The sequence below is a fragment of the Venustampulla echinocandica genome (genome assembly GCF_003357145.1).
Source record: "Venustampulla echinocandica strain BP 5553 chromosome Unknown scaffold_6, whole genome shotgun sequence".
In the NCBI taxonomy this organism is placed as follows: Eukaryota; Fungi; Ascomycota; class Leotiomycetes; order Helotiales; family Pleuroascaceae; genus Venustampulla; species Venustampulla echinocandica.
The window spans coordinates 787,090-855,572 of record NW_022474211.1 but is presented as its reverse complement, the minus strand read 5'-3'; the positions used below and the strand labels follow the sequence as shown (position 1 = coordinate 855,572).

Sequence of the window (68,483 nt, the reverse complement as noted above, 5' to 3'; positions counted from 1 at the left end):
TAGGTGTTATTCCACCAGAATGTTGTTAGGTACCTAGGTACTTCCCAGTCCTGTACCTCACGTGACTAGCGCCGCCTTTTGCTTTGGTAGGCCCAGCTCAAGTTTGCTCATCCTACCGCAATAGAATTTGTTCGGGTCATTTCAAGGAGAAGATTTACCTGATGAATATACCAATCCTATTTTACTCCCCGCACCTCTCAAATCTGGAGAATTTCAAAACACAATCAACCACATCCAAGTATCATTTTTCTTACCAACAATAACCTCGGATCTAAACGGATCAGGTGGGCTAATCGTAGAGTTCTATATATTTTCGTACTTGTACTCGGTTGGCGATGTCTTTAATCCAAGGCTCTATTTCTCTTAGATTGCTTTGGGAATGGCTGCCCTGGTGGCATGCCTTTTGATCTCGACTTTGCTTTGTGGTTCAGGTTGTGCTATGGGTAACTACTTTGATACCATACTTGTGGAGCTTATACTTTCCAATGAATTGGTAAGCTCCATTGAAGTGTCCGTGATTTGCTCATTACCTGCTTCAAAGACATCAAGCTCACCTGCTGAGGTCTTCCTCGTTGCTGACACACTCTTTCTATTGGGGGGCCCTTCTTGAACTTGAGTCTAACCACCGATGGATCTGCTTCAATAGTACTATGATTTGAAGTAGCCCTGGTTAACTAATCAACATGCTCAGGGGCTTCGAGCGTAGCTTAAATTATTGCAGCAACTGCTCAAGTCTAAAGGTGGGAATGGAAAACGCTTATGTCGACATTTCCATGTGAGATGGCCGTCATATTCGAAAATATATCCACATTGCGTTTGTCGCACCTTCAGTTAGTTAGTTAGTTGGCCAAAGGAAGTTTTTATACCATCTAAATAGTAGAGGCTATAGTTGATTTATTAGATTCTCCCAATGAGAAGATTGAAGATCGGCACTAGCAACAGGATCGTTGTGAGTTAGCGTTTGGGTTTTTGGAAAGGTTCCCAGCAAAGTACTTCCCTGAGGGTACACTACCTCGTGATTGCAATTTTACGTTCCTCCGACTCCCATGTCAATAACCAGAAAGATACATCCTAGAGAGGTAATTATCTACTTACCCTTTTACCAATCGCACATGAATAGTTCAATCTACTACGATATCAACTCGGACGAGTTACTTTTAGATCCCAGCCTCCGGTTGCAGCTCATCAACTGCTCGGCCGCTCAGAATAAACATCCCAATATCACCTAGGAAAGTAGTCTGCAAAGGTGGCTTAGCCATTAAAAGAGTCTATTTGCGTCCTTGCCCTACTTCGATACCTCTTCAGCGTTCGCGACGGATCTATTATTCCCCTCCCTCCTTATCTAACCTGCATCTAAGCCTAACAGTCAATCGAGTCTTTAATGCTCATAGTGCTTTCCCAGCCCCCAATACTTTATTGTATGCTTGGCGTCTAATAAGAAAACATGCTACAAGCATTAAAAAAGAAATAGGGGAAGGAAAAAAAAGGTTCTATAGGGAATCGAACCCTAATCCCCGGAAGATTTTAATATCAGAATCCGATGTGCTAACCATTACACCATAGAACCGCACAAATTGTCTAAAAGTTTTCCTATCTCGAATAATAAAGGGTTTTCATCAATTCATCAAGCGAGCCACTTATTCCAAGATTTAGCCCGTTTTGAGCCAGGGGGCTAGGCAATTTAGAAGCTAAGTTGACTCAGCAGTATCCACTAGTGATCCATTTCTGACACAATAATCGCATGTGATGCGCTCCCAACCCCGGCAAGAGCCGCGCACCAAATTCGAGGAACGTCATACACGTCTAGGTAGTACCCTCGGTACCTTTTCCAACGATGTAAGCCTTGGTTTTCTCTTCCTAAGGGGCCACAACCTTCTATTACATCGTGAACTCGTCTTCCGAGTAGTCGCTATTGACCTCTTGACCTGGAATATCCGACTGTCCACTTCAGTTGGTTTTCAGGAACGGCCAACAATGGCTGACGTTGTCTCCAGTTCTGAACCCTCCAAACCTGGAGAACGCACGAAGAAACACCTCTCGCCGAAAAGTTATGCCGCAGCGGCCTATGAAGGCGCCCCAGTTGTAGATGGCGCAAATTGGTGGGGTGAGAAGACTGGTAGAAGCGCGACTGATACAAACGGCGATGGGTCCTTTCATCCAAAGCCGTCGCGGCATAAGATTCTGAAGATTGTGCCACCGGATTCACAGGATAAGAGAGAAACCCATCCGCAGATTGATAGAGAAGAACCAGCGCATGCGTACTCAGGAACAGTATAGTATCCTGCACTGCATACCCCGCTCACGATTGCTAATGCTTCTCAGGACCTCGACAGCATGCCGAAAAGCCCCTCTCAGCATAAAGATCGAAGATCTGAGTCTCAGAAAACCAATGGATTACATGACGGTGCTAAATATGGCAAGAGGACAGAATCATCTAACGGGATCAAGACTACGAAGAACGGCAAAGCGAACATTAAGACCCATAAACCTTCCAGGGAGGAGCGTCTGGCCAGTGGCAAGATAGCAGGCCAACGATGGCAGACCAGTCCGATTCGATGGGCGCCTCTGAATATTCCGCTACAGAGAAGACTACAGACTCTAGTAGTGCTGTTGCATACACTCTCGATAGCCATTTGTTTGTCGCTGTTCTGGTTCCTCTGCGCTATACCACTATTCTGGCCTCTGATTATACCTTACCTGATATATATGCTGGCATCAAACGCACACACCTCAGGGACACTAAGCCACCGCTCAGAATTCCTAAGGCGATTGCCAGTATGGTCGCTCTTTGCATCCTATTTCCCGGCAAGGTTACACCGAACTCAGGAGCTCTCTCCCACGAGGAAATATATATTTGGATATCACCCTCATGGAATCCTTTCGCTTGGTGCGTTTGGCGCCTTTGCAACAGAAGCGCTAGGGTTTTCCCAACTCTTCCCGGGGATTGTAAATACAGTTTTAACACTTGATGCCAACTTTCGAATTCCTATATACCGGGACTACCTCCTAGCGTTGGGCGTAGGCTCGGTTTCCAAGGAATCATGTGAGAACTTGCTTTCCAAAGGAGGGCCTAATAAGGTATGATAGAGCCTATTATATCCATGCGGCCAACTGTTTTTCTAATGTTGGCTATAGGAAGGAATGGGCCGTGCGATTACCATCGTTATAGGGGGCGCACACGAGTCTCTAGGGGCACAGCCCCACACTCTGAGACTTGTCCTCAAACGCCGCAAGGGATTTGTCAAGATGGCAATTCGCACAGGGGCAGACCTAGTTCCGGTATTGTCGTTCGGAGAAAATGACCTCTATTATCAGTCCAATTCCGAATCACATCCCAAAATCCACAAAATCCAGCTATTAATGAAAAAGGCGTTTGGCTTCACCATCCCTTTATTCCATGCAAGGGGTGTTTTCAATTATGATGTAGGGCTTATGCCATACCGACGGCCTTTGAACATTGTGGTTGGAAGACCAATCATGGTCGTCCAGTCCTCAAAGCCTACCGTGGAGGAGGTCAATCGCGTGCATGAGGAGTATATCCGGGAACTGGAGAGGCTATGGGATTCGTACAAGGATGAGTTTGCTCCTAATAGAAAGGAGGATATGCAAATCCTTGAATGAAAGTATGTTTATTAGGTCTGGGCTTTCAAGTCATAACACGTGGTGGAATGTGGTTCGATTCTCAAGGGGATATAGGCGGGAGTCTACGGCCTCAGGGGAGGTCATGAAATCTTTCAAACAACAAGGGCATTCTGGGTTAGCTAGGAAGTGCAATATGTAATGTCGTGGAGGCTCATTCGATTTCAGGGTTTCATGGGCCGGAATCAAAGGGTGGAGGTATCACGCCATGTATATGGCAGTAGGAGAGTACTTACACCGTGTAACGAATAGGGCTTTGTAATTAGCGTGTACCACATGGATATTAGCTACCTCGCAATCTATTGCTTAACTAGCTTGAGCCCCAAAATTGTATATTTAATAATGCTGTGAAAGCAAAGTTGGCCAGCTCTTAATAACTGCACATTACAACGTACAATCATGACATGATTGTGGGAACGAACACGAACACGAGTACGATACCTATACGAAGACGAAAAGAAGGCCATATCGTGGCGACGCTAGACCTAAATTGTCCGCAGCCTTGGCAATCAGGGACACGCCAACCGACGCCTGGAGATTACCCTCCTTTCCCCAAAAATAAAATAGGACATTTAAAGTCAACCCCTAAACCTGCAACTTCAACGATATAATATCGCCAACCTCACACCTGTTATATTCCTCGACGCCAACACCGGCGTCGCATTCTGTGTGAGATGGGTTTACTTGAACAAATTACCGGCCCTCTGGCCCAGCAGGCCGCGCAGCGGGGCACTGGTGTGGTTGTCGCAGCTGGATTCGCCGCGTTTATCGTCGTCTCTGTGATTCTCAATGTGCTCAGTCAATTGTTACTGAAGAACCCCAATGAGCCTCCGGTCGTCTTCCACTGGTTCCCGGTTATTGGCAGTACCATCACATATGGCATGGATCCTTATACGTTCTTCTTCAATTGCCGTGCAAAGGTTAGTTGTCCCAAGTGTTGGAGCGGCGAATCGGCACTGATAAGTGTTTAGTATGGTGATGTCTTCACGTTCATTCTACTTGGGAAGAAGACTACAGTCTATCTTGGACGACAGGGCAACGACTTCATCCTGAATGGCAAACTTAGGGATGTTAATGCCGAGGAAATCTACACGGTATTGACCACTCCTGTTTTTGGGACGGATGTGGTGTATGACTGCCCGAATTCGAAGTTGATGGAGCAAAAGAAGGTATGTGATTGATAGGGTCTAATCAATATTCTGGATATATGCTAACATCAGTCACACAGTTTATGAAAATTGGCCTAACAACTGACGCATTCCGATCCTACGTTCCTATCATTCAAGGTGAAGTCGAAACATACCTAAAGCGATCATCCGAATTCAAAGGCCAAAAAGGAACTGCCAATATCCCAAACAGCATGGCAGAGATTACCATATATACCGCATCGCATTCTCTTCAAGGCAAGGAGGTCAGGGATCGATTCGACTCTTCATTTGCCGCCCTTTACCACGACCTTGACATGGGATTCAGCCCAATCAACTTCATGCTTCACTGGGCTCCTCTCCCTCACAACCGCGCTCGCGATCATGCTCAACAAACTGTTGCGAAGACCTACATGGAGATTATCGCACACCGACGTGCTGGAAACGAAAAGGAGAAGAGCGATATTATGTGGCAGTTGATGCGCTCGACCTACAAGGATGGCACTCCTGTCCCGGATAAGGAAATCGCACACATGATGATTGCACTTCTCATGGCTGGCCAACATTCATCGTCATCGTCAAGCTCCTGGATCATGCTCCGTCTCGCTTCTCGACCAGATATTATGGAGGAACTCTATCAAGAGCAGATCCGGGAACTTGGGCCGGATCTCCCGCCTCTCAGATACGAAGACCTCTCGAAGCTTACTCTTCATAATAATGTGCTGAAGGAAGTGCTGCGACTGCACACTCCCATCCACTCGATCATGCGGAAAGTCAAGACGCCAATGCCAGTTGCCGGAACCAAATTTGTCATCCCTACCTCCCACGTGCTTCTCGCATCCCCTGGTGTTACAAGCCGCGACTCCGACTACTTCCCCAATCCTCTTATGTGGGATCCTCATCGCTGGGATGATGGCTCAAGCGGAGTGGTTGCGACCGATGTTGAGGAGGAGAAGTTCGATTACGGCTATGGCCTTATCAGCAAAGGAGCCAAGAGTCCATACCTACCATTCGGCGCTGGCAGACATCGGTGCATTGGTGAGCAGTTTGCGACTGTACAGCTCGTAACGATTATGGCCACGATAGTCCGTCATCTCAAGCTCCGGAATGTCGATGGGAACAAGGACGTGGTTGCTACCGATTATTCAAGTTTATTCTCGCGGCCAATGGCGCCCGCTGTGGTTCAATGGGAGAGGAGGGATAATGAATAAGGTATTGTATATTATTTGTAAGGAAGGAATGGAAGGATCGACAGCATAACTCGGCGTTTCGGGTTGTGGGGGGAAATACAATTATAAACTAATTCCATACTATACCTAATTCAAGAACCTTAAAATGAAAATGAGGGGTCACCTACCAAGAGCAAATTGACCCGTAAGTGATTCCGGCGTTTCTTTCTTCACGTGGCGATGAATCAATTCTACAATGACCACGTCAGCAGTTGAAAATGGGACAAGATTTGATGAGAGAAGGTTAGTAAACCACGGCAACTCAGATTTGCAGCTTAAAGAAAGGCAGATTCTCAGATTCTATGGCAATAAGGATAATCCCGAGGTTCGTCTCGCCACTCCGTACTCGTACTTCTCCTTTTTGCTAAATATCCTCACTTGGCTAAGCAGCCGAGCGCCGAGCGTTGCGGGAGGGGCGGCGCCTCAACAAAAGCGGCCCCAACATCACCCGCAATTCTGTATTCAAGATCCATCTTCTTTTCATACAACTCCTCGTGGCGACATTATATTAATGCTCGACAGAATTGCTCTCCTTTATACCACGCCATGTAGCTCACAGTCATCAGCGATCCACGCCTATAGAATAAATACTTCATCCCCGATAATTCCGCCCCCTCGGGGAAACCTCTTGGAAGACGCGCCTCTGGAAACCCCACTTTGGTCGCATTATATGACGGCGCCGCCCATTGAACCGCTCAATCGATAGATACCTTGGTGCACAATGCCGTGCACGAATCGACCCTCTTTAGCGGTGGACAGTTGCGATGATATTGCTACAGCGAACGCCAGCGGCGCAGACTGTCCAAGTCCCAATCCGGCGTATCGCCGGAGACATTCGTCATTCCATCCCCGGCGAAAGAGTTTCTTAGAGACCGCAATGGAGGGGGAAGAGGGGCTGCTGTTAAAGGTATGCTTATACTGGCTTGCAATAACCCTGCAGCCCACACAATGCTAACTGCGCCCAAGGTCGATATGTTCCTATCCGAATTAGAACGACGATTAGACTTCCTAGAAAGTTACGAGCATATGTGTTTCGATTCAAGCATATCACGGGCTTATGCGACATTAAATGCAGTGCGAGCGAGATGCTCGCAAGTATCTGGAGAGATGATAGGTGCTGGAAGACGGAGGGCAAAGGTCATGGTCGAGACGGTGGAATCCCGATATCAGGACGCCATGGCCGCCAAGGAGACGTTGAACGAGAAGGTACACGAGGGTATCTTTCTTCTGGAGAAAATGCTCTCGGACTTCGAGGCCAAAGCTCTCAAGATGCGCGAACAAGGCTTTGCTAGCGCCGCTGGGAGTCTTATGGACGAGGGCCGAAAGGTTGTCGATGGGAGCTTCGAGCGCGCGCGTGAGGTGATCGATGAAGGGATCGAGAGGGCCATCAAGGCCACCGAGTCTCTGGAGGAACATATTGAGGCCGCCATTGCGAGGGCTCGGGAGCACGGCCTCATCAAATACGAGGACCTCCCCATCCCCTGGAGAGTCAACCCGCACATCGTCAGAGGCTATCGGTTTTCGGATTCAAAGATTGAATGCGTACGGTCTATATTTGGAATCTCGAATGAGTCAGTTAACATCTGGTCTCACGCAATAGGCCTCATGATAGTCCTGGCTATCGCATTCTACTTCTATCCCACGAGCGTCAATTTCTCAGTTAGCACCAAAACCGACGTATTCATCGCGGCGGTCTTCTTCTTCGCCGCCTGCAAATGCCTCGTCTGTAGCACAATGTGGCATACCATGAATAGCGTGGCCGACCAAACGCTCCTGGAACGATTCGCGTGCGTGGATTATACGGGAATTTCACTCCTGATCGCTGCTTCGATCATGACAACAGAGTACACGGCTTTCTATTGTGAACCGATCAGCCGGTGTATATACATGGCAGCCACTGCCACCCTTGGAGTTGGTGGAGTTATCCTCCCGTGGCATCCAACGTTCAACCGCTCTGATCTAGCTTGGGCTCGTGTAGCATTCTACGTGACCTTGGCAGCGACAGGTTTTGCGCCTATAGCACAACTCAGTCTCACACGCGGTGCGGACTGGGCTTGGGAATTCTATGCTCCCATCACAAAAAGCGTCACGGTCTACCTGGTCGGCGCCTTAGTCTACGCGAGCAAGGTGCCAGAACGATGGTTCCCCGGTGCTTTTGATTACTTTGGGGGGAGCCACAACCTGTGGCATCTCGCTGTTCTGGGCGGCATCCTTTTTCATTATATGGCCATGCAACAGTTTTTTGCTTTCGCCTTTGCAAGAGCTGAAAACGGGTGCACGGTTTTTTGATAGATTTTCTAGACGCATAGGATAGAGTCTGGTTTGGATGAGAATCATGACTTGACGCGACATAGCATAGCGATGATAGTACCATTGCACATTACATTAGAGAAGGTCGTCGGCCCTGCGGGTCGCCCCTTAACAGTACATACTTCATATTCGATGAATATTCTTTTTTTTTCCAAACTCAAAACTGTATATAACTGTGGAATCGAAGACCACCACTATTGAGGAAATTGTGATGTGATTTGTTGAAGCTCATTCATTGATTCCATGCATCTCCAGCCAGAGAAATTCAAGCTTTACTATGCCGAGTTATCCGTCATGGGCCTAGATCCCTCTATGTCTCAATGGCTTTCTTATACATCATTTTCTTCCACTTAAAACCTTTAGACTATTGAAGCAAGCAAGGTGCCAAGCTATTTTCTGAAGTGCGAGAGCTAGGTAGGCGCAGGGCTATCTAAGACATAAATAAAGCCGTTCAAAGACACCACATCATCTAAGACATAGATAAACTATCTAAGACAACTACTATCACCACCATCTCCCTATCTCCCTCCCTCCCTTGATTATTCACACACAGGACCGCCACGCGTCCTAAACCCAACTGTACACCCCGATTTCCTTTCCCAGCCAAGGGCAATATATAGAGATGCAGCAGGGCTGTCAATATATGTTTTACCCTCCCCCTTTCGCTCTCTCCCCCTTACTCTTCGCGGTCAATTATACAGCGGGAGGGGGTTATCAGCCTGGCTGGCCGAATGCGACCTGTAGCCCCCTTTTTTTCCTTTTTTGTATAGATATTGAAGTTTATATATTCGTACGTTGTTCGCATGGAAATTTCATAAATTAAAATTAAACAAACATCTTTGAGATATTCATCAGTTCATACTTTCAACTCACAAACTCTCCATCCCTAATATATCTCTCCTGCACAATTCATTACCAACCACCCCTCATATAATCTCCATCTCCAATATCCTCACCCGCTCTCTCCACCATATCCACCACAATGAAAACCTTCACCATCCCCAGTCTCGCAGTGCTCTGCCTCGCCAACCTCGCCCTCGCAGACTACACCCTCCACAGCCCGCTCCCCGACCCAACTCTCAAACGGGGCTACCAATCCTGCCCAAATACCTACGGCGGAGGATCAACCATCTGCGGTGATCCGCTCACCAGCCATTCTTGCTTTGATCCCACGCAGGGCCAGGTTCGTCACTCTCCTCCCCCCTCTCGCCAACAAGAGCTAACTTAAAGCTTGCAAAATAGACGTGTTGCCCACATGACAACGGGTACTGCAACTTAGGTGAGGTGTGCGCACCTGTTGCGGGGTTTTGCTGCCACGTTGTACGTCCTTCCACTCACCCTTCGCTCGCTTCTTCCTCCCCTTACCTACTTAAGCAAGATATCGTGGATCTGACATTGTGTACCCCGCAGGATGAAACTTCACTAGCCTGCGCCCTACGCTTGAATTTCACACTTGGAATTGAAGTTGGAGTTGGGGTTGGAGTTGGGGTCTCACTTCCCGAGCCTAATACCCCCTCCTACCCCCCCTCCTATCCCCCCTCCTACCCCGCCGCTCCATCCAGCATCGCCTTGATCCATGAGGTAACGGCAATCCCATCGTCGTTCTCCACCACAACAACACTATCATCCTTCTCCACTGCTACCGTCAGCGTCTCGGAAATTTCCAGCTCCGCGTCAACGTCTGTCTTCCAAACGTCGGGACAGGGGCTCGTGCAAAATGAGGCGAACGCGAATGCGGTATCGGGTGCTATGCCTTCGTCGACAGCTTGTGTTCGTCCCACGCGGACGGGCGTGACGCCTCAGCTTACGGCGGCGGGGAACTCTACTGTGTGGGTTGCAGGCGTTGCTGGTGGTGCTACTGCTAGTGGTACTCCTCCACCGACGACGGGTGATACCGTGCCCCAGGTGCTGCTTACGGGTGCGGCTGGAAGAGGGAGGGCAGAGGGAGTTGGCGGGTTGGTCTTGGTGGTGGGGGTGATGGGACTAGTGATGTTGATTTAGGGGGGTTTGAAAATAAAAAATATTAGGAGGGTGATAATGGGTGGATATGGATATGGAGGGTATGTGTTGTAATATAATATTAGTTAATCGTAATAGTAGGGTAGTAGGGTTCTTGTGAATGAGTTTATATTTATTTTATCTCTCATCCTGGTTGGTGGATGTTTTTATCTGCTTGCTCAGTTTGTTTTATATAAACAATGCAGAATGGATACTACTTTTTGTAGAAATCTATAATTCTAGCCCTTGGCTCATTCTGGGCCATTCGACACACAGCATCTTGCTGTGTGGTACCACAGACGGTGGTGGTCTTGATCTCTCGTCCTCGCACCGAGGGGCGGCACGTGAGAGGCGCGGCGTGACATGCACCTAGGTAGGGCGGAGCGGGCCGGGGGTTTGCTGGTATAATAAATCGTTCAACGTAGGTCATCGCACGCCTCCATCGGTATCGCTACTGGTAGACGGCCGTGGCTGGTGCTTCAGTCTCGATCGTAGAATCTCCAAGACTGCTCTCTCCTCCGTACCCAAAGAAAGCCACTCGGGAACGAAAATACCCACATCGTTAATCATGAGAGATGCCTTGTCATGAGTGCAGTAGATGTCGCCGTGTCCGTTGCTCCTCACGCCCTCTAGCTCCTCAATAGTGTCGTTGGGGCGGGCGGTGCCGAGGTCTAGGGGAGTCCACCAGTATGTAGGGAACTGTCTCTGGATGTTGTTCAGCACGCAGGCAACTGCCACCATCAGGGTGCTTCCGAGGAGGACCAGAGGTACCAGCATCCAGCCCAGGACGGTAATATCTGGCGTGGTGGCCGCGAGAAGGGCTGTGGCGCCGGCGGGTGGGTGAACGGTCTTGGTCAGGCCCATGAACGCAGAAGATATCCCCACGGCGAGGGCGCCCGCGATCCAGCGCAATTCTTCGAAATTCGCGTTCAGGTGGAAGAGCTTGGTGATGCTGACGCCGATGATGGCGGCGAAGGTCTGGCCGAGGATGACATTGCGCGGCTGGGCGAGGGGGGAATCGATGGTGTGGTATTCCAGGATGGCGGTTGCTCCCTGAGGACGGGGTGTATGTGGTTAGTTTTCCAGGACATACATGATCAATGAAAAGGTGAGAAGGGACAGATGAGCAAAAGAGAAGAAGGGAATTCCTACAAAGCTTGCAATGACCACGGGCACGCCATGGAACTGTATGGCCTTGGTGCGAAATACTGCTTCAACCACCATGAGCCCACAGAAGGCGCCGAGACAGGACCAGCACCAGACCAGCAGACTCCCAATGGGCGGGCGAGGGCTGGGCTTCGCCCGGTAGCCCAGCAGCCATGAGACGGGCGTGGGAAGGAGGTAGAGCCTTGAGCGAGGCACGAAACGGTTGATGTAGTCGTCTACATCGAAATCAAAGGCCGCGCCGCTCATTGATGCTGCTCCCAGAGATGCTGCTGGGCGCATTCCCCGCGTGTCCCGATGGCCCCCCTTTTTTTATTTATGAGTGTTCAGTCCTTTTTCGAGTGTGACCGCAAGCAAGCAAGCAAAGAAATACGTGAGACTGGTGAGTACGTGAGTCGGCAGCACATGGCATGGCAGAACCTGATAACATAACTCTCACTCTTCGCTTCGGGGTCCGCCAACGCCCATTTACTTATTACTCCGTACACTTATATACCTAGGTAGGCTTATAGGACGGAACCCAGAAGCCGCCACCGAAGAAACGAACAACACGGCGAACGGCGAACGACGAGCAAACGGCGGGGGGTGGGGACGCTAGACGGGGTGACAGATGAGGAGGATGTTGTATCTCCGGGGCTCAGGCGGATGCCAGCCGGCTACGGCAAGCAGGAAGAGGAGCCCAGCAGGTAAATAGTGATGAAGGGCAACATGGGGCCCTCTTTACCTCTGCTGCCATATCCGCAGAAGCGAAGCTTTTTCCAGCTTGGCGGCGTCGTTGTGATCGGGATGGGATGGGATGGATGGCGACAATGTGGGCGGGAGGGCGTGACATCCAACTCCAACGTCGTACTACTGTGCTACTGTGCTGCTACTATACGACTGGTACGACGCAGGAAACTTTTTCTGCTGACTGTTCACGTAATGGGTCGTAGGGGGCTTTTCGGTTACCATGCAGCATCGTTGGTCTGCGGAGACTATGACACATAGGAATCCAGAGACTGGCAGAGAATGCCGGAAACCACGGGTGCTGTGGCATGGTGCAGAGTTTGGTCGCTTTTGCTGGCCCGCTGAGTGGCCAGCAGCGCCCGTAAGCGTCGGCATCGGAGAGAGGTGGCGCAGGGGAAAGATTAGATTAGATTAGATCGGAGGGCCCTGTGGCCGCGGGTGGTGGTGAGGCTTGCGGTGGCCGTCGATCGGTGGTGCTTGGTGTGGCTGCTGTCGTGCGGAAGTGCTGGCGATGTGTGGTCATCCATATGTGATGCGACGGAGCCGCATCACATGTACCGCCAGTCGTCCAGTCGTGTGGTTAAGCTTGGTGGAGGAGAGCGGGTGCTGTCGCTCTCTAGTAACTTCGTACTACGGTCCCGGTGGAGTCCATGTATGTGCCTATACCGTATCCACTTGGACGGATATGTACATGTACATGTACCTCCACACGACGTGGGTACCTAGGTACATACCCTACCTGGGCACGCTGCACTGTACACAGCAGTAGTGTACATAGTACTGTACATAGTACATAGTACATAGTACTCTGCACTACTCTGCACGCTGCAGTCTCTGCGACTCCACGGTGGCGGGGTACCGAGAAATTTCCGAGGGACCCCTAATCCTCTTTCCGGAACCCCGATGATCAGCACTAGGGAGTCTCGAGTCTAGAGTCTGGAGTCTAGACAAGAGCGGGCGTCTCTGTTTTTCTTTAGGTACGTACCTCCTCCGTAGTCCTCCGTAGTCCTCCGCACCCCTTTCCGTACCCCCCCAGCAGCACCAGTACCACCCAGTACATGCAACAACAATAATTAAAACCACCCAAAAATATACTCGAGCAAGGAAGAACCGCTACAGCTGCCGTATTATTGGATTGGACTCTTGGACTCCTTGGATCCCTCAGGTCTGCCGGGTTTTGCAGCCCATGCCCAGTCCGTTCCCCGCGGCCATGCAAAGTGATTTTTCTCGGCGTCGTCACGCAATAAACCACCAACCTGACGTGGTACAATGGTACGAGGCGTTCCCGTGCCCGTACGACTTTGCTAAGACTCGAGCCAGCGATCAGCGAGAAGGGCTTAAGGATCTGAGCATGAGCCGACAATACGGAGGCAGCGACGCCTCTCACGGTAGGCCATCCGGGTACCTGCGCTTGCTGACCACGCTGAACCAACGCTGAACCAACGCTGACCACCACCGCCAGCCACGGCCGTTCAATTATCGCCGACAAAGAGGAGAAACCTCTTTTCTTCCTGCTCGAGCGTGGCCAAGCACCGACTTTTACGAAAGAACGAAGTACCAGCACCACCCGACTTTACCCGCCATCTATACCGGCCAATGACAATTTGCGCAAACTTGCAAAGCATTCAAATCTTTTTGCTTGCTCCGGGTCACGCTAATGCAATACTTTATATTTATTTATTGGGGGGGGAACGTGGCGGCCAGGTGCTGTCATAGTCGTAGGTAAAAAGAATACTTATGTACCGAGTACCTGCTGTACCGAGAGACTCGCCTCGCCCGAGCAACCAATACCGCTAAACGCAATCATGCTGACCTTCGAACCTCCTTCCGTCCTCGACGAATAATCCCCGATCTCAAGAAAACATTGCCTTCCAAAATTTACAAGTGAGGATCAAGTATAGGCAGGGCCCTTCCTGGAGGCATGTGGCTAGCGGAACTACGAAAATAGTCGGGCCCTCCTGGTCTCGACGACGATAACCCGTTTGGCTTCTTCTTCCTGGAAAAAAAAAGCATTTCCGGACGAAGTACAGGTAGGTCTAATCTATCTACTTGCTTCCGGGTATGTGCGAAAAGCGGCATACCCGAAACCTGATGGTAGAAAACAGAGTCTTCGGGAGATATTAAATGCGAATGCAAAATCAACGACCCCAGTGGTCATAGGATACCAGCGAAGCATTACACCTTGTCCACTCCCTAGTAGGTGCTACCATACCATACACTGCCACGTGAAGCCTGAAACTATTTTATCAGACTCCTCCAAACCCCGGCTCCGGATTATAAACCCAGCAAGTCTCGGTAACGTTGACGCTGCTTGGTGATACTTTCTCAATAGACCTGATCTGCGGGGCCCCGCGAACTAAGCACTTTAGTTATCGTAGCGGCTCCCCTGTGGGTCGAAGAAGAATATGTACCCCGCATCCTTATTCGGATCGCAATCATCCTTCCCCTCCATCCCATGGTCGACTCGATATGCAGCCAAGTGATATCATTAGGCAGCCCCTCCAAAGATGTGAGCTAGGTAGATGTAGTCCGACGATGTTGTGATTTGAAAATGTAAGCACTTAACTAGCTTGCATACAGTCTCCATGCGGCCGGTGCTTCCAATACGTATTTCGTGTTTCTTACTCCTCGCAATTCAGACCTTTTGATGACTCCATGAGTTCTAGAGTTCTGGCGATATTTGCTGGACTAAGGACACGGCTCTCTCTCTCTCTCTCTCTCTCACACACCCTCGCTTGACCGCGCGACCTCTCACTTTATACAGGAATCAAAACAAAAGCAACATCAAAAAGCGATCTTAAAAAAATTAATCTAATTCTTTAAGATCAAGGATTAAAATAGCAAAAGAGTTCGGCCCCGTCGCTGTAGGGCCTACATCTCTGCCGGATAAGATCTGTTTCGTTTTTGTTTCGTTTTTTTGATCGTTTTTATCGTATTTGTTTCGTTTTTTTTTGGTCGTGTTTTTGATCGTTATTTTTGTCGTTATTTTAACGTCCCCCTTTTTTTTGGGGCCTGTGCCTACGTACCCTAATCCCTGTCGACCTCGAAAGTACAATTCGTCCTGAACCACTCAACCAAGTGGCCGCCCTTGTACCCCTCGAAAGAACAAATCGCTTATTTGGTATTATATGTCAGAGGTCGGTTAGGAGTTATAGCTAGGCAGTTTGTCACCGCCTACAGGCGGTGACCTCGGCGGTGGTGATTACCTATATCTAACCTTCGCTAAAAGAGCCAAAACAAAACGCATGAAAAAGAGGAATCCGATTCGACTCCTGGAGAGGTATTTAAAATATAAATAAATTGCTTCGGCCCTCAAAATGGCAAAAGAGTTTAGCCAACTATAGGACTTCCATCTCTCGAATAGATCTGATTCGTTCCTGTCTCGACGTTTCATTTACGTCCTCCACTCTAGTTATCTAACTGCTCAACTATCAATGCGAAAATGGCAAAAGGGACGCTATCTTCTCGCGGTAGTATTTTGATAATATTATACAGTAACCTCTGGCAATAGTACTAATTAAACTGTCGCACCGAACAATGAAAGTTTATTAAAAAGCAGAAGCAGTCTATATATGATGTGTTGAGTGAGTGGGGGTGACCACTGAACGGATGTTACATTATCCGGCATCGTCCTCCTGATTGGCTCTGAATGCAGTGGCTGATATTAAGGTCGGTGGGTAAACGTGGGACTGCTGTCGTGCACTGGTCGCTACGCAGGCTATTTGCGTTCCCCGCGTGGATCCGAGGATGCCAGAACCACGCGCATGGCCTTTCCTGGGCGAGACTAGAGAGTTCTAAGGCTCAATAATGCTTTATTTACGGATAGAACAACATCAAAACCCTTCGAATATTAAGTTGGATACGGAGTATCCCCATCGAGCCCACCCCCCTAACGCCCCAAAAAACTCTCCCGCCAGTAACGCTGCATGCGGAACGCCCATCGTTGGCTAGACTTCCGACGGGCTCAGATATTGGACGCCTCTCGGCCGCAGCGTGGGAGCTCCGGTCGAAAAATCATTGAGCCTTTCTTGAAACGCGCAATGGCGTCGGAGATCTGCTGACCGTTGGTCCCTTGCCTCCGTACGCCTCTTCGCGATGGCGGCATCTGGACGTCAGACAAAAGTTCAAAACCTCTGCTCAGCACAATATGGCGAGTAACGATAGCCAGAATGCAAGGAGCGAACCCTCTGCGGCCACGGTTCCTGAAGTGGGCCATGATGTGGTAGACAGGACGCCGACTGCAGGCAACTCCACCGTATCGGGCACTAGCAATACAAGCGCCGATGAGAGTGCCTTTCAACACCTCAATGTGAGTCCATGAAATCCGGATGCCCAGGAATAGCTTTACGAATACTTCTAGGTTGATTATGAAGATCATGATAGTGCCATCGGAGGCATGACCCCGATGTACTTCCCCTAGCCCAGTATTTCTTTGTTGTGGCGCTGAATGTCAGTAGGACCTCGACGATGTCGTTAAATTCGAGCATCTATGAGTTCGTCGAGGAGAATGGGCGCACTTACCACCGGTATAAAGAAGGCAGTATGTCACAAGTGCTGTGTTTCAAGAAGCGCTTGGTGCTGATGCAATAGTAGAATATATGTTGCCGAATGACGCGGTCAGTCATCTATGCTTCGACCCAAAACAAATTTCTAATATGTTGACAGGAAGAGATGGATAGACTCGGTAGAGCCCCCAGGACACTTCAAAACTAAAGCCGCTAAAGCCCCTAAACAGATCTCCAACACCAGCTGTGGTTGATCACGCTGTATGGCAAGTTATACCTTGCGCCTATCTGTAACCCGCACAATGTCTTAGATATCGGTACGGAAAACATTGCCATTAAACTGTATAACTATAAGCCAGCTAATATTACCTAGGTACGGGGACAGGAATATGGGCTATTGAGTTTGGTATCCGCTCCATGCCTGGCGACATACACATACGTGATCTGGTTTTCTAATATCTATTAGCCAATAGTCATCCGTCGGCGCGCGTGACCGGGAGCGATCTAAGTCCCATACAACCAGAATAGTGGGTAACCTCGCCCAAAGCATATTGATGAACCTAATCCAATACTTTACTCAGTGTACCATCAAACTGTCAATTTGAGGTCGACGACGCCGAAGACGACTGGAATTATTCACAACCGTTCGATTTAATACACGGACGTGCTTTGGTAACCTGCTTCAAAGAACCCGCCACAGTGATAGCCTCTGCATTCAAAGCACTTACTCCGGGTGGCTATCTGGAATTTCAAGATATAGTATTGCCAATGCGCGCGATTGACGACACCCTGCAAGGAACCGCAATCAACGACTGGCAGACTAGAACAATCAATGCAGCCGAAAGCATGGGGAAAAACTGGAAGCTGGTTGGCAACTATGTTCAGTATTTTGAAGAGGCTGGGTTTGTTGATGTGGTGGAGACGCATTTCCAATGGCCCTTGAACACTTGGCCGAAGGGCGAGAGGATGAAGACTCTAGGCCGCTATTGGCAAGAGGATCTGCTGCGCGGCTTGGAAGGTCTTTCAATGGCCGTTTTAACGAGAGCAGGTGGTATGACGATGGATGAGGTGTTGAAACTTACTACGGAGGCCAGGAAGGATCTTCATAATAAGAGTATCCATGGTTATCTTCCAATGTAAGTGCTTTTATATTTGTTCTCATTGGGCAGTTAACAATTGCTAACCGTCGAGGAAGCGTCGTGGTGTACGGGCGAAAACCAGATGAGGAGGACGTTTAACTTTTGCGGGTTCTGGTCTATTTCCTTTTCCATTATATTTGGTTGGGCTTATGAGGGTATATTTATGAGCAACGATATGATATATATCTATGATCTGTATCACACCTATAATATTTATATACCCATTTTGGTGGAAATCGAAGGTTTTGAGATCTGAATTGAGGACCTCCCTACCTTAGGTAGGTATTAATTCCATAAGTTTTTGCATACGTGAATAAACCTCCAACCTTAATGGCCTCCAGTGAAGGGGTAGTCTTTCGATGCCTCAGGCACAAATATCTCAAAGTGCTCTTTCCAAAAATTCAAGCTCGTCGACCCCACCTCATCTGCTGTCAAGCAAGCGCCTGTTCACCTACATCTGCTCCAGATGGATCGATGACTTACATGCCAAACTACTACGAAATTCTTGGTCTCCCTAAGGACTTCCAACATGAATCAGATATCCCGACGCAGACTCTGCGAAGCGCCTACCGAAGGGCACTCCTCCAGAACCACCCAGACAAGACCCCGCTCGCAAAACCTTCGGTGAACACAAAGGGATCCGTGTATACGATCGATCAAATAGCCGAAGCCTTCAATGTCCTATCGATTCCCAGAGCGCGGGCGGAATACAACAAGGAGCTGAAGTTGCAAAATGGCTCTACAAACATTGGAGGGGTACAGGGAAGACAGGCGTTCCATACCGGGGTTGAGACGCTGGATCTTGATGATTTAGAGGCTGATGAGGCACAAGGGATATGGTATAGAAGCTGCAGATGCGGGGATGGACGTGGGTTCTTAGTTACGGAGGACGACTTGGAAGAAGCTGCTGATGACGGTGAGCTCCATGTGGGCTGCAGAGGCTGCAGTCTTTGGCTGAAGGTGCTCTTTGGTGTCATTGAAGATGATGGCCAGGCTGGGGCTGGGCCTGAGACTACTGGAGATATGCGGAATGGGTAGACAAGGTATTCTTTTAGCAAGGCGTTGGTGTTCACATCCGGGTCATGCAGCATGCATTACCTTGGGAGGCTTTGATCACTCTAGATGTGTTGTGTCAAACGGACCGGCACAAGAAATCCCCAATATAGTAAAATTCCAGAAGACATAAGCATAAGGTCTGGCAATGCAGCCTCCTCCATCCAGGGTTCACAGAAGCGCTTCCTTTTTCTATTCGCAGCAAATTGAAAAAAATAATGTAGTAATGTGCCGACTTCCTATGACTTCCAATCAGGGCTCGAAAGCTATTGGTCGCCTCAAACTTGCGGTATAATATCCTCTTGCAACGTCCAAATGAAATAACAATTTGGAGAACGCCAACACGTCGTCGGGAGTTCGAACGGCGCTGGAAGGACTGATGTTGCTGGTTTTGTAAAGGGAACAAAAATCCCCGCGCAGAAAATCCCGACTTTTATCACTCCGGTCGAGCTCCGCTCTCACCGCCCAGTGCCCAAGCCCAGGCCTCAGGCCTCAGGCTCGCCCAGCCAATCTGGCGGTCTTGATTCAGGCACTTCAGGGCTTCGTCATGCCAACTCGCAGTAGCTCCAGACGTGCCTCCGCCTTCCTTTAAGGGCTCCCTCTCTATGGCCCCTCATTCCTCGTTATCAATGCGTGCCCTAACCACCGTGATCGATGCCACGATCTTCTCTTCGACATTCTTACGTCCCGCTGTCTCTGCGGTCCCTTCGTCCATAGAAAGAAGAGCTTTCAGTAGCTCGTTTTCCCCGGCTTCGAAATCTTTTAGCTTCTTGCGGAACACTGCGTACGTCTCTTGCGGTTTGGATTGCCCGTCTTTGTCTTAGCCCTGCTGCATTTGGCTGGGCTAACCAGAGAGCTCTTGATATTGTTCCCTTTGACCCTTTTGCAAGTTGCATTCCATTGGCTAACTTAAAACCTCAGTGTCCGGCCTGCCTTCTGCCAACCTCGCATATCAGATCAGTTCAAGCTCCCGCCTTCTATAGCTACCTCAATTCGACACTGCTCCTACAGACGACACAATATGTGCAAACTTCACGGAGGAACCGAGGCCGATGCCGCCGGAATGGACATCACGAAAGGCAGAGAGATCTTGCCTGCCAACGTCGTTCCAACGCACTATGACCTCACTGTTGAGCCGGACTTCAAGAAGTTTACCTATGAAGGCACGGTCATTGTCGACTTGGATGTTGCCGAGGACTCTACTTCTATTTCACTGAATACTTTGGAACTTGATATTCATAGCACGAAGATTATCTCCGGGTCACAAACTATCAGGTTAGTAGTTGGCTGCGAGTTTTAATGGTTAAGGGCATTACTGACTTGTTGGATCTGGTGTAGCTCATCCCCTAGTCTCTCTTATGATGAGTCCAGCCAAACCACGAAAATCACATTCGAGAACAGCCTTAAAAAGGGATCCAAAGCACAGCTTGAGATGAAGTTCACCGGCCAGCTCAATGACAAGATGGCTGGGTTTTACCGCTCAACCTACAAGAATACCGACGGCAGCCAAGGAGTGCTAGCTACCACCCAGATGGAACCTACCGATGCTCGCCGAGCCTTCCCCTGCTTTGATGAGCCCTCTCTAAAAGCCGAATTCACAATCAGCTTGATTGCGGATAAGAAACTTACATGTCTAAGCAACATGGACGTGGCCTCGGAGGCGGATGTTCAGTCAGAGATGAGTGGAACCACGAAGAAGATTGTCAAATTCAACAGGTCCCCACGCATGTCCACCTATCTGGTCGCATTCATTGTCGGTGAACTCAACTATATCGAAACGGATAAATTCAGGCTTCCTGTCAGAGTCTATGCGCCTCCTAATCAAGACATTGAGCATGGCCGCTTCTCCCTGGAACTTGCTGCCCGGACTCTCGAGTTTTATGAGAAGACGTTCGATAGCCCATTCCCGCTTCCCAAAATGGACATGGTAGCAATCCCTGATTTTGCTGCCGGGGCCATGGAGAATTGGGGTCTTATTACTTACCGCGTAGTTGATGTCTTGTTCGACGAGAAGACCAGCGGCGCTTCGACCAAAGAAAGAGTGGCCGAGGTGGTTCAACACGAGCTTGCTCATCAATGGTTTGGCAACTTGGTAACTATGGACTTCTGGGATGGTCTCTGGCTCAACGAAGGATTCGCAACCTGGATGTCCTGGTATTCATGCAACATTTTCTACCCCGAGTGGAAAGTGTGGCAAAGCTATGTCACCGATACCCTTCAAGGCGCGCTGTCCCTAGATTCCCTACGCAGCAGTCATCCCATCGAGGTCCCAGTAAAGAAAGCGGAGGAAGTGAATCAAATCTTTGATGCGATATCTTACTCAAAGGGCTCCTGCGTTCTTCGAATGATCTCGAAGTACCTTGGTGAGGATGCCTTTATGGAGGGTATCCGTCAATATTTGAAGAAGCATGCATACGGAAACACCCAAACGGGAGACCTCTGGGCTGCGCTTAGCCAAGCAAGTGGAAAGAATGTGGTGGAGACCATGGACATCTGGACCAAGCACGTTGGATATCCCGTTGTTTCTGTTACGGAGAATGAGAAGGACAACACTATTCACGTCAAGCAGAATCGACTCCTTCGCACTGCGGATGTGAAGCCAGAAGAGGATCAAGTACTCTACCCAGTCTTTTTGGGCCTCCGCACCAAGGACGGTGTCAATGAGGAGCTTGTTCTCTCAAAGCGAGAGGATAACTTCAAGATTCCAAGTCTAGACTTCTTCAAGCTCAACGCCGATCACAGTGGTATATACCGTACCTCGTACACACCAAAGCGTCTTGAGAAGCTTGGCCAAGCAGCGAGGGACGGATTATTAAGTGTCGAGGACCGTACCGGCATGATCGCCGATGCGGGGGCCCTTGCGGCCTGTGGATACCAAAAGACTTCTGGAGTTCTCAACCTACTGAAGGGGTTTGACAGCGAGACAGAATTCGTGGTATGGAATGAGATCATCTCCAGACTTGGTGCGATTCAAGGTGCTTGGATTTTTGAGGATCAAAAGATCAGAGATGGCCTGGAAACATTCCAACGGGATCTTGTGAGCGAGAAAGCGCACAAAGCCGGCTGGGTTTTCAAGGACGGTGATGACCACATCCAACAACAATTCAAAGGCATGCTTTTCGGCAGTGCAGGCATGGCTGGTGATGCGACCGTCAGGAAGGCCGCCAAGGATATGTTTGCGAAGTTTGCAGCGGGGGATAAATCAGCAATCCATCCCAACATCAGAGGGAGCGTTTTCGGAATGGCATTGAAGTATGGTGGCAAGGAAGAGGTCAGTATATTCCCTTGCATTTCTGGACCTAGCTAACTCGCAATAGTACGAGGTTATCCTTGATACGTATCGGAAATCCGTTAATGTTGATGAGCGCAACACTGCACTTCGTACTCTTGGCCGATCCAAGGATCCCGAACTTATCAAACGCACACTTGAGCTTCCGTTCAGCGGAGAAGTCAAGGAGCAGGACGTCTACCTCCCACTCAGCGCTCTCAGAACCCATCCAGAAGGCATTGGAGCCTTGTATGAGTGGATGACTCAAAACTTTGACGAATTGGCGAGAAGATTCCCCGCTGGTTTGTCTATGCTCGGAACACTAGTGTCAATCTGCACATCAAGCTTTACCAAGAAGGCGGATCTCGAGCGGGTCGAAAAGTTCTTCGATGGTAAAAGCCTGAAGGGCTTTAACCAAAGCCTCGCCCAATCGTGCGATGCCATTAAAGCAAAGGAGGCATGGCTTTCCCGCGATAGACAAGATATTAAGGAATGGGTTGAAGCATATCAGGCAAAGAGCATCAAGAGTGAGCTATAGATGCCATTATTAGACCTGTAAGTGGGAAACCCACAGAGCAGCCTAGATAATAGACCCCGAAGCTCTAGAAATACATATAAAAAATATTCGCCACACCAATTATTAACAATCTACTCTCTTTCCATCCCACCAGCGCCATATATCGTCGGTATCTCTCATTACTATCCATATCGTTCTCCATATCTCTCTTTATTGGGCGTGTCGGGTCCTGTTGATTTTGCAGCGGCGCAGTCAACTGGTTAGTACCACCTCGACATCCCCGGCTGCGGGCCGGGCCCGTTCCGCCCCACGTTGTATTTTCTTTTTATTTGGGACTACATGCCGTGATTGCCGTCTGAGGTTGCCATTGTTGGGAACGGACAAACGGCACAGTCACCAAGGAAGCGGCCAGAGATAATGCAATCGGTGGCTGGTTTGAGTGTTGAACTTCCGCTGGTTGAAAACAATGGATTGATGGGAGCCGTTAAATCGGTAAGAACCCCAGCCAGCTTAGAAATTGTAACAAGAATTCTTTATGACAGAGAACTAATTATCCTAATTAACTCCAGCGATTTCCCATGATAGATCGCCTCCTGCGCTTGACGCCTCTAAATCAATTACCCTAAGTTGGTCGTTATAGAGGCTTACATGCCAGTTTCCCTCTATACCAAACCCCAGAAATTGAGAATCGAAACTCATTGTCTACTCTCAGTTTCCTTTTTTAATGGCATCCGCGATCTTCTCAGCAAGCATATAGACGGACGCTTGCGGATGACCTGGAATTGCAAAAGGGAAAGACGAAGCATCCACAACTCTCAACCCCTGAACTCCATACACTCGAGCGCCCGAATCGAGGACCGCCATCGGGTCGCTACTCTTTCCCATTGCGCACGTAGCGCTAGCGTGGAATATTTGGTATAAGTTCGACCGGATATATGTCGCAATCTCCTCATCCGTCTGGACAGTGGCTCCGGGAACTAGTTCGGGTCCAACTTTGATGGAGTTGGCAGCATCAGTATTCCACAGTTGACGGCAACGCTTGAACGCGGCTACCAGGATCTCCACATCTGCTGGATTACTAAGCCAGCCTAGATCGATAAGTGGTTGGGTTGCCATGCTTGAACTGGCAATTGATACGCTTCCACGGGAGAACAATGTTGTGAGAGTAGCCCCAATGCCTCCAATCACTGCGTTATCTGGACCCGGGAATGGGGCGATATCATACTCTATTTCCGGCCAATCTGCGGGGAACTCGGCGAGTGCTGATGCCGTCGAGCTCGTGAAGTTCCTCATACTATCCGGTATCTTCTCAAAGGAGAAATGTCCGCCAGCCGAGCTGTAGGGACCAGATGCATTATCCAGGTAGTCCGCCAGTGCTGGTCCTGAAGTGGCCGGATCCATCAGGATGGATGGGCCGCTTGGTGTGTTGACCTGGTTAGTGACCAACATGAATATTGGGTCCCAGAGGTTCTGGCCAACACCTGGGAGATCGGAGACCACGGTGATGCCATTGGATTGCAATGTATCTTGAGGACCGATACCTAATTCAAAGTGAGCAATTCGACCTTCCGGGGGGTCAAGACCTGATGACTTACCGGATACCATAAGCAACTGAGGAGAGTGGAATACCCCCGCAGATACAATGACTTCCTTGGTTGCGGATATGGTATATTCGAGACCTGCAGTTGAGACTGAGACTCCAGTTGCTTTCTTGCTCGAATCGAAAAGGACTTTCATTCCTTGGGTGTTAGGATAGACAATGATTTCTGTCTCGTCGAGTGCTTTTTCCAGGAAGGAAGTCTGCGAGGAAGACCTTGTAGCATGCGTTGGGTCAATGGTTGATGTGCCCCAGCCACTATAGCCAGTGATTATACCACTGTTAAAGCCAGTCGGGCTAATTGGAAGTCCGATTTGTTCCAGAGCCTTGGCAATCCAAATAACTGTTGGATCAACCCAATTCGCCCATGAAACTTGAAGGGGTCCCCCTAAAGCGTTATCGAAAGCACGTGGATCATACACCGGCGTTGCATTTGCGGCTTGTCGTTTTTCCAGGTCGGGTGGGGTAAGGTTACAGGACTTCTTGAAGAAGGGCAGTAGGTTATCCCAGGTGAAGCTCTGGTCTCCAACAAGTTCAGCCCAGCGTTCATAGGCGCCCTTCGGGCCTCTGTGAAAACCCATCGTGTTCAGGGCTGATGATCCTGTGGTACTCGAATATTATTAGTTTATATTCCTTGTCCTCGGTGGCCAACGGGAGTAAATACCTCCTAATGTCTTCCCTTGGGCATAATGATAACGCAAGTTGCCAGCACCCGGTTGGGGTTCGGAAACTAGCCCCCAGTCTACCAGAGGTTGCGGTGGAAAAGCTTCTGCGTTAGAAATGACTCCCTGTACTAAGCTGTTACGGGGTACAACGGAGAGGTTTCCATTGTCCATCTGGTAGAAGCCACCCGCTTCAATTACAGCGACTGAAGCCGTTTCCGCTAAACGGGCAGCTATAGTCAAGCCGGCTGTGCCGCCTCCAACGACTATAAGAAATTTAGCGACACACAGAAAAGCAAAGTGTTTACAAGTTGTACATACCCACATAGTCAAAGGAGGCATCGATACCCGGCACCCCAAAGGCGCTGGAGCGTAATCGCTGAGAAGCAGAAACAACTGCGGCGCCAACGCCCAACAATAGAATTCCTGCGGAATGAAACATTGAGGGGAATGGTAAGGGCCGTAAGGATACTGATTAGATGGAGTGGTGGCCATTGTTTTAAGTGAGGGGGTGGCAGACTTTAAAGTCCCCACATCGCCAGGGCTTACAGCTGCTCTGCTCTGGGAGAAGGTCAAAAGCATGGCTAAAGGCACTGTGCTTCGTACGTTGGTTGACAGAGGCATGGCGCGTGGACATACAGGGAGCTTGCGATACTACTGTCTCTTAGGGACGGTACCCGAATGCTGGCTCCCAGGGAAGTTGCGCGCCCAGGATCTAGGAATTTGGTCCATCGCTTTAATGCTTCCATGACCAGGGCCTTATGTCCGTTCTGAGACATGCCCCGTCCAGCTTACTTCGTACCTGCATACGATGCGGCGTATAACCAGGTGGACGGTATTGGGAGCACCGACCTGACAGCTCTGCAAAATCAGTACTTCGGGCATCGTACAACTGTTCCTATTGGATTCTGTAATTGCTGGATGGATGATCCCAATCTGCAAATTGTGCAGGGAAAATAAGTCCTTCGTTATAATTGTCGCGGCATACTCGGTACCAGGGGTCATATATTGCTAGAAGATAATGTTTGGGGTTTCGAGGGCCAAGAGCATTTATTCTGATTACGCGGCACTTGGCTTGGTGACTAAATCGGTTACTGGCTTTTGAGGCTTTTGAGGGCTTGTTGCCAAGTTGTTTGTTGGCCCTCCCGTGTTTAGTTTGCTTGATGCATTCATCTGGGTTCCTGCCAAGAATCAAGGGTACCAGATATTGAGCCTTGGTTTGGTTTGGTGCACCATTGTGCATCCGGGTTTTACTCCGTATAACCTGTTATTACTTATGGGCATGCACTTAGTATTAAAGCGTCAATCCCATCCCCAACACTGTCATTGTTCAAGGGGTACGAATTCTGTCACTACTTACCATATATTCCTGGTTACTTCGTACAGCACCCAAATTACTTCTTGAACCCTGGACCGGACGCTTTTTCAATTGCACTCCGAGGCCGCCTGCACAGGGCGACTGCACGCAAAGCTGTTACGAGTGCCTCCCTCTCTTCCTCTGCCTAAGCTCCATCGCTCTCTAAATCCCGCAAGCCAAGTAAAAGAAGAGCGCGTAACGTGAAATTCGCATCATTACCAGCGACATGGACATGCTGAAATGGAATCTGATGTGTTTCCAGGAGCGCTCTTAGGCCGATTCTCGACGTTAGCTGCAGTGGCTGTTGGGCAAGCTTCTGTGTATCCAATACGTAAACAGGTTCGATAATTATTTCAAGCTCCTGTGCAAACTTCAAGTCCATTTGCCCATGATGTGTCACTAGCACAATAGCCCTATCGTCAGGGAGTATTTGTGCAACCTGATGTTTGATGTCGTCAAGGCGACATTGTTCTGACCCCCCAAAGAGGAATTTCTGCGAAACTAGGGAGCAGTATTTAGAGGAGCCAACGCAGAAGCTGTATGTTTTTAAGAGATCCGCCCGTCTCCGGTCCGAGGTCAGTCTTGTCTGCGCGAAACGTAAGACATCCCTCGTGTCTAAATAGATAGCCCGAATTGGAATTCCTGGTTGCGAAGCTTTCGTCCATCTGGTGTAAACTCGGTATCTATACAAGCAAAGACGACGTCTTTGATCGAAGAGCCTGGGAGGTCGTTAAAGGAGACTGTTGTTTCCGAAGGCGGGCTTGGGCGAAGACCGAGTAGAAATTGAAGAGTAAGGAACTGGTTCTTCCTTATTAATGTGTATGGAGTAGTAGCAAGCGGCGATTGTGGTGGATAAGACATGCTTGTAAATTTAGGGAAATAGTAGGTGTAAAGTTGGAATGACTAAGGTCATAATTTATAAATTGGTGTGATGGGAATGGGTGTGGCTTTTATAGAACCCACGGGACATGGAATAGGGTTATTCGTTTCGCAAGACGTCTCTCCCTTTTGCGATTCGCGTATTGGACTGCAACAACAAATAAAATTCATTATATTCGAACCAATCGCAAATAAGTCGTATCTTGTAGACATTGAGTCACACTCTACAGAGTAGTGCCTCTACCCTCGAATGCTATGACGTCATTGACGCCGGTGGGAGAACCCGGAAGGCTTACATCTAGGCGCCTACCTAAGGTAGGTAGGTAGGTACCTTAGGTAGTCAAGACGGCGGGATATCATCCTTATGTCACGCATGGTCATGGCAAAATGTTATACTGTACTTCGTACATACAGAAAATATCCCAAGGAGTTTTTAACTACTTTCCTATCTTCCAATTGTATTTTATACAGAGGATTCTAACTGCACTGGGCGGCGTCACCTCGTTCGCCGCCCATCCTGGATCCAACGTCGACACGCAGCTCAGAGCTCACATTGCGTATGATGATTATAATAGCATTGCGGAGGTGTCGAAGCATAGTACGGCCAAGGACTAGGAATTCGAGGAGCCGATGTTTAAGACGTTCGCCCAAATCGGCGCCCCGCCTCTTGTTGCCGTGCTAGACCCAAACCTCCCCGCTAAGGCCCCCCTTTACTTAGCGAATGGCCGGGGTGTGGAGCTTGACGAGCATGCACGCGACCCTGAGACCGTCGAGAAGTTATGGAAGCTGAGTGAGAAGCTGGTTGGTCAAGAGCTTAACTATTAAAGCTAAAATCTCACATATAATTACTCCTTAATGTATTAGCAGTTCGTATTATTTACCTATGTATTTGGGTGATTTGCCCCGTATCACGACTTTTTAGGGACTTGAGCCTTTAAACATAATTCCCACACAATCAACTTCTTTGCTTTGTTCCTCCAAAAGTTCAGCTTGTATTGTGCTAGTTCAAAACTGCTTAAAACCACAGGGGCAGCAATAACTCTAGATTAACATACAAAACACACGGGGATTGAATTTTCCTAAAATGGTATCATCATTTTGTACTACACACTTCCCCATCCCCTTCAACAACATGATATCTCTTCTTTATCCAGACCACACCGCTGGGCCAGCAAGCTGGTAGGAGGTTGGCTAAGTCACAGAAATGTTAGTATCTCCCATCCTTATTGTTCGAGGCTAATAAAATAGAAACTCACAACTGGGTAATAGATGTTGATCATCAATCCGGGATCTGTAGCCTTGTACGCGCCAGGGAATGCAACCAGGCCAGTGGGGTTACCATTTCCACCTCCAGTGACGTTGATTTGCCCGCAAGAAATGTAGAACTGTGCTCCTCCAGCGCTGCTAGCAGAATGTAGGGCAGTGTGCTCGACTCGGACGAGATATTCGCCGCTAGGGACTGCAGCTGGGATCTTGAAAGATACAGTTGTTGCACCTGCGTCACTAGTCAACTGTGCTCTTGACATTTGGGAATTATGAGAACGGCAAAAGTACCTTGAGTTGGCCAAGTCAGAGATCCACCAAAGTTGGGCCCCTGTCCGAAAATCTTGAACCACACATTTCCACTCCCGTCCCAGGTAGCGGCAGTACTCCCAGAGGGAACCTTTGCCATATAGACTTGCAATGGTCCCGGATGACTGATGCTAGCTTTAGCTGTGAAGCCCAGGGTTGAGCCAGCCGCAACGGTGAGGGTTGATGCCGACTTCGTGGAGGCGTCAACGTTACAGCGGATGTTGAGAGAATTAACATCTGTCACTGGTCCGTTGCTGTAATAGCCAGTCCATTGACGGACCTAGATGGTTGCGAGAGTCAGTACTTGCCAGTCAATTAATATTAGGAGTTGGTCGAGTAGAAGGAGAAAGGATGCTTGGCATATATACAAGGTGTGAGGAAACATAATATGCTCCGCAAAAGATTAAGAAACATATGAAATTGTTTTACATATTGCCATTCCGAAGTTGCAGCACCATTTGCAACGAGTGAGGGGAACACATAATGAGCACTAGCCACGGAGGCAAATGCCAAGATTGACGCGGAAATCTTCATTTTTGGAGAGAGGGCAGTACAGTAAGAGAAGCTTGCAATATCCAGGTCATGTTGTCAATAGGGTAGGTGTCATACCTTTATATATATCCTATATGTGCTAACTCTTACGATTCTTGGCATAGAAGACCTATAATCTCTCGGTTAGTTTGAGGCCTGAGTATCATTATCCTGATATTAAGCATACACTTTATCCAGATTGGGATATGTCACGGGGAGCTCCCTTCCGCCGCTTTTTACCCCACATTCTAAAATGCCGAGCCTACATGGATTGTCGCAAAGAGTACCATTCTAGTTTTCATTTGCTGAAAGAGGCGGATGATGCCCCCAAAAAGATATATCGAGATTCCGCCGGAGAAGCGGACCCAATAGATGTTGGCAAGATCCACGACGGGGTTCTAGAATCGGAGTTGATCCTGGAAATTCCACGAGTAACGGCTGGTAACTTGCGTGGAGCGGAAATTTTTTCGGCATACGAATGACGGAAATACACGTGTGGAAATTATGCTGGAGAGTAGGATAAAAATTTCGAACCTAAGGGGACAGCCAGGGGAGACGAGTAAGTGGCACTGCCACCTAAGAGATAAATCACTTCATTTTATATAATCCACCGTCCTGGCCTTCGAGCGAATGCTCAGTCTCCAGACACCGAGCAATTCAAGTCATCTGGGCTCTCAGCCGAATTCATACTCCACACCATAGCACACTCAATCCACCTTCCCGGAATGCTCAGTTACAACCCTAGAGACAGGCTCAGTTTTCTCTGGAAATTCTTCAACTACTGGATTTGCCTTGCTGATTGTAGCCTTATCGCCCTCGATAATAAGTGCCACATCTTCCAAACTCGTACCCTTGGTTTCAGGGCACTGCCAATAGACGACAAAAAATTCAACAGCAATCCAGGCGACGTAAAAGTAGTAAAACTTGTAGCCAAACCTGTTCAATCCGATTGGATTCACATACGTGTTGAACGCGCCCGCTGCCCCAGTAACGAACCAAAAGAGTGCAATACCCTTGGCCCTAATGCTATACGGGAGAATTTCCACAACGTAAAGCATCATGGCGCCCGTCCAACCCAGGTTGTGCACTCCGCTATAAAGATAGATAAAGGCCACTGAAGCGTACGATGCGCTCTTTGACCCTGTATTCGTGAAAACTCCAGTTAGGATTGTAATGATGGTGAAAACGAGCCACATGAGCGCCATGCTCCAAAGTAGCAATGGCCTACGGCCAACCCGGTGGGGAAGAAAAGCAAACCCAACTGAACAGGCGAAGGAGAACATCTGGGAAGTTGCTGTGATGAGCGTTTGGTCTAATGTTGTGGTTATGCCGACATCGTTGAGCATCTACATCAAATCAGTCATACTCGGTCAGGCTGAATTCCCCTTGGCCTTCTTACCGTATGGAGGTAGTAGCTAACAACTCCGTTTCCGGACCATTGCTTGCAGATTCCAAACCACACCATGATGAAAACTCTCCACTTGTTTCCATTAGCTTTCCATAACGCGCTCCATTTAGTTTGCTTCGCCGAGATCTCTAGCTCGATCGTCCCCACAATCTCCCGATATTCGAATTGCACGACTTCGTCTTCGCGATCGCCATTGGCATGATAGTGCGCGAGGATTCTGAGAGCTGCATCTTCTCGTCCTTTACTCACCAGCCAACGAGGGCTTTCGGGCAGAAAAAATATTCCCTACAAGTAAATGACGAAAGTTAGTATTGCTTACTTATGTTGTATAGTTGTAAGCTGCCACAACTAAAATTATATTATTGACAAGGTGTATGTTTCTCTTTGCAACTTACAATGGCCTGGCAAACTGACGGCAAGGCTTGGAATATAGAAGGGATACGCCAAGACCATGTTGAATTCAGACGAAAAGTACCTATTCACAATTACTCTTAGTATGCTTAACCGACTTGCTGGAGGGTCTTACCAAAGGTTATCCATGCTGCTACAATCGCACCTATAAATAAATTAGTATGTACAATAGTGATTGGGTCCTAACTTTCGGATATGGAAAACTAACCCATGGAGTATTGAGTATTGGATAGGGCTGTTGCAGTTGCTCTTTGACCTGGGACACTAATGAGTCTCTCATAAACCACCAATAATCATGCCAAACTTACTCGGATATGCTAACTCAGCCACGAGGACCTGGATATACGTCAGAATCCTTCCACTACGTGCATCTCTTTTGACTCACTGGACCAATTGCTCCTACTACAACACCGCCAATTCCTAGCAAAAGCCGTCCTGCAATAAACATTCCAGCTACACCAAATAGTAAGCATCCTCATTGACTAGGGCCATACTATCATTATAATCTGACCGTTAATTGCCCCAGTACAGAGAGCGGTCCCGATGATAGCGACAATACTTCCAAAGAACATGGCCATCCTTCTTCCATATCGGTCTGACAACGGAGTAATGAAGAAAACGCCTAGAATATTTCCAATCCAGTAGCTAGCGCTTAGGATCCCGAGGAGCGAGCCTTTTGGTTCATGAAACTCTATGTACTTGTTAGTGAGAGTTTGGTCTTCTGCTTAATTGAACTTGCCCTTCCGCCAGGTGGGCAATTGCTGCACATTGTTGATCAAGCTTGCATCATAGCCTTGAACATACTCGCTCATAAGCGGAATAAAGATGAGGAAATTCAACTTCCTCAATCCGGGATCGTTCCACCATGGTCCCACTTTGTTGTTGAGGTGTGATGCGCCTGCAACAGCGGCCCGGTCGACCTTGCTGGTCTTGCTGGCGAACATGATTTTAGATACGCGTGCTTGGAGCAAAACGAAAATAAAAATTAAGACAGAGATAAGGAAAATATATGATATTAGCTGCACGGATAATCTATAGCATTGTTGGTAGCTTGCGGGGTCGGCCATTCATTTTCCCTGCAATACTCATTGAACTTGATGTACCAAGTACACTTGTATTGGAGACCATCTAGCCGCAACTATTCGTAGATACCTTGCACCATGCATTGATCTACGGAGCAGAGCAAGCTGGTTTGTGGAAGTTCTGAGTTGCTCTCCAACGATGCACATTGGTCGAATCGTTGACAGACGCGGGGGACCTTGGATACGGGAGATAATGTGCCGATGCAAAGTTGGCCGAAACAATGATCTACCGAACAGCGCCCCTGGTAGCAACAATTGACGGAGGTTGGGAGGTGAACTCCAGATTGAGGATGCATGTTCGCGTGGATAAATCGAATGCCTCAAGCCGGGATATTTCCGCTGATCATTCTTTGGTAAGCGAGATAACCTCAATATCAAGAGGCTCTATTCTCTCTAGATTTTTGGAAAGGCCCTGAAGGGAACCACTAGAATTTGTATTCCATGATGCTTAATGCACCTGCCATAAACCGCTTGGGTCAGGATCCAGGAAGGGCTCACCGGATCAATGCCAACAGCTTCCAGCAAAACGCGATAACAACAGTAAAAGGATGGCAATATGTAGCTTTTTACACTGAAGATAAGGGCGATCCAAGCAATGGGTGTTATGTGAACTTGGCTCGGCGGAAGGTTGGTCCACTTGGACTTCGGCGGGAGGAAGAGGGGTGGGAGGTATTGACTTTCGAAGACTATAAGCAAGTTGTTGATGATGGGCACAATACCATATCTATAGGTGTTTGTAGAGGAGATGGAACCATCCATATCGCTTTTGATCACCATTGTGATAAGTATGGTTGACCTTAAACCTTATCGTACGTGTATATTTACACATTGTGTAGGTTAAGATTTCGAATTTCGAACCCTGGAGAAGATATAGGAGGCGGGAACTGCAGCTGGACCGTATCCCAGTTTACCAAGACACAGAGCTTCTTGCCCGGTGTGGCTCCAAGTGACTTCACAAAAGAAGTGACTTACCCTCGTTTTGTGAACATGGACGACAATCTCCTACTTACATACCGTATCGGCCAGTGAGTCTACCCCCAAGCCCATATTTCATAATGTGCTTTGCCAACAGATGAGTTAGGGCAGGTGAAGGATCTGACGTCCTGTACCGCTATTCGTCAGAGACCCATAGCTACACCTTTCTTGGGCAATACCTCACAGGTGTCTCGAACAACCCATATGTAAACGGGGTTGATTACCGGATGGGTATGCTCCATGTTTCGTGGTGCTACCGCAATTTCGTCTCCTTTTCAGAATCCGCATCGCCGAACGCACATAAACAGCAAGCTGGTCCGAACGGACCCGAAAACAATTTTGATCTCAACTATGCATTCTCTGATGACCTAGGCCGGAGTTGGAAATGCTCTGATGGTGGTACCATGGCCGGTATTGGAGACGGAGAAACATTTGGAGGCCAGAACACGATAATGCCCAGCGCAGATGGTGCAAGAGTCTTTGAAATTCCCATGGGAAGTGGGATATTGAACCAAGAGGCCCAGACTGCAGATTGGGAAGGTGGATTCTGGGCTCTTAACAGGGAGAAAATAAACAATGAGCAGAGATGGATATTGTATTACAGGGACGCCTCAGGTAAGACGCGGAAACTCTTCGAGATGCTGAAACTGATATTGTGCAGCTAAATGGACGAAGAAGCTGGTACCGCATGTTTCTCAGCCTACTGAAACTGGCTCAAGGGCCAAGATTTGCGTTGATAGAAACAGCAATGTCTATGTGATTCTGCCTGGAAATTTGGATACTAGCTTGAGCATATTTCGAGGAAGAAAGGACGAGGGGTATGATAATTTTGAACTCATCTGGACTGACGACGGGTACGATGGCGAGCCTCTTGTAGATGTACAGCGGCTTGAGGTATCCGATGTTCTGTCAATTTTCACCAGAACCAGCAGAATTGCTAGAGATATCGTTGTGCTAGATTTTCACTTGCAGCTAGCTAGCGAAAATGTTTCGTAATGAGAGTATTGATATGCGGACTCTTACATGTCAATGAGATATATCACTTGGTGTAATCGTGGGTTTAGGTTGAAATGGCATAGTACCAGAGAGTCGGTTATATTCAGATGTCCAAATCCTCACTCTGAAAGGGGACTTGGGTCGCTTCCGCTTCCAACGCGACATTCCCCAAAACAACCTCCGCTCTACAAACTCAAACGGAAACCCACGTGTGGCAAGATACAAGGACGAGCAAAAAGAAAGCACATGCAATGGTAAGTATCTCGTCCACTTCATTGCTCTCTGATGTTCATCGCATTCCATCCAGGCACCCAAGAACCTACCTCCCGCCGCGAAACAGGCCAGGATCCTGGATTGGTTCAGGGAATCGATGAGCGTCTATACCTTAAAGGAACTCGAGAAATCACTGCAATCAGTTGCATCTATCAACCAAATGCAAGTCAAGGACTATCTGCAAGCTCTCCAGGATGAAAACCTCATCCGAGTCGAGAAAATCGGCAGCGGCAATTGGTATTGGTGCTTCATGTCGGACGCAAAGAAGACCAAGGAGAATATGATCAACACGCTCAAGGGCGAGGAGAGCAAGCTTGTAGCTTCGATTACTGATACTGAGAGACAAATCCAGGAAGAGATGACCAAGCGGAAGAAAGATTACGAGATGCCTGAGAACAACGGCATGGACCGAAAAGCCCTTCTCGAAGCACATGAGACGCTATTGAGGGAGACTGAGATGCTTGACAAGGAGTTGGCTTGCTACAGCGACAACGACCCGGCAGAAATCTTACGCAAGATAGAGGAGACTAAGACGATGAGGGATCGGGCTATGAGATGGACTGATAACATCGAGGCTATAGAATCATTTATCGCCAATCTCACCGGCGATCGAGCTCGAGCAGCTGAACTGATGCAGTCGACCTGCGGCGACGAATACGTGGTCGGGGAGGGCCTGAAGGACCTCTGCTTCACGGCATGACGGAGGGATGGGCACATGAAGACGCCAATGTGGATGATGATGTGGGGCTCGGACGCGAATGACAACAGAGGGAAACAAACCGGCTTGGATTCTGCACTTCTTAAGAGCTCCAAGTGCTGTTTTGCAAATGGATTTGCTATCCGGCCATCTCGTTTATTGGTGAGGTATCGATACGGGACGCAAGGGGCCCATTATTGAGCAGCGAGATGTGTACGCAATGTGGTTAGCTTGCTAATAGAACCTGATATGGGTTATGGGGTCGCATGGTACTCGAGTATCACAACATACAAGACTTTTGCCACAGTGCTTGGCGTCAGCAGCCCGAGAATCAAGCTTTTTTGATCACTGCCACTTCGCTCTGAGACGAGATAAGGTTTGCAGCTGCTTGGGCCCATCCGAATTCCAAATCCCAGGACGCAGGATATCAGGGTTGGAACTTGGAACCCCCCTAGTACTAAGTGCTACTCCAACTGCTGCCAACTGCTGTCAACTGCTACGTAACTGCGAGACAGCTTGCGGCGGGTGTACGAAGTCACCCAGGCTGGCCCACAGTGGGACTGGCACCCATTCCTCGCTGTCGTCGCTATAGTCGAAATTGCATATTGGGCGCAAGACTAGCTGTGGACGTGACAGTCAATACCTAGCTGCCAGTTGCAAATATTACTCCGGATCACTACGAAGCATTTATTACCTACCTTACCTTAGGCACTTGTCTATTCTACTCACTCCCTCGCCGCACCACATTGCACACCGACCGCACCATGGCATAGCCAGCATAGCATACCTACTGTAGCATAGCATGGCTCCCGATTTATCTCTGCAGCACACAGCTCACTACTGGCTCTGAAAACACCACGAGGCCTGCACCGGATTGTACCAGACCCGACTCAGCCACGATCCGACGGAATACAGGCAATGCTTCTTGGAGCATCCTGGCCCCCAAACGCCCTTCTCACGCCGCTCTCCATCTTTTTCGCCATCCGACAGGCTGGAGCAGGGCAGAGGCTTTCCAGGCCCCGCGCTCTGACAGCAGCTGTCTCTCGCCGTCCAAACTGCAACGCGCGTACTCGCAGCGCCCGAGGTCGCGTTATTAATACTCCGCGCTGGAGCTGCGCTGCACCGTGGATGCTGGGCTGCTTTGCTGGGCATCTCGCCGTTCCACCAGTCGCCGTCACGACGGTGTCGCACCACGCCCCAAAGCCTCTCTGGATTCCGTAACTCGTGTTCCCGTCGGAACCGTATGACCGTGTGACCGCCTGTCAGTATCCGGGTTGGATTTACTTGGCACTCCCACGATCGAACTCTTGGCGGCAAACATATCACAACTTGTCTGTCTGTTCGTCTCTCGCTCTCCTAGCATGTGCGCGAATGCGAATACCAATGACAATGCCAATGCCAATGGGAATGCCCCTTCTGCGGCATCGACAGCGACAGCGGCCCCGATTACTTCGACATTGTCGTCGCCATCCGCTTTTGCGTCGACCCGATCCCTCCTGTCGAGGCTCACCTCCCCTCTGAAATCCCGCGCCCGGAACCTGACCGACTTCCACATCCGCCCCGATGAGCCCTATCGCAAGTACTCGCCCGGCGACTTGGTCAAAGGCGCGGTGATACTCACTATTGTCAAGCCGGTCCGCATCACGCATCTCACGGTTTGCCTGCGCGGCTTCGTTCGCGTGTACAAACATCCCAATGATGTTAATGAGTCGTGGGCGGTTGACCCTTCGCTCGCCGCCCCGGGCGATCCGACCAAAACCCAATACTTTGGCAACGGGCACGCCTCGCTGTTCCAGGATGAGGTAACGCTGTGTGGAGAGGGCCGCCTTGAGCCCGGTATATACGAATTCAACTTCGAGTTGCAGTTTCCGAGCAAAGGCCTGCCAACGAGCATTGATGTGAGTTTTCTCCCGAGTCCTTCCGAGTCCTTTCTTCCTCAGCTGAAGGTCCCTGGCTAATGAATACGCAGTTTGAAAGAGGAACGATTTCCTATCTAATTACCGCCACTATCACACGCCCGACCTCGATTGCTGCAACCTCAAGTTGTGATCAGAAAATCTCCCTCGTGGAGACGGTGGACATCGGGCCCATGCTTCCTCCGAAGGCCCGCACCATATCCCTAGAACCTATATCTCGGCGTCCTAAGCGGAAGAAAACGACTAAGACCAAGGAGAATGGCTCCCAGGAAACGACTGAGCCGGGCTCTGATACGGCGCGACCGCCAGGTTCACCGCTCCCTGATGACTCGGCGAGCCAGCGGGGTTCGCATGATACGGGTGGTCCTCGCAGTCCTGCACCAAGCGATATCCAAAGTACTCACAGCACAGCTACAAGTACAGATAGCACGCTTAGCAGCAGTACGGGTCTCAGCTTTCGCCTTGCGCCTGCGCCGTCGTCGCTATCAGCACGCGATAGCCAAGGAACGGGCAGCAAGATCTCGCTCTCCAAGACGATTACTGCTGCTATCCAGCTACTCAAATCTGGGTGTCTACCAGGTGATAACATGCCTCTTCAGATATCGATCAAGCATTCTAAGCCAATAAAAAGCTTGCATGGGATCATCATAACATTCTACAGACAAGGGAGGATCGACTCTTCTCCGCCCCTGTCCCTATTTGCAGATATCAAAGGAAAGGCAGCTGAGAGGTTGAAGCATGAAGAATACTACCCCAAGTCTAAGACCGGGCTCGGAGGGTTGTCGCTGACCTCGGCCGGTTCCAGCAATGTGTTCCGGAAAGATCTCTCACAGACCTTTGCACCTATCTTGATTGACCCGACGTCCCTGACTGCAGTTGTGAACACCTCGGTTAGGGCCCCTGAAGATATCTTCCCAACTATCTCTGGGGTTCCTGGCCAAATGATAAGTTTCAGATATTTCGTCGAGGTTGTCGTAGACCTTGGTGGTAAGCTAGCAGGTCAGCAACGGCATGTTCCACGAGCAGGGACAGTAACAAGTTATGGCAGTACAGGCGGTCGCTTAGACGGAAATGCCAACACATTGTCGACCTGGGGCGGGGGTATCGTCGATACCGATCACATCAGAAGAGAAAAGAGCGTTGTCGCGTGCCAATTCGAGGTCGTCGTTGGATCTACTGACAGTGCGCGCAAGCGAGGCAGAGCCAACAGCGGACCTGGGCAATTCAACGACAGACCTCTGGAATCTCCAGGTTCTCCGGGGATACGGGATCCCATATTCGAAGAATCCCTTGCACAAGGAACTGTTGAACCGCAAAATATGGACGCACAAACTCTTCACCCACGCGATGATCCATCGTATGGCGAGGGCTATCACGACTACTACTCTGACCCTCCGTATGATTACAATGATGTGGCTCATCATCACCCCAATGAGTTTCCTCCGCCTATCCATTCCCAAATATCCGTACCTCATCCGGAGGTGCAGTCACATGAAGGCTTGGGTGAAAAGGAGCGACTTCGCCGGGCCGAGGAACGACTTTTGCCCAGTCAACCGCCACCCGATACTGACGCGGACCCTTCATCATCAAGAACAGTCGTCCCTCCATCAGCCCCATCTCTACATCCCCACGAATCATCCGATGATCTATACCATGCCGAAACCGTGACCCCACAAACAGCACCAACATCTGCACCTTCACATCCCCCTGAGCTCTCACCCAATGCTTCCACCACTCCCATTCTAGGCCCCACCTCCACCCCAGCCCTCGACGACCTTGACCCAGCTCCAGATGCTCCACCAACCGACGACAAGCAAGAACTAGAACGTCGTCGCCTGTTAGCTGAAGCTACCGCACCCTCACATTTCCCTCCAGACGACGACGACAACGCAGGGGAGGGGAGCTCCAGACCTCAATATGAGCCCACAGCGCCTACTCTCACCGAAGAAGACGAGTACGGAGGGAGCTACACCCAGCATTTCCCACCATCGCCTCCTGGCCCTTCACATAATGAGACCCTGCCCAAGTATGAACGGTGATGTTGATATACCACAGCGAGAGCTATTTGCAATTTAGTATGGAGAAAGCGCCATTTGCATAGACATATATCAGTAATTAGCTTGTCGAGATAGCAAGAAATCTATAATACCCTACTACTACCCATAATTTGCAGTTTCCTCTGCAAATACAAATTCCGCGTGTCTAAACATTTATGTAGGTTCTCATTTGCAAGCCTCAACCGCTCAATCCAATCCAAAATGGAGTACTAAACAGCCTCCCCATCAACTGTTCTCGTCACACTTCAGTTGACCTACTAGTAATAATGGTCTACGATACCGCGTTATTTGATTCGACACTCTACACTTCTTGTGCTACTATTAACGATTATGCAGACCGCAACAGAACGCTCAGCAGCGGCAGCAGAACTAAGGAGACATGATCTCTATAACGATATACTGCTACGTACTTGGGTCGGTACAGTGGACTACCCGATAAAACATACCCCAGCCGGAATCCTCTATATTACGGCTCTCACGCTTCGACCAGTGATCGCCATAGCTATCCTATAACTAACTGCACTTGTCAGGATGAGGCCTGTAAAGCCAAGCCTAGCTCCATGTACGGATTGATCGGAGTGTACTGCTGAGTTCCTTAACCCCCCTTTTTTCTTTTTATCGAGCCGTGACCCTCCTGGTCTTTGAGCGGGCTCTGAACACTTTATACAACAGCAGAACTGGTAGCAATAGCAGAACTAACAACGGCAGCAGAACTGACAGTAGCAGCAGAACTGACAATAGCAGCAGAACTGGCAATAGCAGCAGAACTGGCAACAGTTCACCAAGGAGAATTAGATACTGTCCATTTCAATTATAGCACCACCTATTTCTTTCTCCCGTCGCATATAATCCACATTTCCAATCAACTTAAAGTTTGGATGTACAGTCCGCTCCTCAGACGATGATGGCGAAGTGTTAACCACGAGTACCTCAGTCTCCGAGGACATGCTGGACTGCTGTTTCAGTTTCGCTGCAAAAAATAATTGTCCTAGTCTTGATCCGCTTAGCTATATATTCCTTCTTGGAGGGGGCGGGGTTCCTGCAAGCTTTCGTTTTCCTCGTGTTCGGCGCTAGAGATCAGAAATCAAGTGATACTTTAGGGATCTGATAACTGACGAGGAGGATCTTTTGGCAAATTTACCTTTCAAACCTATCTATCTACCTATCTCGCTTTCTTTTATTTTCCTTCCCCTGCCACTGTATACTTACAAAATAGAAGAGGCGTACCTCCGTAGGTAATGTGTCTTCTCTTCACATTTTTCTCGTTTTCGTGTTGTTACTTAGAAGAAGCAATTACAATGCCCGCGGAGAAGAGCTGCTTTTTTAGCTCTGCGTTGAACTAGTCAATTATCCTCAACGCGTTCGTTACTAGGATGCGAGATATCTGTGCATCGCTAGTTCAGAAATGGGGTATGTACACTCGTTTATTACTTAATACCATGTGGTCAGGTTTCTTTTTGGTGGGACTTGGAGGGTGTTTGTTGGGATATGAGGAGGGAAGGAGACGTGAGATGAGGAGATATAGATGGCGTGAGGATGGTGTGAGGATGGCGTGAGGATTGGGGCGGGTTCGGTCTTCGGAGGGGATATTCAAGGAGGAAGTTTTGAGGAAAGGGGCGGGGGAGTGGTGCGAGGGGGGGAGGAGGGGAGGAGGGGAGGGAAATAAAATGCGTCATGTAGGCCAATAGAGAAACATCATGTATGTACTTGTGGGTGTATACAATGTTCTATGACCGTAACTCACCCACTTACGTACCTTTGTGGGTTACTCTCTTCCACATCACATCACAGCACGAAATACATTCCAAGTTTTTAACATGAATATCTTCTCAAAGCAGCTACCATCCCCCCATCACTCAAGATGAAGAACAGCATAGCCACCTTATCTATATACAAGTCCCTCCTCTATCTAGGTAGGTAGGTATCCATCTCGACACAGCAGTCTAGCGCGCTCTTTGTCTATCACAGCCTAGCTCTTATTCTGCGCTCTGTAATATTCTCGCTGTTAAAATTTCCATCTTATCCCTTATTTGTTTTTGGACAGAGAAGCTTTCTAGTCATCAAATCAATCCCCCAACTAAAACATTCATCGCAATATAAAAGAACCGCGAGATGTGCTTCGACGGACGCCAGAACACCGCTTTAAAAAATCATTGTACTAAATGCCAAATGCCCCCGCTCCCCACGCTTCCCATACATTTAAAGCCTTTTGCGTATCGGTTTACTCATCGGCTCCAATTACCATGCCGGACTTGCCACGTCCAACGGAGGGTTGGAGTTTCATGGGCTTGACACCGAGGCCGTTGCGGTTGCGGAAGAAATAAACACCCTTGCCCTCGCCAACTGCGCCCTCTGATGGCTCAACCCATTGGCACCACCGGGCGCTGGTCCATAAGCTCTTGAGGAATCCAAGAGAGCCGCCCTCGGTGTCGGAACGATAGTGGCGGCCCATGATGGGTTTGATGGCCTCGGATGCCTCGTCGGCGTGGTAGAAGGGGATGGTGCTGACATAGTGGTGGAGCACGTGGGTTTCGATGATACCGTGGAGGAGATGGCGGCCTACGAAGCCGAATTCTCGGTCGATGGTTGCGGCGGCGCCACGGACGTAGTTCCAGCTTTCAGCGTTGTAATGGGGAAGCGTTGGGTCGGTGTGTTGGAGGTAGGTGATGGCAACTGAGAGTTGGTTAGCACGTGCTTCGGAGTCATAAATTTTCAACACGAATTAGGGGAGATACATACCGAGCCAGTGGTTCACCCAGAGATAGGGGATGAAGTACCAGACGAGCATGTTGTTGAATCCGTAAGTCTTGCAAAGAGTAACGAGGGCGGTGATGGTGATGGCGAGACCGGCATCGCTCAACAGAATAAGCTTAGCATCCTTGGCTTCGTACAGAGGGCTGGAAGGGTTGAAGTGATTGACGCCTCCGAAATAGCCGTTGGCCTTTCCTTTGCCACGGCCTTCGTGTTGCTTGTGATGGTTATCGTGGCCGGTCACGTTGGCAAAGAGGTACAAGGGCCAGCCGAAAAGCTGTTGCAGGACGGAGTGGAATGCGGTTGCAATAGGCGTCTCCTCGGTCAATTCGTCGAGTTCGTGGACGAATTTCCCAATGCGGGAAGAGTACTGCTCACGGGTCTTGGGGACGAAGACCATGTCACGTTCCATGTTTCCGGTGGCCTTGTGGTGCTTGCCATGGGAAATTTTCCAGGAGAAGTATGGGACAAGGAGGGCCGAGTGCAAGACCCAGCCAGTGGTGTCATTGAGGACCTTCGAGGGGGAGAAAGACTGGTGGCCGCACTCGTGAGCTAGGACCCAGATACCGGTTGCAAAGAGGCCCTGCAGGACGGTATACAAGGCCCAGAGGGCAGCACGGATTGGCGTGGAGGGGATGTATTCAGGGGTAACAAATTTGTTGAAAATGGCGAAAGTGGTTCCCAAATAGACAATATCACGGGCGACATACATGAGGCCCGTCAATCCGGACCGCTCGTAGCAGTGCTTGGGAATGGCATTTCGGATATCGTTGACTGTATAATCCGGGAGCTCGAACTGGTTGCCGAGAGTATCAGTAAGCTTGCCGTAACCCTGATCCTCTGTCTCTTCTAGAGAGGACATGGAGGTGAGGGACGAGGTGGAGGGCGATTGGCGTGGGGAATCGCTGGGAGATGCCACGGCGGTGGAGGGGGAGGATTCGGCCGTGGTCGAAGTCACCGTCCGTCTGAGGACGGGGTGTCGGGGGAGGGCAGTAGTGGACGCCATGGTGAATTGGGTATATATTCTGGTCTGGCTATGGGCGTTTGCCTATATTATACTGCAACACTGGGGGGCGAGTGGCAGATCGTAGAATGGCAGAATATATTTTGCGAACCAGGACCGCAATCGGGGGAGGGTTCTATTGTGACGAGAGCGCTGAGTAGAATGTTAGCAATTAGGCTTCGATTGTGAGATGTCGACGAGGATAACGTACAGAACGATGCACCGTCTTCTGATCTTGAAGAACCCGCGGAATGTAGAGGCCGAAAGGGAGTGAGGGCGTGGTGGTGTGGAGGGCTGGAGGAGGAGGAGGAAAACGTGGTTGCTGGTTGGGGGGGTTTTATTTATTATTGCGGCCACCCCTTACTTGCCCCCAGCTCGCCCCCGGCGGCCACGCCAAATGTAAAATTCTCATCCCCGTTTGTCCCATCCATTGATCCCCCACAGCACGCTAGTTGCTAGTTGCTAGTCAGCCAGATGGGGGTTTTTTATCCAGGCTAAGGCTAAACTGGGCTCCATCGACGAAGCACTATATGGCTCTACTCTATTCTACGAGTATTCTACCACTACCTATTACCTGCTAGAACGCTCTGACAAGTTACAACCCCAAGAGAATATGGAGCACCACTACTACTTACTACTACGTACTACTACGTAGCGAGGATAGTATCATCTTCTAGCGGGTCAGCATTACAGCAATAGGCCCTCATCCGTTGGGCACCACCACTGATCAGCAGCTGCCAGCAGGACACCGGACACACAGGACAGACAGGCGGTGGAGCCAGATATGCAGCGGCGGGGACCAGAAACAGTGACACCTGCGTGTGCTTCTCTCGCCTCTTATTCGAGTATATTGACCGCCCATCCATCCCACAGGACGGAAGAGACCAGAGTTGGGCGGGCTCCGGTCTCATCACCAAAACATAACCACATGCAACTCTGAGCTTCGTTTGGCACGGTGGCCGCTCAGCTGGCACAAGTTCACCACCACCAATGCCAGCCAGCAAAAGGCCGAGGATGCAGTTACACAGTGCAGGTGCAGGTGGTGGTGGTGGTGGTGGATGCGGGAGTCTGCTGATCATGGCTGAGAGAAAGCTTCAATGGCCAGACTAGGGGACTTAGTAGTGAGTGAGTTTAGTGAGTTTAGTGAGTGAGTGGGTGAGTGAGTGAGTGAGAAGTGGGTAGTTAGTGAGTACTGCTAAATGCTAATGCTCCTGCTCATGCTCTATGTCATGCACTCCGCAAGTTCGTCCCTCGGCCATCTCCAGTTCACATGCCAAAAACCAGCAGGATATATACAGGAGGGAGGAACAATCCCTAGTTACCAGTCGCCGGCCCTTGCCCGCTCCGTCCAGGAACAGATCGATTCTTTGCATTTCGATGCTGGACGTCTGCATTGGCCAATCGCCACACGGCGTTGGAGACCCTTCCGCCACCCCTGCACACCTTAATCCCACGCTAAGATGTTTTGTTGGGAGCATTGTTGAGGGCGGCCTGAGTTTCGAGGCTGCAAACGTGGAGTGACTTGCTCGAGGTACTCCAGTATATTTCCGGCTCCTTGGCACTCGCGGGTTCCCTATCATCCAGCAGTCTCGGGCCACTAATCCCACTTCGTCGGTACCTAGGTACCTACGGAGTATGTAGGTACTCAGGTTGCTACGAAGTGCACTACGAACGAAGTACCTGCGTATCTCTTGATCATCCTTTGGGCTAGCGAAGAGGTAGCCATAATACAGTAACCCTTGTCCGGCATTGGTTTCCTCGTCAATATGGTCCTCGGTCTCAACAACTGTTAATTTGTTTGTTGCCTTTGCCTTTGCCTTTGCTCTGCAGTTACTCCATCAAATGATCAAATACAGCGCATCCCCTCAACCGATACCTTCAAGATTAGATCAGACTTGCGGAACGAACCAAACTGGATCAGTTTCCCCGCCACAGAAACCCCCCTTGAAAATACGCTCAAACAGTCATACGACTTTGGGTAATAATGTATTGGCTCAGTCGCTGGTTTCGACTCCCCCTCTCGTAGCTTCTAGCAGAGTTGATATACACTTGAACCACAGTTCCTGTTCTAACGCCAGTCCCATGCAGTTCGCATCCCGTGTAATATTGATACAGCAGTATCCCAAGACGGATACCATTCCCAGAATCCTGATTGCTTGCTTTATTTCGGCCATTTCTTCCATCCACGACCATGGCCCCTCTGCAATCCAGTGTTAGTAGGCTGGCGAACATCCAATTCCACGTCTGGGGCGAACATACCTCTTTCCACGTCTGGATCATCTGCGGCATCCCCAGCATAGCCTGCTTCCGCTTCTCCAATCTATCACACATACCAATCAGCAAAATATCCTTCTTCGTAGCAACATCCAAGCAGCATAATAGCATGCTTGCCGAGTAATAGAAACACCCCAAACATACCGTCCCTTGAGTGTCCGCTCGGATTCTTTCCCCTTCACGCGCTGCCCAATACCTGTTCCCTTCACCCTGAGCCCATTCTCCATCCTCTTCCGAAGCCTCTCTTCGGTGCCCTTCACTGTAAATGGTAGCAGCTCCTCAACGCCATTTTGGCGCGCGAGTTTGACTAGGTCTGCCTGTCTCCGCAAGGAGTATTTCGGATCATGCCATCTCCCCGTGATTGGGTGCTTCTGCGTTCGGAAAGGATTTTGGAAACCCTCTACAGCGTTTGCCGCATCTTGGTCTGCGGATGGTGCTGCTGAAGCGGAGGGCGATGTATTTGAAGGAGCTGCGTCGGACGCCGAGACGATGGCTTGTGGTGGGTAGCGCGCGAAGAATCGGGTTAATCGAGGGGGCAGCGATTCTGCAAGCTTCCTGTACTGTTGGGGTCTCATTGTCGACATCCTCACGGTAATTGCCAGGCTCTTTGGGCGGCTTCAGTAGGAGGTGAGGTTGCGATACGTAGTCGGAAATTTCGAGCTTGTGTCGCTTACTAATAGAACTCCGTGCCCATCAAGCTCTCAAAAGTTCTGAACCTCGTTCCTCAGCCTTGCATTACATTACAACACCATCAACCTCGGCATCGCCTCATCAAACATTACCCCAAGCACTTTTTATCTCAGTCCTATTTCGGTTGAATATTATTTAGTTCAGGACCTCATCTGTGAAGATAGATAGCGGACGTGGTAGTAGAACACGAGGCGACAATTACACTCCTCCCGAAATGAACGGAAGGCTACCATCACCCCCGCCACCTCCTCCAGATGCATCAGTTCCACCTCCTCCTACCGATATAACACCACCACCTCCTCCAGATGGACACGCTCCTCCGCCCCCCAGCGATCTGCCTCCACCGCCTCCCTCAGACACAGTGCCACCGCCTCCTGAAGAACCTATAAAGAAGAATAAAGTTGGTTGGGGCGCGCCACGAGATCGCGGACCGCTCAGCATTGAAGATATTCTGAAGAAGAAAAAAGAGGCTGATGAAGCCGCAGCCAAGGTATGCTTCTACCCGTCATTGTGGAGTCGATTCCCAGGTTCACAAAGCCGTGTTTAGTTTTTGCCGTATATATACTAACTATTCGTCTTGCAGCCTAAATTCCTATCCAAAGCGGCGCGCGAGAAGTTAGCTCTTGAGAAGAGGGCAAAGGAAGTCGAGGAACAAAAACGTAAAGTTGAGGCTGAAAGAAACGGCCGAAGCTTCGAAAATGGCGATAGGCCTAGACAGCAAGAGACCACTGGCCGGGGACAGTCTTCGGTTCCCACTGGCCCTCGAGCGATGCGTCATGGCGATCCACCATCTGGCCCTGGGGGCGGACGGAACGCCAATTCAAATCGGAATGGAGGTGAAATGCCACCGCCAGGTAGACCCGTTGTGGCCAGTAACAAGGCTTCTTTAGCTGGAGAGAAACGCCCAGCGAACGGCGATACTACAGAAGCTTCTCTTACTCGGACGCGTTATATGGGTGCAGAAACCAACCAGTCGACATTCTCAGCAAAGAAGAAGCGACGACGAACCACAGAGAAGAAGTTTAACTTTGAGTGGAACGTAGAGGAGGACACAAGTCCGGACTATAACCCACTATATTCAACCCGCGCCGAGGCTAATTTCTTCGGAAGGGGACGACTAGGTGGCTTTGCAGAAGATGCGAGTGAAAGCGGTGCACTGAAGTACGCCAAGGCCCTTGAGGCACGGGATACAGAAGCCGGTAGAGCCCGCGCTCAAGAAATATTAGAAATGGAAAGAAGGAGAAAGGAGGAGGCATCTGGAAGAAATGCGCTTGACAAGCACTGGAGCGAGAAGAAATTGGAGCATATGCGAGAAAGAGATTGGCGTATCTTCAAAGAAGATTTCAACATCGCCACCAAAGGAGGAGGAATACCGAATCCAATGAGAACCTGGGAGGAATCGAATCTTCCCAAACGGCTATTAGATGTCGTTGCTCAGGTTGGCTATGACGAGCCGTCAGCTGTCCAGAGAGCTGCAATCCCCATTGCTTTACAGGCTAGGGATCTTATTGGTGTTGCCGTAACCGGTTCGGGAAAGACAGCTGCCTTCTTGCTCCCGTTACTGGTATATATCTCCGAATTACCACCTTTGAACGAGTTTACAAAGAACGACGGACCTTATGCCATCATCCTTGCGCCAACCCGTGAATTGGCTCAGCAGATTGAGGTGGAAGCACGGAAGTTCGCAACGCCGCTCGGGTTTACTTGCGTGAGTATTGTCGGTGGTCACTCTCTCGAAGAGCAATCCTACAATTTGCGTAATGGTGCCGAGATTATTATCGCAACTCCAGGTCGACTAGTCGATTGTATTGAAAGGCGAGTCTTGGTTCTAGGCCAATGCTGCTACATAATCATGGACGAGGCTGATCGCATGATCGATCTCGGGTTCGAGGAATCTGTCAATAAGATCCTTGACGCACTGCCGGTCACAAACGAGAAACCGGATACCGATGATGCAGAGGATGCTCAAGCCATGAGCAGACATCTGGGCGGCAAAGATAGATACCGACAGACTATGATGTACACAGCCACTATGCCAAGTGCGGTTGAGAAGATTGCGAAGAAGTATCTTAGGCGACCGGCGATTGTCACAATTGGTAATGTTGGAGAAGCTGTCGAGTCGGTCGAGCAGCGCGTCGAGTTCGTGTCGGGCGAAGACAAGCGGAAGAAGCGTCTCAACGAGATCCTGGCCTCGGGCGAATTCCAGCCTCCTATCATTGTTTTCGTCAACATCAAGCGAAACTGTGATGCTGTGGCTCGAGATATCAAGCATATGGGTTTCTCATCTGTCACTTTGCACGGTAGCAAGACGCAGGAGCAGCGTGAAGCCGCATTAGCATCAGTCCGATCTGGCGCAACCAACGTCCTAGTTGCCACAGATCTCGCAGGAAGAGGTATTGATGTACCGGACGTGAGTCTCGTCGCCAATTTCAACATGGCCACCAACATCGAAAGTTACACCCATCGTATCGGTCGTACAGGTCGTGCAGGCAAGAGCGGTGTCGCGATCACCTTCCTAGGCAACGAGGACGCAGACGTCATGTACGATCTCAAGCAAATGCTAACCAAGAGCTCGATATCCAAAGTGCCCGAAGAACTAAGGAAACACGAAGCTGCGCAGCAGAAACCTACGAGAGGTGGCGGAGGGAAGAAAATGGAAGAGAGCACGGGATTTGGAGGGAAGGGTGGAGGTTGGTGATGAGAGTTATGTCTACTATAAGCTTGTAATTGAGATATCATACATTGTAGTGAGCAATGGAATGTTTTAAATATACGTGGGGAATTTTAAGAGTTGAGATGGGTTTTTGAAGGGCGCTTAGCATGTAGGTAGGCTCCGTTACATGTTTGTAATTCGCCCTTACTCTGTCCAATGCTCAAGGTTGCAAAGTCATTCTTGGATGAAAAATATGTATAGCAAAGCAACGCATCCTTAACTTACTGTCGGGAAGGTTGGAATGTGTGGTGGAAAGAGGAATATATCATGTAAGGTGGTTGCTGTGAGGCCCAAATACTTGACTTGCTCTATAGAAGTGTCTTAAGTGTAAGAAGCCATTTACTTTATAGGCTAGCAAACTTATATATATAAATGCCTCAACATATTACATGAAACTACAAAAATTGATTATGAATTGCTCATAGGAAATGACTTAGTGGATCATTACAAGAATGAATTATGAATTTCATTCAGACAGGAATCATACTTGTATTACTGCATCTGTATTATGGAGCTAGTGGAATGGTTTACTTACCAACCAAGTAATACGTTCGCATTACCTGGTGGGAGAGTTGAAAAGTGGCAGCGGTAGCTTTCAGGGCCTGGGGCGTTATTGCAGAACCTCAGGATCTCATATTGGATTTTACCTTGTGTCGATCCTTGCTTCGTGGCTCCTACACACTTAATTCAATCCCAACTACCCATCAATCAAGCTTCTTTTCTCGTGCCTTTGCAGCGCCGCTCCTCATTCTCCTCCTTCTCGTTCCTACTATTGCAAGTACCAAAGTTTCTCTTCTCTAGAAATTGCGGAATCCACACTCCACACTTAACAGCTACTCTCGGTGGGGTCTCCACGCTCTCGGTTGTCAAATATCATGGACCAGACCACAAATGCGGCAAGTGGCGCCCCTACAATGTATTCTTTTTCTATGCTAGAGATGGTGACCCTTGAAGATTCCATCTCGTACATATTCATGAGTCGCAACAAACGATTCATTATCGAAATCGCTGCTGAGCATCTGGAGGGAGAAGGGAGCCTGATCGATGAATTCTACGAGTTCAAGGATGATATTGACGACCCAGATATTCTATGCGACTTCGAGACATGGGCTATTGGCCCGATTCATGAGCGGGTCAAACAATTGGTTCCAGTAGCTATCTCCAGACCAACCACTCTACTGGAATACTATGATCCCCAAACTTATGTTTTCGAGCTGTTCAACGATGGCGGTATATTAAAGGCAAACGAGCTTGCTTTCGATCAGGAAATTTTCGGAGATGCCAGCCCCAAAGTTGCCATTATTGAAAATGCAGAAAGTCGGCTTTCACCAAGCCACGAAATACCTAGGGATGGTATCGTATCTCGATCCGCCCTTCCTACCGTACCTTTGACCCCGGCATCCAAGTTGGTGAGAGCGGCAGGTCTAGACTCCCTCGAGGAAGTGATGTGCGAGATTCCGCGGATTGTGCGAAAGGTCAACACGACAGATGAGTTCTTTTTCAAGGCAGGCGATAAGCGGCACGGGTTTCAAAGAGAAGTTGAGATTTTGGCCAAGTTACAAAAGATCTCTGAACACGATCTCAGCATCCGAACTTCGCGAATTGTGGGCCTTGTCAACTGGGACGGCCAAGAGTCTCTTCTCATGGATATGCTGTTGGAGCGAATCGATGGAATGACGCTCTATGATGCAATGCTGGACGCCTCGGTCTCTGAGAAACTGATATGGATGGATCAGATTGATGAGACAGTCAAGAGGTTACACAACTATGGGATTGTTTGGGGTGATGTAAAGCCGCACAATGTCATGATTGATCCTTCTGGGGATGCGATATTGATCGACTTTGGTGGTGGATGTACGCTCGAGTATGTAGATTTGGAACTTCAGGAGACCATAGAAGGAGACTTGCAGGGTCTAAAGAAACTAAGGTCGAGGCTGTTTTCTTGATGAGCCGCTCGTAAAATACACGGAGATACCCCTAGCTCAAGTTGTTAACTGGCTTGCTGTGTGAAGTGACGTACATCTGTTTCACGCACGCCTCACTATTGCACGTCTCACTACCTTCCTAGGAGGAATATGAAGCCCGCCAAAAGGGGTTCTCGCGTCAACCACCAGCTCTTTCTACAAGGTTCCCTCTCCAACAACGGCTTATTATGAGATTTCATTTAAGTAGAGAAGTAGACTATAATTTATACATGGACGTTTAATTCTTGGGGTGCTATTTCAATCATGAACGGAACAACGAGGGCAAATGCAAAACTAGGAGTGGAACCACATGCACGAGGCTTGTAAGCACTGTGACCACGGTATTTGTGAGCTTATACGTAAGGAGCTTGATTACCTATACTATGCCTAGAACAAGGTCGATGCTAATGTGTGTACCCTATAGATCAGGATCATGAGCGCCGACGTCTATTATATAGAAGGCAGTAACAAGGATGGGACTTTTATGGGTGTGTGCTAGTGACTCTTCACGGCGAGTCGGCGAGCAAGTAGGGTGATTCGGGAAAGTGTGCGGACATGAATCAGGATTATGGTCACGCTATAACTTAGCTACAGTGAAATCAATCCACACGTCTCAATGACAGCTTTCCAGGTGCCTTTCACTTTCTACAATCCCATGTTTCATGAATTGTAGCGTCTGCAGATGACCTAGCCATATATCAAAGACAGGTTAACTGAGGATCTTTTATTCACCGACAGAGTAGGCATGATACACTCACTTTCAATACTACGCTGCCACAGTACCAATTATCAAAACCGCACCAAGTCTGTTACCAGAACCACCCCATATCCTTGTACACGGAATCATACCACTGCTAACTCCCGAGCCCCAGGCACCTTGAACAGACACGTCAACATACGAAGCAAACCATCCAGATTCTCCAGAGTCGTCCATGCCAAGAGCCTCGAGAGCTTCATGCAATGCGTTTCTCGTCTCAGAACTTGGTTCCAGGTGCTCGATCGCAATGATAGACTGCAAGCGCCCCCCAAAGGTGCATTGATAGAGACTCCATCTATGGTTATGCGCACTTGGATGTATCTATAGAAGGTACGTCAGCCAGGAAGTTTATTTAGGGATAGAGGCACTTGGGGACCTTACAGTAACAGGTCCGTTAACAACCCCCATATGAGCATGCCATTCAATACTGCTCTGTCTTGGCAACTCGTCGACCTCAACCGCGAAGAACGGTGGATGATCTATACTTCGACCGCATGGTTTCACTATATTCCAATCCGGTAACAACTTCTGAGTTTGCTGGGCCCCTCGCTGTGCCATTCCAGCGTAGTACTTCTCCTCCCACAGATCTCGCTCTTCCCCATCGCCGTCTTCCTCTACAGTGGGCGTCTCACAGTGGACAATTCTCCAAGCTTGTCCCGCTATCGAGGCTCGTTCCGCATTGCTTTCTGCTGAAGCGGCAGGGAGGTACGCAACAGCACTAGTCCACCACCCTACGTCCATTTCTTCCCCGATGCGCCAGAGATGCTGTAGTGCTAAGACAGTTTGGCTTTTGCAGTCTGCCAGAAAAGTGTCATGAGCAGATAGTGGCGATGATGTGGAATTTTTAGTGCCTAGATGGGGTATGGCCATGGTGTGGGCGGTTAACGGAATTTGGCCTGCCACAGCCACAACTCGTACCTCCCCCTGGCCACCGGACGAGTCCGCTGAGGGAGTGGGTAGGGGTATTGATATAGCTTGCGAATACGGCCCAATGTTTGCGGGTGCCCAGTAAGAACGGGATTGCACGTGAAGTGCTTTTCTTGCAACCCTTGTTGGCTGGTTTGAGGACTGCGGATTGTTGATTCGGAGGTGGATTATAAGGTGTGTATTTTCAGGGAGATTGGTGCCGCAGGAGATAGTTACTCTTGCCGGAGGATTGGGTTTTGTAAATAGTGTGCTGTAGATCTTTTAAGGCCGTGTTAGTGAGACCTGGTTCAAAAGATGAAGGGGGGCAGGGGTAAAAATAGTACCTTGTTTACAACTGTGAAGTCTTGCATAGAACGAAGGATGATTAAGGTAGAAATTATATCAGTAGATTGGAGGGAGAGTTTGGTTAACCGTTTTTGAATCTCTGTTAGGAGACTGGAGGCCTGCTGTGAGACGGAAGCATCAGATCCTATTGCTGCCGGGTTAACTACCCAATATACGATTCCCCCCTTGTCTGTATCAAGGACAGGTCTCAATGGTGGTTGTTGAATAGGACTTACTGGCCCTTCGAACGTTCCCAATAAACTTGAAGAGCCAATAGCTTCCTGGTTTCCATCAAGATCCCCCAAAGCATCACTGAATATTTGATCAAGAGTCCCGGGTAGTCGACACAACGTTTCCTCGGCTTCATCGATATTCTTCATCACCACTTCAGCATGTCGAATCCGCAGCCATGCAGCACCCCCTCCTTCTCGGACTATGCTCCTGTCCTCTTCCAGGATCACAATTTTCCCTTTGAAGAGGCTCGAAGGTCCGTCTATTACCAGAGTCTCAAACTCACCTCCCTCTCCAAGCACAGCACCATCGCCATCAGTGCCAAATCTCTTCATACACTTCTCCACTCGCCGCATGACAGGCGGACTAGCGACATTCCCCCAAAGGAAACTCTCGTCCAGCCCGCCGCTTGCAACTTTTACAATCCTGGCATCAAGACCCACGGATTGCATATCTTCTAACAGTGATATCTGCGTCCCTGGAGGAAGAATCGGATACTTCCATAAGAACCCGAGGGGCGTGAGGCCCAGTCGTAACGCTACCGACTCCACTCGTGTCCGTTGGTAGGTGGAGAGAATTGCACCAGTGCTGAGAGCATTTGCAGTTGGATGTTCAGCTATGATCCTCCTCAAAAGGGGAACCAATGACTCGGTTTCATCCTGCGCTTCAGAGCGCTCTTCTTCATCATGGGCGTAACTAGCACCCGTCTGAGCAGCGGTCCCAACGATTGGCTCCCGGTACAACGGAATCTGCAGCGCTTGTGCATACAAGGGGATCACGGTATGGCCGACAGTTTGATACATGAAACTATTCAGGTCGTGTTCTTCTTCATTGTCGACCCCATGATTGCTCTCTTCACTCGTTGGTGTGGTTGGAGCTGGGTACAGGTTGGCCAATGCAACGACTTTATGCCCGTTTTGGACGCAGTGTAGAAGGGAGAAGAAGCTGTCTTTGCCACCTGAAATAAGCGCAATGACATTGAGGGATTCGGCCATGCCAAACACTCAAGGCTGGCAACTAGGCCAACTAAATCCCAACAGTGTTGGAGGTTTCGTTTCAAAGTGCATCGCACTGGGAATATTGCTAAGGAGTTTTCTCGAATGCAGGCTACCGGTGCCTCAGGCAAGGTGAATAGCTAGCCGACACCCCTTAATAATAAATAATACTCAAGAGGTTCCGAGTACCTCCATCGCACATAGGGGACACCTATGTACACTTATTGTTGTACGCATCGCAAAGGTACAACTAGCAGAGTAACATCTAGTGCAATGTGAGATTTACTTAGGCAGAATGCGACCAGCAATGAAGTCTGGACCTTCAGGGCAGATACGTATTACTAAACTCTCGAACTTATAACATTAATTTCGTGTCCTGATCCGACATTATTCGGCAGTTCTATTGCGAGGATTTATAAATTATTCAAGACAGGTATCACTAGTTGAACACGAGGCTTGTGGAAGAGAATTCTATACATGTTTAACTATGAGTTGGTGTACATTTCGTGGCTGGCACAATCTGGAGAATAAGCGGCTGAATAGACCTGAGGAAAGCGCAAGGGAAAGGACACGCTGCAAGACGGGCGACCAGCTCCCGCCGCAGTTGTATTACAACGAGTGTAAAGAAAATCAAACAGCCCAAATCCCCTCATCAAGATACACGCCTCCACCAACCATCTTCCAATCGAACTGTCATGACGCTAAATCGGCACAAAAAATCTTGAAAAGCAAAGTTTGATACAAGAATGGGAAACCGCTGGGCACCAGATGACACATAAAAAACAATGACTTTTGTTTCGAGAACCCCATCCATCGTGATAGCGTCAATGTGGTCGCGAGACCATCTATACCCCCAAAACCTAGTATGCAAAATGGAACAAGGGCTCAGAGCGGAGACCGGTAAACAGTTTTGGTTCATGAGGTTCGTACCGCTGGCATGACGTAAAAAGGTTGTTCCCACCGATTCAACAGAGAGCCAAGAATTTACTGGGAGCGCTTGCGCTTCTTGCGTGTCTGGCTATCGCTACTTCCATCATCGGACGAGCCTTCGGTGTCACTACCAGATGCAGCCGCTGCAACACTAAAGAGGACGTTGCCCAATGAGTGAATGTGGTCCCCATCACTGGCAGACTCCAAGTGATCACTGGGGAGCTCGCCATCCTCCAGAACACCCATGACGATCGCACCGCTTCCGTGAGTTCGGGCGTGCTGAGAAAGATTGTCACTTCGGGAGAACTTCTTGCCGCACTCGTGACACTCGAAAGGCTTATCTTGAGTGTGGAGGGATCGATAGTGCCGCTTGAGGTGTTCTTGACGTCTGAACCGGCGGTTGCATAACTCGCAGACGAAGGTCTTGGATGGATCCTCAGTCAGAGATTGCTTACGGCCGCGGCGGTTGACTGGCCCTGGCTGAGGGGTTGCACCAGCCTCAGAGCCCATGACGCTATTTGTTGCGTGATGCTCAGACGAGCCGGACTGGCTAGGAGCAGTGTGATTCTGCTGGCCTTGTGCCTCGGCGGAGCTCTCTTGAACAGAAGCTCCCGAAACGGCGTTCATTGAGACGGTGTACTTGCGAGATCTAACAAGGTTGTCGAACTCGGTACTGTCTTCGTCGTCTTCGACAGGGGCCTTCTTCGATTTCTTGGATCGCTTCTCCTTCTTAATCTCACACTCGGAGCCGGAGGCAGGTGGGCTTGGAAGACAGGCAACAGCGAACTGCTCCGAGTCGTCGAACTCTTCGAAATCGTCGAAGTCGTCCTCGGTGACGAAGGGCTCGTTGTCGAGAGACACCAGGTCAGATCCGGTGCGTTGTCTTTTGTTGCCAAAGAATTGGACGTTCTCGGTGGGGGGGAAATTCACTAGTCCGTTGACGAAGTCTTCCTCGGAGTCGAGATCTGAGAATTGATCAAAAGAGGGCAGGGCGTGGTGCGTTGGAGCTGAGAAAGTAAAGTTCTTCGCGTGGAGTTCCGCAGCCTTATAAATTGTCTCTCCGGCTAGCATGAACCGGTGTTCCTCGTCGTCCCCTGCACACAAAGTGGGGAGCGCGGGAAACTCCGACGCGGTTCTTGTCAAGGAGGGATCTGGCGATGCGCCGGATGCGACCGTAAGATTGCGCGGATCGCAGAAGTCGAAGTCCTGTTCTGAAATGACCGATCGCGGATAAGGGGAAGGGGAGGGAGAAAGTGAGGGACAAGATGTCGCAGACAGAAGCTCGTTAGCGCTGCTCGTAAGCGAGTTTGGGTGAATGAACACTGCAAAGGCCACTAGTCAGTTCCAGCCTCAAGTACTATGAATTTATATCACGGTATAACAGCGCTATAATACACCAGCTAACGCCGGTTGCCCGGCGTTGCAGGTATATTGGAGGACTCGACATACCTGGAGTCATGGGCGGAGATCCGCATCGCGCCCAGTCGCCACCGGCGAGGTTCTCAGACTGCACTTCCCCCTCGCAACCCTCCTTGACGCCCTCGACCCCGAGGAAGACCGAATTCACGGGTGTCTGCAGCACGTCACAGCTTGAGGGGCTGCTCATCACACTTCCATATTCGGATAAGGGGGGGGTTGACGGATAATAGTACATGTCGGTCTCACTCCCATCAGCCTCCATCATCCTTGAAGTGTGGTCCTGGATCAGTATTGTCGGCTTCTGGTACAGCGGACGGGGGGAGGCCATTGGCGTCATGTTACCCGCAAATCCGGCGTTGAACATCGGCGGCTGCATGGGCGGCTGTGAACAAGACGAGTTCGGTCTGGAATAAATTGGAGTCGATGGCATCGTATGCAGGTGGGGGTGATACGCCTGCGCTTGAACATTAGTTGGGTGCTGGGAGAAGTGGCCATGCTGCCGGTTGTCTGGCTTCGGATCGGGATTATAGTAAAAGAAGGCTGATTGTCCCATTATCGGGCCTTGTGAGTATGCTGAATCCATGGCGCTACTCGGCTGCGTTGGGCTACAAAGTGTCAGTCAGTCTCGCTCCCAATATCGAACGACACTTTGGGATCTTCCGGGATACATACTGGTGATTGTTTCGGTCCGAAGGTTCGGGTTGTTTTTGATTAATATAAGTTCGAGATACAGGAGGTTCTCTGGGTGAAAGACGTTGAGGCTCGAGAGTTGGAAAGAAAGGCGGGTTCAAGGGAGTGACTGGACAACAGGCTGGAAGTTCCAAGACTGTCTAATAGGTGTAGTATGGGGATTGATTATACATTCGCTCGCCGAGGGATCGAGACCGACAGACGATGTGATATGTTTTGTTTTGTTTTGTTTTGTTATGTTATGTTATTATTCGGCGTTTCGTTCGTTACAAGAGAGGATATAGGGCGACAGTAGGTTGTCAAAGGAAGGTACAGACGAAATCCGCGAGGGCTATCGGATGAAAGCACAAGTCGAAGATGATCCAAAGAATGTATCAAGATATACAAAAGGGAAACCGAGTCGTCGGTATAAGAAGAAGGCCGGGCGTGATGGGGGGATGGGAGGGTAAACCTGGAGGCAGAACAAACGAGCGGTGATGACGGGGACCCTGCGAATAAAAGTAAAGATGGACGATCCGCGAGCGATAGAAGGCAAGATAGGCAGTCCTGATCACTGCTTGAGGGCTTATGTGAAGCCCGCATGGGGCATGGCCTCCATGGCCTCCATGGCCAACGGGTGTGGTGTGGTGTGGGCCAGCACGCCCAGGGCCGCAAAGCACTGGGGGGCGCTGTGGGTTAGGGTGTCTGGGTTGTGGAGTGGCATTGGCATTGGTGGCACGCCCAGGAGGAGCCCATGGCGCGGCCCTTGTCGGGGGGTTGTGTGGTGTCTGGGATGGGGATGGGATGGGATGGGATGGGATGGGACCATGGAGGGTATGGATGGGCAACTCCGTACGAAGGTACATTACAGTAAGTGCCCATCTTTTTTCTTTCTAATTCCAGCTGCTGCGTCCGGGGGACTGCTGATCCTAGTCTCCTCCTCCGTGTTGGACGCTACTCTGCACTCTGCAGCATGATAGCATCAACTCGCTGCTCCTGCTGGCTTGCTGGCTTGCTGGCTGCTCGGGAGTTGGCCCATCGCTGGCTCGCCAGACTCCAGTGGACTCCGGGTGGGACGCTGGTTGCCGTGGTTGGATCAGCCTGCCCGGGATCGATGGCCTCCAGCGCCGTCGCCCATCCACTGATTTCACTGAATCCACCGCTACGATACAGCTGCAACCGCAACGACCACTTCGTACGGGGCCCTCAGAGCGGCGACTGCGCTGCTCTTGGACGGCCGAAATGCATGGAGCGATAATGTGCATGCATAAGCCCGACGTCCAGCGAACGCTGCTATTCGAACAGTCGTGCATTATTACATACCACGATTATCCACAATCCATACACAGCCCTCGTCCCCGCGCCGCAGAAGCGCGACTATCAATCGCAGCAGCGCCCGCACTGCCCACCGGACGGTGTCTGAGAGACGATAGCCTCTTGGGCACGGCTGGCGGGCAATAATGAACTATTGAAGGACAGGTGCGATCGGTGTGCTTTGCGTGCCTGTGGCTGAGGATCAAGCCTCGGCGTGGGTCGTCCTGAAGGCTTGGTGGCCACTCACTCCTCTCTTTGTATGGATGGAGTCTCCAGAGGTGGCCGAGGAGCATCAATAATCGCCTTCGACGACCGCAGCTGGCTACCTCCGAAGCAACGAGTGAAAACAACGAACTGCCTACCAGCCTCAGTTGTACGTACTCTCGTGTGGTCATAATTCGGTGATGCCTCCTCATACAACACCACATTTGTCGATATGGCGGCGGCGGCACCGCGAGCGCCTGCAGCCCACGTCTTGAATCACCCTCCGCTCATTTGTTCTCTGGTCTGCAGCCAGACCGACTTCAAGTTCGGATAACCCGACTCTCTGAATCACACAGCCCGCTCAACGAGCATGTGTGAATGCATCCGCACAGAGGACATGAGCGGGAGGCGAAAGAAAAATCTTCTGCTCTCCGCGATCCTATTCGATATGCGCCGCAGAGAGGTGACTTGGAGCGAGACGCGAGACACCACCAGAGCCACTCACACTGTTTAGCACCCCTCCAACACGCGTATTGGACAGCCTTAGAAATATAGTGCACAGGTGGGAATGCAGTTATCCAAGTGTTGCCTTTGGTAGCCAAAGTTTTCGAATGGCCGCAACGTATCAAAAGCCTCGAAGCATTCTGTACGTCGGTCGTGTGACGACAACCTCGTCATGTCTGCCTTCCTATCGAGTTTTGACCCGCCATTGAGCATCGTAATCGACGGCTTGAGCCCTCACCTGAAACTTTGGACCCAGTCGATATGGACGATGGTGACGCCGTGACAGAAGAGATCCGCGCGATAGCAGGCCAAACAAAGAATGTTGCCACGAGTAATGATGCCAATCATATCCTGTCGAGATCTTCACGTCGCACCTAGTGTACACTCATGAGGGCAAATGCAGGCACGGAATTATAGCCTCTCAGAAGGCTAGCTGCAGGTACGGGAACGTCATTCCCCATTCGGGTGAGCTGCGTGATCCATTAAACCAAAACAGCCGTTGGGGCAGCGTATCGAAACCCATTATTTCCTAGGTTTGAAAATACGGTGCCTCTACAAAAGCTGCCGTTGCTGATTCCTTGTCCAAGGTATCCTTACGAAGGAATAATACAGCTGGCATGGTAATTTGGCGCGAAGAAAGTTACACAGTGATCCTTCGCAGCTCATCTCATCTCTCAACCCTTTCTTAGATACCAGTATGCTCGGGGGGGCAATTTGCAATGGCTTCCAAAGAACAATTGCCATTCTGACCAAGACCGGCTCCAGACACCTGGTCGGCAGCAGCGTCCGTCCAAAATAAATCCCACATGTCTACGATACTTGTAATAGCACGAAAAATGGGTACCGGTGATAAGATGCATGGGCAAGGCTATCTATCGATAGCGACGATACCAGATAGCAACCCGAAACGTGCGTCCAACATGCGTCCAACATGCGGTCCCAGCCCGTGCAGTTTTGCCGTGGTTAATACTGTTCCTGAGACCAATATGGAAATCCGGCTGCACCAGGTCAGCAAATGAGGGCGCATTGTCATGACGCCGTTATTGTGTTACGAGCGGCCGTGTATGTCAGAAACTCGCGATTCGCCCTATCCTCGTAGAGTACGAGGTGGAACAGAAATAATTCATCACACCACACTCACACCCACATCCACACCCACCCGGGTAAATTGTCACATTTTCTTCACCCACACGCTACTTTTGCTTCTTACGAAGTACATGGTGGAGCAGCGGTCCACCGTGTTTACGGAGTAGTCTCGCGTTGCCTTGGAACTGGATGTGGGCTGACAGCCATAACCACCCACTGGTGACGATATAATAATGACACATGTGAGCAAGGCGCGCGAAGCCTCGAAGACTCCAATTCATCAGATTGCGAGTGTGGGTGCGTGTGGGTGCCAAGTTCCAACTTGTCGAGACGCCAGCGAGAGAGCTAAACATAGATCGGAGCGCTGAGCACGAGTAGGTAGGCGACGGGCGTCGCTGCTTTAAAGAATCACACCACGAGGTAGGCGACTTCGTAACTTACCTTATGCACATTATGCACCAATGTGGCAGGTGCTAACTAATTTCGTGGATTAGCTTTCGTACGGAGCGCTGCATCCTTTCTCCCATGGTGTGTGTTGACGAGACCCTCTGGAGCCTGTGGCGGACTTCTAGAAGAGTCCCCATTTGAGGACTTGAAGTCGACTGCATCGAAACAAGTTCACACAACCGAAGCCTTGAAGTCCAGTGTTTCATCGTCGCCATAGCGTGTCGTTGGTGTCAAGTCTGTCCCACACTCACCTCGGAGCTACTCCACATCCACCCGCTGGTTCTTCCCAGTAGCTGGTTGGAGTCGTGCCATACAAGCCGTCCAGATACTAATAGGCCGTGGTCGCGTGGAGAACAGGCTGGCAACCCCGCGACCCTGTTCTTGGCTGGAGCCCGAGCACGGCACAGCAATTACAGTAGTGCTCGAGTAATAACAGCACGTCTTTATCGGCCATACGTGATTTGTGGTCCCTCCGGTCCAGTGGAAACGGGCGTCGAGTCCCTGCTCCAGGCCGTTTCTCATTCGGGGCCTACCTTGTACGAGGAAGTCCTGCAGGAACAATGCAGGTACTGGACAGTCTGTACTACGGGTTGGCAGCTTGCTGGACGTCACACAGGCCTACGATAGTACGGCGGCCCTGCAATGGGGCATAAGTACGAAGTAACTGCTTCTCTTCAGCGAACAAAATGGGTGCAGGAATGTGTGCCTCGAGGAGCACCAAGACACCATCGCCCTCGCACGGTGAGGCCACGAAGAATATTGACGTGCGAAGCACCGCACCGCCTCGAATGGTGTTGTCGCTTCTTCCCGCCGATCTCGTATCGATTAGAAGTGGCCCCAAAATTTGAAGCTCCGAGCAAATCTTTTGCGGGCCATTTCAAGTCATAGCGGGATTGTCTAGTGCACCCCGCCCGCGGACCCGGGATGAACTCCCCAAGAACACTGTGACATGTCCCGTTCAAGAGTAGTGGCTTGATTAGTGGAAGAAGGCTGCGAGCGCCGGACTGCTGGCTCCAAGAATGTCTTAGATAGAGTAAATGAGGTCGTCCCGACGTACCGGATCATCTCAATATCGCAGCCCAGCACAGCAACATGAGGAAGCACGGGTGGTGGAGAGGCGAGCCGGGGAACGTGTGCGAACCCATTCCTGCAGTCTTTCAGTAGCTGACTATCCACACGTGGTCTAAACAGAACGAACACCTTGCCAGACCTAGTCCTATCCAGCCTCCAGCCTAGGCCACGTTGGAAGAGAAGCCAATGGGAATTTGGCCGTAATGGTACGTTCTCGCTACTCCCATACGTTGGTAACGTGGTACCTAGGTCCTAGGTACAGTACGTACAGAGTAGTAGTTTGGAACCTTGATGTCCATCCACGGCTCATTACCGACGAAGGCATGGAGCATCGACCCAAGCTGTCGAAAATTCTCTTTCCTGACACACAACTTCCGTGCACTACAAACTCATACAAATGGCAAGTTATCTTTCTACGGAGATCCATCTCGTTGAAACCGAAGACCCGGGTTAAGAGGTACAGAAATAGGGCTTTCTGCTATCAATACCCACTGGGCCATGAGATTGGCGTCGTCAGTCAAATTCCAGCCTTCGTTTCCGGGCCTGCATGAAGTCCAAGGGTTTGGTATGGAAATATCAATACCGCTTACGTTATTAGAGTTTGGCCGAATCCAGGATCGGCCGGAGTTAGCTGTGCGGCACTTTTCAAGACGGTTTTGTACAAACCGACAGCAACAATAGACAACGCCAGAAACCACTTCCACCCCACACATTACAGCTTCATCGGGATCAGGGAACCGTAGCATCATCTCATTGCCGGCCACCCCTCATTTTTCGGGAATCTAGCAACTAGCTTCCCGCCCGAATTCCGGATGAAGACAGATCTATCAATCGAAGCTCGAAAGTCTTCGGGCCTCGTCCCTACTCCTGCTAGGTTCTAATAATCTCCCCGGAGAGCGGCCCCTCCGATCCCCGGAGGGTGGAAACGGAAGTCATACCAATTAAGTGCCTGCTCCCCGAGCTAGGCTGGTCCCGGTCCTTGTTGATAGGCCTTCGAGAAGGTTTCACCCCCCCAGGGGAAGGCAAGGTCTGGTCTCTGCCCCAAGTTCAAGTTGATACGTCGGCAGGGACCGAAGGCCCTGATAACGATTACAATAGTGGGGGAAACAGTGTTTGATTATGCCGACGCATAAATCACATCCTCGCGATGGGGCGTAGTTCATGCCATCAAATTGTTTATGTACCTACGTACTTCGGCACTCGTTACCAGGCCATCAGGGTCGTGGTAGATCTTTACCTACCGTGGATGATTGAAATGACGGGCAAATCTGCCAAGCGCCCAATATTAATATTTTGTGCTAGGCACCAATCTAGGCCGTACCATATTTGAAAATTGAGCGGGCCAGGGCTAAACCAGAGAGCTACTCGGTCGGCACAAGAGTTTTAGGTTTGCCACTGGAGTCAATGTTGACAGCACCTCCACATCACCAGAAGCGGATCTTGGAAGTCAATTGGGCTAAATGGCCCATTCCCTAGATCATAGTTTGCTTCAGGATTACATATGTTATTGCAACCCAGCACATATATCAAAGCATAAGGACTTTTCAAGCATACAAAGTGGAGCAGTACAGCGATGCACATGAGTCCGCATGCTTTACACGTGGCTATTTTTAGGCTTTCTAGAGGAGGTGCAGTACCACTGTACCAGAGGTTGTTTGACCGGAGCCTCGGAATACTCATGTCCAAACGTTCCCTTGTCACTAGGCACCCGTTACGGAGGCAGTCGCCGGTTGTAAACCAACATGGGAAGCAGTTCACCTCAACGGCTTCCTGTTGAAGCGATGTCTCTCCCCCGGCAGTTCTAATTTGTGGCCAGAAAATTTGGGATAACGGCTCTCAAAAAACGAAGATCTAATTTACGCCACAATAGTAGGTGCAGGCGATCCTCTGCCCTCATTTTTGCAGTACCATAATTGCTTCTTTTGCGGAAGTAGATACCGGCTCGGGAGCCGGCCAAAAAAGCAAAGCAGCACTTCTATCCCGAAGCACACCACGGGAAGAAAATTTGCAAAATGGCCCAAAATGGGTGGTTTTGTTATGACCCCATCCCGATGTAGTAATTTGATGCGCGTTCTGATACTCGTTTAGCTTCGGCGACCTGGCACATCGCAATCTCAGCTACAGTTAGGAGCACCACTATCACTATCACAGTTTTACATGGCGTCCATACAGTAATGGCTGCCGCCATTATGTATACTGCAGGAGACCTGTCACTGTGTCTGCCTTTTGAGAAAAGAAGAAAACGTGCTGGGCTTTTGAGTGGTGTGCAATATGCTGCCTCAGCTGTGGCGGACTAATAAAATGATGTTATTCAGGACCCACATTTCTGCTTTGTTATTTCTCAGGTTTCATTACTCGTCGGTCAAGAAATCCACCAGGTCCATCAGTATCAAGCTTCATGAGACGGTCTAGATGGGGGGTGTTTTCCTGAATCGGTTTGGTTTCATGTCGCAATGCCGGACGGCTGATGACCCGGGTGTCACTTTTCTTTTCCGCCGCCAGCCCTCTCGGACGACAACAGTGCTTTTCTTGCCATTCGTAATAAAACCGTTACGATTTTGTTAGTCATCGAATCGACGATGACACGGTGACAAATGGCAGTCCTGCTCTGTACAGAGGTACAGAGTAGATGACCACCCACTCGATTGCTAGAAGTCTACTTTCGTCATCTAGGACATTGTGTCGCCATGGAGGGTGAGGATGGGGTTTGAAGGAAGTCTGCCCAATTATTATATGTAATAGAGCATGTAATGGATCTGCCTGTGCCGCCCAACTTTCAAGTGATATTGGAATTGTAGAGCTCTATTTGACCTCCGTGATTGATCTACCTATAGAATTATCCGACAATTTCCCCACAAGAAGAACAAAGGCAAGCTCCTCTGTGGCTAGTTTTGTGGGCGCACGTGTCTTGTTGTCTCTTTTTGTGTACTCTTCGGGTGCTATTGTGTAAAATGGGTTGTATATAAACCTTCTTTGCGGAATACTGCTTTGGTCTATCGTAGTCATCTTCAGTGGTTATCATAGGAATACTTCATATCTAGTGCGTCTTAAGTAATGCCAAAGTTTTGGAGTTGCATCTCACTTTAGAAGCACCGCTCACAGGATTAATTTTTCTTTTCAATATTCTGCTATTGCAGACATCCTAAATGGAACATGTCCAATTCATTTCCCCCTCACATTCTACTCCTATTTACAAAATTATAAGCTCATTGATCTAGCTTTCAAGTGATGCTTGAATCTTGATGGCAAATCTTGATGGCAATGTGCAAAGTATCTAAGATGGGATGCCATATACGTTAGAATAAAAATTTATATCATTGTGTACTTGAACCGCCTGGAGCAACCATTTTGATGTACCGAATAGTCCAGGGCTATAATTCCTGAGCTGATGCAATTGCAATATCCTCGGCCAATTCCAGCATAGGGACGGGTAATAGTCTCTCTGTCAATCACACGAAAACTTTGTAGTTTTTATCTTTATCTTGAGCGTTTGATATGTTAATCATGTCCTTTTCCTAGCAGTTCATAATAACTATATATATATTAGTATATATGGTTGAGTGGGAACGATGCTTGAAATTAAAACAGTGCTTGAAATGAGTAAAGTAGAGCAGAGTAATGTAATAGTCGTTACAGAGTTACTCGGAGTGACTGAGTAATTCGTTAAAATACCGAATTAAAACATTATTATCAATTTATGCCAGATAAGTGTATTTCTACGTAGCAGATACTATAGAACTTGAATAATTAAAATTATAATTTACTCTCTCCCCTAAGCTTTATATGTTATTTCTTAATACACAATACGAGAGACAGTTTTCCAGTGTCAATATACCCAACTCCTTGAGTATCTGAGTGAGGTGAATCTGCAATCCTTAGCCACCCTTCTCCATAAAATATGCAGTCGTAACCAGATATGCACCTTCACTTTGAAAAGTGCAGAGGATGGGTGAGCTTATTTAGAGGTTACGAATATTCTCTCGTCCAATGACAGTATGGAGGCGATTATCGGCCGCTATTAATTACATTACGCGGAGCATCTGTTGCTAGTTGTGCTCTAGGAAGAATGTAGGGTGTTACTATAATCAATAGCTAGAAGGGATGTATACCGACCTGCAGTGGTTTAATGAATTACTCAGTTACTGTGAGTAACTCCGGGTAGAGTAGAGTAAGTACCCGTTACTCTACTCTACTCTACTCATTTCAACCCCTGCCAACGTAGTTCATATTATTAAAAGATAGATGCGATTGAGGATATTATTGATTACTTGATTTGGTTATACCTCAATGTGCCCATACGGTATTTAGATTTGTATGTACTACTAAATATTACGGTATATAAAGTATACAAGAGCTCGGCACCTATTTAATATCAACAACGCTGGCAAATCTGACGTCGAAGGTAGTATTGCAATAGTTTCATCTTCCAATCTATCATGTACACTTCTATAGGGGTCTTCATGTGGTATGATTTTTTTGAAAGTGAACTCACTGCAAAGGTCAAGAATGCTATCGAAGCTATTTTATATCTATTTTACATGAATTCACTAGCTGTTCTCAAATTATATGGGTTAATATCTGGCCCACATGTATTTCTTTCCCTTTAGCGGCGCGAAATTGCTGATTCCCAAAAAATAAAATTATTAATTTACCTTTCTCTTTTTAATTCCTAAAAAATTACCGAAAGACGAAAATAGCAAAAGAGTTCATTGTCCACAGCCAATTAATCTCTGCTTCGTAGTTGTCGCTAGACTTAGTTATATTTCTCTCCGATATGAGTGTCGTGTGATACTCGTAGGGAGTATCTTAAAGCTAGGTTGTCGTTAAGTGGGGTTTGTTTATTTTGGATATATATACCAGTGGGAGCTGGTAGCGAGGTTATATAGGCTGACCACCTAGTAGGGTAATAGAATTCCCGGTGCCGGCTTATAGGGTAGAAAAGATGTGAGGTGTGAAGGCATTTTGAGTGGGATAGTTACTGCGACCTATTGATAGCTATGTAAACTGGTAGACTGAGGCATAGGGTTTATCGAGATTCTAAGGCTATAGCCAAAATACAACGGCTCTTTGTAGGTTCTAGTTTGTGTAGTGATGGGAAGAGCGCTTACCACCCCTCCTACATTGCCCTAGTATAACATAGATCAACGAAATATGTTAAGACAGTCAAGATATCAAAACTATACCAAAGAATAACTTGAAGCTACTTGACTTATTCTCCATTGCCACCTCCTAAGCCATGTCAGTAATTGCAGATATTAAACGGAACGCTAATCTTGTAGCAATATAACAATGCCGTATACCAAGTTTTAAAATTGGCCCATATGAGGTTATATACCTATTTATAATTTACTATCTACCCGCAACAATATTGTTAAAATGACGACGGCAATTCCTCAAGATCTTGCTCGGAGTGAATTTTCATACCAACGTTCTTCATAATCATACTCGCCAAAGGTACATACATCTCTCACTACCTACCTGCCAATATCATACATGTTTACGTAGGTAAGCAGTTTAGACTTTGTTGCGGCAATTCCGGATTTTGGGCTGCATCATCTAACCTTTTAGCAACTACATAGTCTAGGGGCTAGTATATTTTACAATAAAATCGGCTCACACCCGTTTTTTCCCCTAGGATCGAGTTTGTTGTTACAACCATATATACCTTTGTTTCCTAGGTGCTTCCCATTTTCTTACCTACTTAGGTAGTCACCATCATTGTCGCCACCACCGTTGGGCCATCGAAAAGGAGAAAGAAAGCGAAACAGCAGGAGTAGCTATAAAAGTGACGACTCGAAAATGACATACAGTATATCAGACAGCTACAACACGAGATTCAACATTCCAAAACCTGATTTTCCTTTCACTGTTGGCAAGCAGCTTCAGGTTCGTCCCCACATACCTCCGCCACCTCCGAGAAATCGTTTTAGCGCCTTCTTAGAAAATGACAGACGTCATGAGAGGGATTTCATCGATCCAGTTCAACGTTGCCTGCTACACCCTCCTGTACTAGGTCCCAGGGGTGGACTCGACTCTGGTGTCACAGAGTTAGAAATAGTCAGGTTAGTCCGGGCAGGGGATGGGCATGCTGCACAGCTACTTGCTGTTAGAGTGCTAACATCAACCAACGGCTTGCTGCCCGATATGAACCTATTAGCCAAGCTGTATGACCCGCTTTATTTCGATCACGAGCAAGACGACGTAGACCCATTTCTCGCCGTCTATCGTGCGCATACGCGTGAGTGTGCAGTCTATAAGAAGGTTGCGGATCTTCAGGGAAGCGTCATACCGAAATTCTACGGATCATTCACGTTATCACTACCTGTCAGCCAGACGTATACCCGCGAGGTTAGATTAATTCTCATGGAAATAGTACCAGGACTCTCTATGGACCACCTGAGCCCCTCGAATTTCAAGAAATCGGAACGCCAAGCGATCATGAAATCAATTATCGATTCTGAGACGGCTCTGTATAACCGCGATATAAACGACCGCGATATCCATCCTCGTAACATACTAGTTGTCTCCGAGGAGTCTAATCGTGATGAAAAAGTCGTTGTCGTGGACTTCGGATCGGCATGGACCAGTCGCTCTAAGTATCCAGATCGGGAGCAGGGCTCGCTTCCTAGAGTTCCGATCTCACCGTTACTACGCTGGATTGTCCCGCCCGAAGAATTGAAACCATGGATCGATTGGGATTGGAAGGTGTGGGTGGAGCGACAGTATGAACATACCAAAGATTCCATAACAGAGTATATGCAACGTCGGTGGGCTGGAGGAATATTTGAGGGGCCGGAGGCATAGAGGCAGCGAGTTGGATAGCGTCGATAAAGACTGAACGTCGATTGCTTGTGCGGTGAGTGTATTTATTATTCATGAGGCACAGAATCGCACCTCTTCTAATTACCGTCGCGGGGTTTTTGGAGATCACCATGAGTAATAAATGAAGGTAGATGAGCTATTCTATATATTTGCCTTCTGCCATGCCAAAAGGAACCGTCAGTGAACCTTACCCTTTGGATTTCGAAGGAGCTCGCTGCTCTGTCATTTCTCAGGCCATCCTTGGGCTTGTTGCAAGTGACCAGGGGAGAGAAGGATGCACAA

General features: G+C 49.2%; 19 protein-coding genes across 19 annotated transcripts; 11 read left to right on the top strand and 8 right to left on the bottom strand.

The window, feature by feature from the left end:
• Positions 1–1,974: 1,974 nt before the first annotated feature.
• On the top strand, positions 1,975–3,621 carry BP5553_07692 (uncharacterized protein; the record flags this gene model as incomplete). Its single annotated transcript, XM_032016315.1, has 3 exons — positions 1,975–2,271; positions 2,323–3,078; positions 3,136–3,621. The coding sequence occupies 3 exons, from the start codon at positions 1,975–1,977 to the stop codon at positions 3,619–3,621; spliced, it is 1,539 nt and encodes a 512-aa protein (XP_031867546.1).
• Positions 3,622–4,313: 692 nt separating this feature from the next.
• BP5553_07691 (Lanosterol 14-alpha-demethylase) lies at positions 4,314–5,995 on the top strand (the record flags this gene model as incomplete). Its single annotated transcript, XM_032016314.1, has 3 exons — positions 4,314–4,559; positions 4,611–4,808; positions 4,868–5,995. 3 exons carry the CDS (start codon positions 4,314–4,316, stop codon positions 5,993–5,995), a joined length of 1,572 nt encoding a protein of 523 aa, XP_031867545.1.
• A 739-nt stretch (positions 5,996–6,734) lies between these two features.
• BP5553_07690 (putative IZH3 Implicated in Zinc Homeostasis, membran protein) lies at positions 6,735–8,302 on the top strand (the record flags this gene model as incomplete). Its single annotated transcript, XM_032016313.1, has 2 exons — positions 6,735–6,920; positions 6,980–8,302. 2 exons carry the CDS (start codon positions 6,735–6,737, stop codon positions 8,300–8,302), a joined length of 1,509 nt encoding a protein of 502 aa, XP_031867544.1.
• Positions 8,303–9,305: 1,003 nt separating this feature from the next.
• On the top strand, positions 9,306–10,324 carry BP5553_07689 (uncharacterized protein; the record flags this gene model as incomplete). The annotated part of the gene is made up of 2 exons (XM_032016312.1): positions 9,306–9,506; positions 9,734–10,324. The coding sequence occupies 2 exons, from the start codon at positions 9,306–9,308 to the stop codon at positions 10,322–10,324; spliced, it is 792 nt and encodes a 263-aa protein (XP_031867543.1).
• Positions 10,325–10,747: 423 nt separating this feature from the next.
• On the bottom strand, positions 10,748–11,767 carry BP5553_07688 (uncharacterized protein; the record flags this gene model as incomplete). Its single annotated transcript, XM_032016311.1, has 2 exons — positions 10,748–11,374; positions 11,474–11,767. 2 exons carry the CDS (start codon positions 11,765–11,767, stop codon positions 10,748–10,750), a joined length of 921 nt encoding a protein of 306 aa, XP_031867542.1.
• A 4,591-nt stretch (positions 11,768–16,358) lies between these two features.
• On the top strand, positions 16,359–18,893 carry BP5553_07687 (uncharacterized protein; the record flags this gene model as incomplete). The annotated part of the gene is made up of 10 exons (XM_032016310.1): positions 16,359–16,520; positions 16,572–16,618; positions 16,669–16,751; positions 16,805–16,827; positions 16,877–16,895; positions 16,947–17,033; positions 17,090–17,122; positions 17,183–17,243; positions 17,298–17,852; positions 18,224–18,893. The coding sequence occupies 10 exons, from the start codon at positions 16,359–16,361 to the stop codon at positions 18,891–18,893; spliced, it is 1,740 nt and encodes a 579-aa protein (XP_031867541.1).
• A 1,036-nt stretch (positions 18,894–19,929) lies between these two features.
• On the top strand, positions 19,930–22,714 carry BP5553_07686 (Metalloproteases (Zincins), catalytic; the record flags this gene model as incomplete). Its single annotated transcript, XM_032016309.1, has 3 exons — positions 19,930–20,183; positions 20,247–22,179; positions 22,226–22,714. The coding sequence occupies 3 exons, from the start codon at positions 19,930–19,932 to the stop codon at positions 22,712–22,714; spliced, it is 2,676 nt and encodes an 891-aa protein (XP_031867540.1).
• Positions 22,715–23,401: 687 nt separating this feature from the next.
• BP5553_07685 (FAD protein) lies at positions 23,402–25,394 on the bottom strand (the record flags this gene model as incomplete). The annotated part of the gene is made up of 3 exons (XM_032016308.1): positions 23,402–24,891; positions 24,955–25,218; positions 25,274–25,394. The coding sequence occupies 3 exons, from the start codon at positions 25,392–25,394 to the stop codon at positions 23,402–23,404; spliced, it is 1,875 nt and encodes a 624-aa protein (XP_031867539.1).
• A 2,940-nt stretch (positions 25,395–28,334) lies between these two features.
• BP5553_07684 (uncharacterized protein) lies at positions 28,335–29,294 on the bottom strand (the record flags this gene model as incomplete). The annotated part of the gene is made up of 4 exons (XM_032016307.1): positions 28,335–28,379; positions 28,445–28,683; positions 28,743–29,040; positions 29,190–29,294. 4 exons carry the CDS (start codon positions 29,292–29,294, stop codon positions 28,335–28,337), a joined length of 687 nt encoding a protein of 228 aa, XP_031867538.1.
• A 704-nt stretch (positions 29,295–29,998) lies between these two features.
• Positions 29,999–32,054, bottom strand: BP5553_07683 (uncharacterized protein; the record flags this gene model as incomplete). Its single annotated transcript, XM_032016306.1, has 9 exons — positions 29,999–30,637; positions 30,691–30,984; positions 31,095–31,174; positions 31,226–31,255; positions 31,319–31,366; positions 31,419–31,446; positions 31,496–31,563; positions 31,622–31,799; positions 31,878–32,054. The coding sequence occupies 9 exons, from the start codon at positions 32,052–32,054 to the stop codon at positions 29,999–30,001; spliced, it is 1,542 nt and encodes a 513-aa protein (XP_031867537.1).
• A 582-nt stretch (positions 32,055–32,636) lies between these two features.
• On the top strand, positions 32,637–35,136 carry BP5553_07682 (uncharacterized protein; the record flags this gene model as incomplete). Its single annotated transcript, XM_032016305.1, has 6 exons — positions 32,637–32,977; positions 33,029–33,217; positions 33,274–33,782; positions 33,829–34,061; positions 34,295–34,417; positions 34,471–35,136. 6 exons carry the CDS (start codon positions 32,637–32,639, stop codon positions 35,134–35,136), a joined length of 2,061 nt encoding a protein of 686 aa, XP_031867536.1.
• A 1,358-nt stretch (positions 35,137–36,494) lies between these two features.
• On the top strand, positions 36,495–39,088 carry BP5553_07681 (uncharacterized protein; the record flags this gene model as incomplete). Its single annotated transcript, XM_032016304.1, has 2 exons — positions 36,495–37,031; positions 37,103–39,088. The coding sequence occupies 2 exons, from the start codon at positions 36,495–36,497 to the stop codon at positions 39,086–39,088; spliced, it is 2,523 nt and encodes an 840-aa protein (XP_031867535.1).
• Positions 39,089–41,327: 2,239 nt separating this feature from the next.
• Positions 41,328–42,863, bottom strand: BP5553_07680 (putative oleate delta-12 desaturase; the record flags this gene model as incomplete). Its single annotated transcript, XM_032016303.1, has 2 exons — positions 41,328–41,779; positions 41,846–42,863. 2 exons carry the CDS (start codon positions 42,861–42,863, stop codon positions 41,328–41,330), a joined length of 1,470 nt encoding a protein of 489 aa, XP_031867534.1.
• Positions 42,864–44,816: 1,953 nt separating this feature from the next.
• BP5553_07679 (uncharacterized protein) lies at positions 44,817–45,709 on the bottom strand (the record flags this gene model as incomplete). The annotated part of the gene is made up of 2 exons (XM_032016302.1): positions 44,817–45,060; positions 45,279–45,709. 2 exons carry the CDS (start codon positions 45,707–45,709, stop codon positions 44,817–44,819), a joined length of 675 nt encoding a protein of 224 aa, XP_031867533.1.
• A 329-nt stretch (positions 45,710–46,038) lies between these two features.
• Positions 46,039–48,522, top strand: BP5553_07678 (Pre-mRNA-splicing ATP-dependent RNA helicase PRP28; the record flags this gene model as incomplete). The annotated part of the gene is made up of 2 exons (XM_032016301.1): positions 46,039–46,314; positions 46,408–48,522. 2 exons carry the CDS (start codon positions 46,039–46,041, stop codon positions 48,520–48,522), a joined length of 2,391 nt encoding a protein of 796 aa, XP_031867532.1.
• An 890-nt stretch (positions 48,523–49,412) lies between these two features.
• On the top strand, positions 49,413–50,483 carry BP5553_07677 (Uncharacterized protein; the record flags this gene model as incomplete). The annotated part of the gene is made up of 1 exon (XM_032016300.1): positions 49,413–50,483. The coding sequence occupies one exon, from the start codon at positions 49,413–49,415 to the stop codon at positions 50,481–50,483; it is 1,071 nt and encodes a 356-aa protein (XP_031867531.1).
• Positions 50,484–51,267: 784 nt separating this feature from the next.
• Positions 51,268–53,735, bottom strand: BP5553_07676 (uncharacterized protein; the record flags this gene model as incomplete). Its single annotated transcript, XM_032016299.1, has 3 exons — positions 51,268–51,579; positions 51,640–52,443; positions 52,509–53,735. 3 exons carry the CDS (start codon positions 53,733–53,735, stop codon positions 51,268–51,270), a joined length of 2,343 nt encoding a protein of 780 aa, XP_031867530.1.
• A 984-nt stretch (positions 53,736–54,719) lies between these two features.
• BP5553_07675 (uncharacterized protein) lies at positions 54,720–56,667 on the bottom strand (the record flags this gene model as incomplete). The annotated part of the gene is made up of 2 exons (XM_032016298.1): positions 54,720–55,987; positions 56,115–56,667. The coding sequence occupies 2 exons, from the start codon at positions 56,665–56,667 to the stop codon at positions 54,720–54,722; spliced, it is 1,821 nt and encodes a 606-aa protein (XP_031867529.1).
• A 10,511-nt stretch (positions 56,668–67,178) lies between these two features.
• BP5553_07674 (uncharacterized protein) lies at positions 67,179–68,183 on the top strand (the record flags this gene model as incomplete). Its single annotated transcript, XM_032016297.1, has 1 exon — positions 67,179–68,183. The coding sequence occupies one exon, from the start codon at positions 67,179–67,181 to the stop codon at positions 68,181–68,183; it is 1,005 nt and encodes a 334-aa protein (XP_031867528.1).
• Between the last annotated feature and the right edge of the window lie 300 nt (positions 68,184–68,483).